At 40.1% G+C, this 67782-nt stretch overlaps 3 protein-coding genes across 3 annotated transcripts; 2 read left to right on the forward strand and 1 right to left on the reverse strand.

Annotated features, from left to right (window-relative positions):
- Positions 1–743: 743 nt before the first annotated feature.
- Positions 744–4715, reverse strand: LOC124110291 (mucin-21-like). Its single transcript, XM_048384299.1, has 6 exons — positions 4682–4715; positions 4309–4408; positions 3363–3505; positions 1761–2298; positions 1384–1646; positions 744–1234 (listed from the first exon to the last, which is right to left on the reverse strand). The coding sequence occupies exons 1-6, from the start codon at positions 4713–4715 to the stop codon at positions 744–746; spliced, it is 1569 nt and encodes a 522-aa protein (XP_048240256.1).
- Positions 4716–19882: 15167 nt separating this feature from the next.
- LOC125373467 lies at positions 19883–31788 on the forward strand. The gene is made up of 4 exons (XM_048384561.1): positions 19883–19993; positions 23427–23496; positions 28870–28997; positions 30964–31788. The coding sequence occupies exons 1-4, from the start codon at positions 19960–19962 to the stop codon at positions 31035–31037; spliced, it is 306 nt and encodes a 101-aa protein (XP_048240518.1). The 5' UTR covers positions 19883–19959; the 3' UTR covers positions 31038–31788.
- Positions 31789–49290: 17502 nt separating this feature from the next.
- LOC124140096 lies at positions 49291–60722 on the forward strand. Its single transcript, XM_048384606.1, has 4 exons — positions 49291–49401; positions 52835–52904; positions 58137–58264; positions 60227–60722. The coding sequence occupies exons 1-4, from the start codon at positions 49368–49370 to the stop codon at positions 60298–60300; spliced, it is 306 nt and encodes a 101-aa protein (XP_048240563.1). The 5' UTR covers positions 49291–49367; the 3' UTR covers positions 60301–60722.
- The last annotated feature ends 7060 nt before the right edge of the window (positions 60723–67782 follow it).

The following is a 67782-nucleotide window of genomic DNA, read 5'->3' on the forward strand; positions in this document are numbered from 1 at the left end:
TGGTGGTGGTAGATAACTGTTTACTTGCTGTTGCTGCTGTGGTGGTATATAACTGTTTACCTGTTGCTGCTGCTGTGGTGGTGGTAGATAACTGTTTACTTGCTGTTGCTGCTGTGATGGTATATAACTGTTTACCTGTTGCTGCTGCTGTGGTGGTGGTAGATAACTGTTTACTTGCTGTTGCTGCTGTGATGGTACATAACTGTTTACCTGTTTACCTGTTGCTGCTGCTGTGGTGATGGTAGATAACTGTTAACTTGGTGGTGGTGGTGGTAGTGCTGCTGCTGTGGTGGTGGTGGTGGGATATAACTGTTTACCTGTTGTTGTTGCTGCTGTGGTGGTGGTATATAACTGTTGACATGCTGCTGCTGCTGCAGTGGAGGTGGTGGTTGTAGATAACCGTTAACTTTCTGCTGCTCCTCTGTTTGTGGTTGAAGTAACTGTTTACTTGCTGCTCTTGTGGTATTTGTAGACAACTGTTTACTTGCTGATGCTGCTGCAGTGGTGGTGGTTGTAGATAACTGTTGGTTACTTGCTGCTGCTGCGGTGGTGCAGGTAGATAACTCTTTTCTTGGTGCTGTTGTGGTGGTGGTTGTAGACAACTACTTGCTGCTGCTGCGGTGGTACAGGTAGATAACTCTTTACATGCTGCTGCTGCGGGGGTAGTTGTAGACACCTGTTTATTTGCTGCTGCTGCTGCTGCTGCTGCTGCTGCAATGGTGGTGGTTGTAGATAACTGTTGGTTACTTGCTGCTGCTGCTGCGGTGGTGCAGGTAGATAACTCCTTTCTTGCTGCTGTTGTGGTGGTGGTTGTAGATAACTACTTGCTGCTGCTGCGGTGGTGTAGGTAGACAACTCTTTACTTGCTGCTGCTGTGATGGTGGTTGTAGATAACTGTTTACTTGCTGCTGCGGGGGTGGTTGTAGACAACTGATTACTTGCTGCTGCTGCTGCTGCTGCTGCTGCTGTAGTGGTGGTTGTTGTAGATAACTGTTGGTTACTTGCTGCTGGTGTGGTGGTGGTTGTAGGAAACTGTTTACTTGCTGCTGCTGCTGCTGCTGCTGCTGCTGCAGTGGTGGTTGTTGTAGATAACTGTTGGTTACTTGCTGCTGCGGTGGTACAGGTAGATAACTGTTGGTTACTTGCTGCTGTTGTTGTGGTGGTTGTAGATAACTGTTTACTTGCTGCTGCTGCGGGGGTGATTGTAGACAACTGTTTGCTTGCTGCACCACCGCTGCAGCAAGTAACCAACAGTTATTTACAACCACCACCACTGCAGCGGTGGTGCAGGTAGATAACTTTTTATTGATGCTGTTGTGGTAGTGGTTGTAGATAACTGTTGACTTGCTGTTGTGGTGGTGGTGGTTGTAGATAATTGTTTACCTGCTGCTGCTTCGATGGTGGTTGCAGATAACTGTTTACTTGCTGCTGCTGCTGCTGCTGCAATGGTGGTGGTTGTAGATAACTCTTGGTTACTTGCTGCTGCGGTGATGCAGGTAGATAACTGTTGGTTACTTGCTGCTGCGGTGGTACAGGTAGATAACTGTTGGTTACTTGCTGCTGTTGTTGTGGTGGTTGTAGATAACTGTTTACTTGCTGCTGCTGCGGGGGTGATTGTAGACAACTGTTTGCTTGCTGCACCACCGCTGCAGCAAGTAACCAACAGTTATTTACAACCACCACCACTGCAGCGGTGGTGCAGGTAGATAACTTTTTATTGATGCTGTTGTGGTAGTGGTTGTAGATAACTGTTGACTTGCTGTTGTGGTGGTGGTGGTTGTAGATAATTGTTTACCTGCTGCTGCTTCGATGGTGGTTGCAGATAACTGTTTACTTGCTGCTGCTGCTGCTGCTGCAATGGTGGTGGTTGTAGATAACTCTTGGTTACTTGCTGCTGCGGTGATGCAGGTAGATAACTGTTGGCTACTTGCTGCTGCTGTGATGGTGCATGTAGATAACTCCTTTCTTGCTGCTGTTGCGGTGGGGGTTGTAGATAACTACTTGCTTCTGCTGCGGTGGTGCAGGTAGACAACTCTTTACTTGCTGCTGCTGTGATGGTGTTGGTAGATAACTGTTTACTTGCTGCTGCGGGGGTGGTTGTAGAAAACTGATTACTTGCTGCTGCTGCTGCTGTAGTGGTGGTTATTGTAGATAACTGTTGGTTACTTGCTGCTGTTGTGGTGGTCGTTGTAGATAACTGTTTACTTGCTGCTGCTGCTGCAGTGGTGGTTGTTGTAGATAACTGTTGGTTACTTGCTGCTCCGGTGGTGCAGGTACATAACTGTTGGTTTCTTGCTGCTGTTGTGGTGGTGGTTGTAGATATATAGAATACTAAACGAGCTCCCGTGTAATACCAATTTTATGAAACGAGTGAATAGTTGTGGTATCTGACGAGCGAAAGCGAGTCAGATACCACAACTATTCACGAGTTTCATAAAATTGGTTTTACACGGGAGCGACTTTAGTATTTTATTTATTACTTGCCATTTATAACGTTTTTTGAATTATACTGTTGAGTATGAATAGGCTGACACCTACACGATCCACGGCATATTCCAATTGAGTTTAACAGAATAATTCTTCAAACACGTCAAAAGTTGAAACGTAGGAATTTAATACCATACAACGGTCCACCTTTAGAATTCACAAAATTATCGTAGGGCTAAGACTATCGCAACTCACATACTTTAAAAGACTAACGACTGTCGTTGCGCTACAATACGATCGCCTTGTGGAACGGGCCTTGCACCTCAAAGTTTACAATAACGTCACAATACCCGATGACGTAATTTGTGGAATTTTGTTGCAAGATCCATCGGCGAAACAATGCCATGTGACGTCAGCCTAGCAACAAGGTTGCTTTGGGTCATCGAGTGTGCATAAGCTCCTCTCAGTGATCTATCAACTCCACACGCAATATCGTTGAATAAGCCAAGGGATGTTGAGAGCTTTCAATATTTGTTCGTGAAACGTGTTCCGAGAGTACAGAAGCACGCGTTTTGGTATTACACAATGTGTAATACAGCTGTATGTTTATTAAACGGGTGATCTCTTCAAGGGCAAGTAATAAAACTGTTTACTTGCTGCTGCTGCGGGGGTGATTGTAGACAACTGTTTGCTTGCTGCTGCTGCTGCTGCTGCAGTGGTGGTGGTTGTAAATAACTGTTGGTTACTTGCTGCAGCGGTGGTGCAGGTAGATAACTGTTTTATTGATGCTGTTTAGGTAGTGGTTGTAGATAACTGTTGACTTGCTGTTGTGGTGGTGTTTGTAGATAACTGTTGGTTACTTGCTGCTGCGGTGGTGCAGGTAGATAACATTTTTATTGATGCTGTTGTGGTGGTGATGGTAGATAACTGTTTACTTGCTGCTGCGGTGGTGGTTGTAGATAACTGTTTACTTGCTGCTGCTTCGGTGGTGGTTGCAGATAACTGTTTACTTGCTGCTGCTGCTGCTGCTGCTGCTGTGGTGGTGGTAGATAACTGTTGGTTACGTGCTGATCTTCGTCTGAATGATTTGCATAAATATGTCGTACCAGGTCTTAAGGCCAGACATACTGATTGGAAAATATGGACCAAATAACATGTTGACACATCAGTGGTTGAATATAAAATGATCTCCTCACCTTTCTTGGCTTCAATATTTATACATGTTGAAGATTGGTCTCCTGAAACCAGCTGTTAAGCTTCTTAGGATAACCTATCCATTTTGTTCTGACAAGTTCTCCTTCTCTTCTTAAGTACTTTTTCCACTCGCCATATGCTATCATCACACTTATTAACTCTCTGCATTTCGTTTTTTATGAAAACGAACTTGTACCGGATCGTCTTCCATATCTTTCATATGATAAATTGGAATAACATCTCGATAGCATCGTCTTTTCTTGATAGTCTCTTTGAAAGGTGTGTCTAAGATGAGACAGTCTCACATGATCAACCACTTTAAACTTAAAGTGTTTCTTGATTGATTTAGCCTTTACCTTAACTTTAGTCACAACCTTGGATTTGACAGGTTTGATTAATGTATCAATGTATTGTTTTTTCCATACTAAAACTTCATTTCTGTTATTAATGTCTGGTGCTGATCTTTGGTTTATTGATCTATGTAGTCTTTGACCAGATCGTTCTGCCCTTCCAGGAAGTAATACGTTTGCTTGAACGTGAAATATCTGTACATGGTTGTCTTGAGAGTACGAATCACACGCTCAGCATAGGACGCTTTTGGTTCATTGTGGATGACATAATAGGTGATGCTCTTACTTTTAAATAGGTTTTCACTTTTCTATTGTTGAATTCAAGGTTTTATCCGACCTTATGATTTTGAGGAAAGGAGAGGTTGTAAATATTTTCCTCAGGGCTTTGACAACAGAGTCGGGAGTCTTGTTTTTCATCTGTTCCACCCATAGATATCCTGCAAAAAATACTGATATTATTAACAAGTACTTGACACCATCATTACCCGAAGCTATGTTAGACACGTCAATATCCCATCGACCATTAAAACCTGTAGCAACCATTCTTTTCCGCTTGAACGTATACCTCAAATGCCTCTGAAGTGAATAAGCAACTTGTGAAGCAAGCCGCTTCTTAATGTGATGTAATCCAATATCAAATTTGTCCTCCTTCATATAGAGTTCCGTGGGCCGAGAAAAACAGACTGGCCGTTTGGAATTAAAATACATACTTGACAAATACTCCTCCCATCCTTCAGCTGGCATTTTGACAGTAAAAATGATTAACATCTATAAATGTCATATTTATACTACTGGCTTACTTCAAAGGTTTGTTTACATATAATTATGAAAGACAATCGACAGCATGCCTAACTAGACACTCTAGCTATGCTTTACTCTGTGCACACACCCTCGGGAGACGGAACACTGTGTTACGGTTGTAGCGAGGGTATTTCAGAACTACATGCATTGCTCCACTGCTTGAAATATTTCACTACAGGGCTGCCGCTTGTGCAATATTTCTAACTCCTACCGACGCGCTCTTTCGTTAGCCAGACAGATTAACACACACACCCCACCACCACCACCACCATCCCCCACCTACCCCCGCACCCCCCCCCCCCCCCCCCCCCCCCTTCTGATCGACCAATCAGAATGTCTGAGGTATGGATGATGTAAAACTCTCATACTTCATACCTGTGTCCTCTGTTAAACTCACACGCACACTCACTCACAAACCTTAGCCTCCTTGCATAAGGGGCCACTATACACACTTGACTGAGCACAAAGGCTAACTCGGTGTGCTACTTTGTAAATACGGATCTACTCTTTGCATTCATTACACACTCAAAAGACTTCTTTCATAATAGTACCTGGTGTAAGTCGCTATTGACTGTTGCAAATTGTAGTCATGATTTACCTGTTAAATGTACCACAGGCAGATAAGGGTGAGTGAATATTGTTTCGTGTTTATCTAGTATATCCTGCTGTTATAACCGTGTCTGTGACATGGCCAGGAAATGTTTGTTTGTTTGTTGTTTAACGCCGCACTCAGCAAGACTCCAGCCGTATGATGACGATCCGTAAATAATCGAGTCTGGACCCGATAATCCAATGGTTGACATCATGAGCATTGATCTATGCAATTGGGAAACGATGATATGAATCAACCAAGTCAGCAAGCCTGACCACCTGATCTCGTTATATTAGTCTTACAAGCACATTCGCCTTTTACGACAAGCATTGCTTGCTGAAGACCATTTCTAACCGGATCTTCACGAACCTTGGCCGTTGGCGCGACGAACGTTTTAGCCACTCCCGATCCCACTATTTATTCAGGTTGTCCTTTGCCCACATATTGCCCCTATGGAACTGTCACTGTTTACATATTCATCTTGGGCGGTCGGGTAGCCTAGTGGTTAAAGCGTTCGCTCGTCACGCCGAAGACCCGGGTTTGATTCCCGATATGGGTACAATGTGTGAAGCCCATTTCTGGTGTCCCCCGCCGTGATATTGCTGGAATATTGCTAAAAGCGGCTTAAAACCATACTCACTCACTCACTTACTCACATATTCATCTCTATTCTACATTTTACACACTGTCAAACACTGCGAGCAGTTGAACTCCCGCTAACAACGTGAACGTGCCACTCATTGATATTACTGCAGCTCACAACCCAGGCTTCGAAATCCTTTCTGGGTGTACCAGCGTGTCTGCGAGTAGGATTGGGGGTGGGGGGCTGATGTGGGTTTTAATCATAAAAGAGAGCTGAGATTTTTCCAGTCGCATTTCAAATTATACATGTACATATGGACGGAATGTTGAAATTTTCTCATTATCTACATAAATATAATTTAACAGTACAGACATATGTGCTTTTATAACAATCCACGTATTTTTGCGAAAAAAAGAATTTGATTGATTTATGGCCCTATTTAGCTATTGGATCCCCCGCCCCCAGGCCAAGTTATCAAAACAAATAGCAAATCACACCGCTCAATAGCGCTGAGTAGTACGTACTTCCTAAAAAGCAAATTGAATAGTGTTTTCCTAAAAACAACGCTTATATCAATGTTTATTCTGTTTGCGGAGTAGATGTCATCAAAGTGGAAGTCCTCACCCAAGCAATGGTAATACTACCGGATGTCCATTATGTAATTTCTAGTTTTTGGATGACATATTGTTCTCAGTAACCGAAATGTGGAAATAGATAGTTGATAGGTTTTATATTCAAGTTGGTATTTCCGCTATTCAACGTGTTCAGTGATGCCGTCTTATCAACAGTCATTTCTGAGACATATATGCAAAGTATAATTACCGTATTCAACGTAATAAGCGCCCCGCTCTAATAAACGCCCACCGCGATATTTGCTAATATATTGGCTAGTGAACAATCCCAATTAGCACCCCTTACGATTGATGAATGTACACATGACTTATTTATTCGCGTATAATACGCACTCGTGCGTTATATGGACACTTATATATGGGCAATTAAATTCGGGAAAAATATATCTGTCGTACATAAACAGTTCAGGCTGTCAGCATAAACCACGAAATTTATCTTTCAACTCAACTTTTTTTTTCGCCAAAATAATTCTAATTTTTGAGAGCGCCCTGGGCGCTTATTACGTCGAATACGGTAATTATGTCTACGCTATTTTCATTTCATTTATAATTAACTCTAACGTTAATTTCAAGATTTACAGCACATACTATTCAAACGAAGTTAAAGAACATCCGATTCCTTCATATGACTATGGTTAGTCATTAGAAGAACCGATAGGGCGAGAAAGCGATAGAGCGAGAAATCGATAAAGCGAGAAAGCGATAGAGCGAGAAAGCGAGAAAGCGATAGAGCGAGAAAGCGATAGAGCGAGAACGCGATAGAGCGAGAAAGCGATAAAGCGATAAAGCGAGAAAGCGATAGAGCGAGAAAGCGAGAAAGCGATAAAGCGAGAAAGCAAGAAAGCGATAGAGCGATATTTCCCATAATGCCGTACATTAAAACGGTTTTTGCTGATATCTAGTGATCCATTCCTGTAATTCTCACCGCTATTTTGCCTCTTATGATTAGATTTTTTAAACATCTTGTAGTAGATAAATATGTTACAAAATACACACGTAATTTTTTCTCGTTTAGCTTGTATATTTTCTTGTAGTGTAATAAATAAGCAAGATTCACAGAATACAGACAGTCACTGTTCATATTTTCATTTTGTTTATAGTACACACACCATCCCCCACCCCCCACCACCACCCCACCCCGTTCCTCCATCAATCTTAAAACTGATAAAAAGGAGATCATATATTGACAAATAATTGTCAGTTTTATTTGCCAGTTTGTAGTGTTTGCGACGTCCAAAGAATTATTTTTCTCGGTCATTAGATTTGGAATTGAAGCCGAATGTGTGCTCGTCCGATTCGGGATCACAATTATGTTCATTAAGTTGCATGTACATTATGCATACATGTACACAGTTATGTTTCTCTTACAAAATACAGATGAATTAGATATATGTCTCTACCTTAAGTCACATATACGACTTTCGAGAGCGTCATTAACCCGTAACCCCATTCCTTGGACAATAGAAATGAAATGCGTTGTAAATATTTATTAAAAACAACTCGTTTCTTATAATGACTTTTGATCAAACTGTCTTCGGGAATTAAATTTAATGCTAAAGTGCTTGTAAAATAAAGTTTAACTTTCCCGCCAGGAGAGACTAGATATCCAATTATAGTATAGGCTCAGGCAGGAATATACATATTTATGTAGCAATTCTCTATCCATTTAAACTGTATGGTTAAGAATTGTGCGTTCTGATGTGAGTTATGTTGTTATCTACTACCTTTTTACACAGACAATGAGTCGGACTCACACACAAACACAAACACAAACACACACACACACACACACACACACACACACACACACACACACACACACACACAACAACAACAACAACACACACACACACAACAACACACACACACACACACACACACACACACACGCATATAATTTTGACAAAACTATACTTAAGATATACATAACATATCATAATGATAGCTGATTTAATATATGTTATAGATAATCATAGTAATGCATTTCATATTGTTATCAACCTTAACTTTGTGGCCACACTAATTATGTCTCTCCATATGTGTAGTTTACACAAGTACACATATCAACTGTGGTAACGCCACAGCGATGGGGGCAGTGGGGTAGCCTAGTGGTTAAAGCGTTCGATCGTCAGGCCGAAGACCCAGTTCGATTCCCCACATGGGTACAATGTGTGAAGTCCATTTCTAGTGTTACCCGTGATATTACTGGATTATTGTTAAAAGCGACGTGAAACCATTCTCATTCACTAACAGCGGTGTTTATATGCAAGTACATCTATTTGTAGATTTGTAGATTTGCACAAGACAAGAAACACAATTCAAGTTAAACATACATCAAATGTCAAAAACAACATTTACGGACAACCTTATGACACACTGTAACATCATATACTACCGAAAACAAGTTATAGAACACCCACAATTATAAGATTGTATTTTTGCAAAACAATCAGCCATGACGAATTAACCATACTTCAGTCTTCTTATCTTCTTTTGAAAAGTATATATTTAGATTTTAACCTGATTTATTTAGAGCGTATTACCATGATCTGCCACGCGCTTTCGGCGTGATGGTTACATACAACTGAATAGGGCCATAAATAAATCAATTATATTTTACCCAAAAATCGGTGGATTGTTTTAAAATCACCTACGTCTGTACAGTTAAATTATGTTTTAAGTAAATAATGAGAAAAGTTCAAAATTTCCTCCCAATTGCAGCAGATATCACATGCGGCCCCTGTAGTGGTCAAGAGGGGATATTGCTTAACCGTGAGAAAGCGAGAAAGCGATAAAGCGATAGAGCGATAAAGCGATAAAGCGAGAAAGCGATAGAGCGAGAAAGCGATAGAGCGAGAAAGCGAGAAAGCAATGTCCCCCCTCGGCCACCATAGACAGTGTCATACTGTGTTATATAAAGTTACGGGGGCGGTCGGGTAGCCTGTTGGTTAAAGTGTCCGCTCGTCACGTCAAAGACCATGTATGTTTGGTTTGAGTATGTACATAACCAGGTCACATGTTATGTCATATTATATGGTCTCTGGTCTTCAGCAACGCATGCTTGCATTTAGAGGCGACTATGTTTGTCGTAAGAGGCGACTAACGGGATCGGGTGGTCAAGCTCGCTGACTTGGTTGAAGTTTTTTATCGTGTCCCAATTGCGTGGATCGAAGCTCATGATATTAGTCACTAGATCGTCTGGTCAAGACAGGTCTGGTGCGGCGTTAAACAAAAAACAACCAAAACGAAACAGAAAACTCGCTGACACGTAAGCATATACCAGATTTATCAACCAGAAATATTATGACTTTATTGACATATATTTGTTGACATAAGATAGCTACGCGATAAATCGCAAAGAACAAAGGAGAACGAAGTGAGATTTATTTCACGCCATTGTTCTATCATGACGTCATTTCTGGAGATTGGAACATGCTCTCGCAACTTGATGGCGTCGTAGATTTGATAACGTTATTTTTGAGAGGGAAGTGTCCAGTGAGTTGTTCCCAATAGATGTAGCGGGGCAACGTAGAGAAAAGCAAAGTCCGAACAACGAACAATCACATACGAAAGTGAGAGCAATATGTCAATCGGTATTGGGAGAAAAGGTACAGATAATCGACGTGAAAAGTGTGGGAATATGCGGCAAAGACCACATTCAACCCCCATGTTCATAAAATGGATTTGCCCAACACTGCCGCCATCGGATTCTACACCATTCTACATAATCTACACCAGTTCTGGAGTAAACAGAGAATCTCACCCTCGTGTCTTTTGATATCAAAAATATCAACACTCGTGGATAAAAGTGGAAAAACTCCGAGGGTGAGATTGTATTTATCACCCAACATCATTCTTCCAACTTTTTGATGCAGGTCTCAGACGTTTACCACTTCGGTGAAACCCACGAGCACGGGTATGGTGCTGACTAACCTAGAAACATAATCGGGGCGAACCGGGATTCGAACCCACAATCATAGGTTTCTGGCGTGCCTAAGGGACGGAACTCTGCACAGCGAATCGCGGCACCTAGACTAGTGGGCCACCCGTGTCCCCCCTTTTTTTGTGACCGAGTCTGAGGCGTGAGATAGCAATTTCAATTATCCTTTCATTTGAGGATGAGTTTGGCTTTTGTTGGATCTTGGTTTTGTGTAGCCATCTGCCGATCTTACTTGGGTCCCACTGGGCTTGCCATCTATGGGTTATTGAGGCTTTGATTTTGTTTTTATCTCTAGTTTACTAAAGGAATATGCTGTAACTCCGCTTTGTCTGGAGCTAGCTTCACCAGTGAGTCTGCGTTTTCATTTCCATGAATATCTATGCGAGAGGGGATCCTGTATTAGCCAAGATGGCAGACGTTTCCGAGCGAAAACGTATATAACGAACAACGTATATAATGAACTGATTTCTCCGGTCCCTTGGAGTTCGTTATATCCATGTTCTACTGTATTTAGATACATGTTTTAAGTTTTAAGTAATTATATGTATCTCGTATTCAAAAATGTTTTATTGGTATCTGTGATGCTGGAACAGTTTTTGTCGCCATTGTGTAGTTTTTGTGGAATATCAAGTACATGTATTGAAATATGGGCTAGTAAAAGAGCTCATCATTGAACTCATATGCAGTCGAACTGTACACATGTATTCTGAACATATACAAAATTTCATCGTTCATTATTCAGGATGTACCCATGACGATCCGGGTTATAACAGACCTTCAGCAACCCATGCTTGTAAGAGGCGACTAACAGGAACGGGTGGTCAGGCTCACTGACCTGGTTGAGGTATGTCATCGTATCCCAATTGCGCAGGTCGATGCTCTTGATGTCAATAACTGGATTGTCATGTCCAGACTCGATTATTTACAAACCACCGTCATATAGCTGGAATAACGCGGATGTTTAACAACAAATAATCAAACAAAAACTATTATTGAACACATTACAACAATGCGAAATTAAACTTCTTCTTTTCTATGTATTTAGTTTTTTTTATGAAATATTAGATTAAGAATTTAATCATTTGCGTTGATTTCTTGTCACACAAAGCACATGTTCAAACCGTTAAACTTTAAATATAGCCCAAGGCCAAAGGAAAAATGCTATCTTTTAGGATCTCACAGAAGCAGTAAAAGTGTTATCAAGTAATTTGTATGACACATCCCACCCTCTCGAGGTGAGGTGAAATGGGTGTTTAACGTCGCGTCCAAGATTATTGCACTTATATAGCGACGTGCATGCACGTGTATGTGTGTGTGTGGCTGCTTGTACTAGTCCGGATTGATGCCGATTTATAGCGCTAGCACATTGAGATACCATGCCGCAGTTTAACATGAATACCCCACTGAGACACAGTATACTGACTCCGAGCCGACCAGTCCTTGTTTTAGCCCCTTAATGCCGAGCGCCAGACAGGGTAACAACAAGTACCATCTTTTAACGTCTTTTGGTATGACGCGGCCGGGGATCGAACCCCGGACCTTCAGCTCTCCGGGCGGACTCTCTACCACTAGACCACGGAGGCGGTCCCCACCCTCCAGAAATTCCTCTCATTGCTTGACCCACACAGCCCGTTGGTTGAAAACGTAGAGCAGTCTCTGTTGTCGTGGGGTGGGTGTGTTTTATGTCTTCCAAGTTCAATAGTTCATTTATGGTTACTTAATCTTAGTCAGCAAAGTGCACTCGATATTTCCTTATTTTACAGTGACTGATCATGATATAAGGTTATAATTTTATTTCATTTGTAACTACCCGGTATGTCCTGAGGTTATTTCCTGTGCCTTTGGTTGCATTAGCTTCTGAAGAGTTTCCTTGAATAGAGAGTCTAATTTAGACTTCATTGTCTCTTTGAATTGTGGCGATAGGAAATCTGAATTACATTTAATATTGTGTTTTTTCTAATAATAGGTTGAATTGGTATACCCATCCTATTCGTTTATTCAAAAAAGGTGTTTTTTCGCATTTTCCCGAGGCAAGGACGTTAACTGGCTATAAAAGTCCAGTTTCCACCCTTGACAAACTATGCTGGAATTTCCGGACTCGATCGCAGCGCCACCAGTGGCTTTACGAATTATATCCCTTCTTTGTCGCTTCTATTGACCAATCAGATTCCACCTCTTATATCACTTGCAATTGTTTCAAACAAAATGGCGGCGCCATGTCAAGACGATCTGATCGATATTACATAGATCCGACCGGGAGCCAATTACCAAATAGGGCGCTATCTTGTGCCCTAAGCGCTAACCCTAGGCCTTTACAGCCACGTCTTGTACTGTTGTTTGGCACGAATGCGACTTGTTTTTAATTTTAGGTATTCGCATGAAGGCGATCGGCAATCTAAAGGCAGGAGAGGTTTATTGTATTGGAAATGTGGGAAGCACTACAAAACATTGAAAAGGAACGTTGAGAACTGTTAGCGACAGACCGACGCAACAGGGAGCAAACTACATGTATGCATGTCATATTTTTAGCAGTGTCACCTATTCACTACGACTGCTGTTATTGTACGTGTATGGGTGTACGGGCCTTACCTCGCGAGGTGCATCAAATCACTTGAGCACTTTAATTATAAACATGAAAAGATAAAATTGGTCGAGGCCCAGTTGGCGGTAAGCATTGTTTGCAAATCCTTCAGTCATGGGTTTACAAAATCTTAGCTGCTGTTTCTCGAGAATGAATGAATGAATCAGAGTTGTTCAGGCGGATTGATTCTATACCCCAGATTTCACTATTATATAGGATTACTGGCTCGATTAATGTTTTGAATTATTTGCAAGTAAGAGCTGTAGGTATATCGTGGTAAAGATTGAAGACTGAAGCTTGTGATAGGCCGATAGCCTTTTTCAGGAGAGGTTTAGCACTATTTTCAAGTTTAACATTTGCTTCAAATGTAATTCCTAAGTTTGTTTGTTTGTTGTTTAATGCCGCACTCAGCAAAATTACAGCTATATGACGGCCGTGTGTAAATAATCGAGTCTGGACCAGACAATCCAGTGATTGACATCATGAGCATCGATCAATGAGCAATTGGCATCGATGACATGCATCAACCAAGTCAGCGAGCCTGACCACCCGATCCCGTTAGTCTCCTCTTACGACAAGCATAATAGCCTTTTACGGCAAGTATGGGTTGCTGAAGACCTATTCTATCCCGGATCTTCAAGGGTCAATTCCTAAGTAGTTATATCTACCCGTAACTAGTATTTTTGTATCACCAACATGTGTTTTGTCACCATTGATCTTTGAGTTATTTGTTGCTCAAAATACACTTGTAGTTTTTTTTGGAATCGGCAAATAGTACTGAGTCATCGGGAAACAACAAATGACAAATGTTTAAACCATTAAGTGTTATATTATTACTTTCAGATTTGATATAAAGTGGAAGATCATTGGGGAATTTATTAAATAATGTGGGAGACAAAATGCATCCTTGTCTTATCCCGATGTTGGAGTTCAAGGATTGCGAAATGTCCTTGTCAGTTTTCACTTCGTAAGAGATACTCGTATAGTGGCGATATTATTTTTAATACATTTCCTCGGGTTTAATTTGATAATATCTTTGTTAGGAATAGTGATCTGTCAACTGAATCAAAGGCCTTTTGAAAGTCTACAAAGCAACTGTGTTTTCTTTTCTGTTTACTTTTTGTAGAATATATTAATGTTTGAAGAACAAATACATTATCTGATGTTCGGTATTCCCTTCTAAATCCAGACTAACAGTGGACTTGTAATAGACTTTTTTCAAGGTGTTCCATGTGTTCCATTATTCGTTCATTAATGAAGTTGCAAAATAGTTTACCTAAGCAGCTGCTTAGTGCAAAACGCCTGTAGTTGTTTGGGTCAGTCTTATCACGCTTGTCATGTAAGAATTCATTGGAATGGACCTAGCTTGAGATGGCTAGACTTGCTTTTGTAAACATATGTAGATTGTTTTTGTTTTTTTCATAAAATAAATATATTCCATAGTCATGGTACATGACTCAACTCTGTGGGAAGTGACTGCTATTTAAGATATTAAACAGTTTAACCAACTGGCTTACCAATGTACAATATATTGATTAATTATGAAGTTAATTCCTTATGCTATCTTCGCCTGGACTTGAAATGTTTTATAAAAGTGCTAATTTCATTGGCTGTTATTTGTTTTATATGTCTGTCACATATATTCATATCTCTTTATAATAGTTTGTACTATAGTTTCTTATTTTATTTTATTTTATTCGTAATAAGAAACAATAAGTTATAATTCGCTTATCACAGTATGGATCATATCCGTTTATATCAATATCTGATATTACACTTTTATTAGAGAAATTATAATTAATTCAAAGTGTTTTCACTGCATTAGACATTAATTTGCCATTATTTGAAATGCAATATTTCCCAACTTTTAAACAATAAATAGTACAAAATAAAGATTAGAATGCCTGTAAATGGCAGTGTTTAAGAAGGGAATATCAGTCGATTAGTCCAATTAATGAATTATGTCCACACGTTGACTAGCAGACGACGCACATGTGATTTAAATTTCAAAAAGAGAGAAATGACAACATAAGCACAAATAAATCGACTCTTTTTGTAATTATAAGAGTTTCAAGATACCAAACTGCAATCGAGCCTATTAAGTTTCTGAAATTTGATTGCATTTAAACATTTATCTTTCTTGCTTCGATCATATCGACAATGTATTTATTACAAAACATTCTTTGCAATTCAGTATGATTCGGTCTACTTTCGCCTACAGTCCCTTTTGAGAAATAGTGATGTGGTGTGTAATGTGATAGAAAGTCAAGAATAAAATATTTTGTAATAATATTGTGAAGAGGATAAACTAGAAACAGATATTAATATCAAGATATTAAAAATGCAACTGATCTAAAACAACAAATAGTTATAAGGGATTTATAAAAGAAACTACACGGCCTCCTGAGTGGATTCCAATTGTTGTTCAGTAACACTAGACCACTGATCATACCAAACACTAGGATTGCCAAACACAACTATCAAGTTAATTATTTAACAGACTTTCTTAATTCAAGATAACATAAGAGGAAAATAGGCGATGAGTCAATGTGTGAACCCAGGTTGTAGAGGTAAATGTACCACAATGTATCGACTGGATGTTGATGGTTCAATGTGCAATGTGACAATCGTTGGAGTTTGTTGGAACATGGGACAACATTTAAGCAAGAATTAAAACTTTTTAATTTTTATTCACTGCCAGAATTATCTTTTTCATAAATTGTTGTGAGATTTATCTTTGTTATTGAGACTGTGCAGTTGATCCACTCGTAACAACTATGCTATTTGTAAGATGACATCCACTCTGCAGAAAATCCCACCATATTTAACCAAAACTATACTGATATGTATATTTCATTTAAAGAAAACAATCTTGTACCTACAATAGTGTGTGTGTGTGTGTGTGTGTGTGTGTTTCTGTGTGTTTCTGTGCGTGAGGGGGGGGGGGGGGGGGGGGGGGGGGGGGCTGAATGTGTCTGTGGGAATGTATTTCTGTCTCCTTATTCCGATATTTACAATAACATTACCTTGTATATTTTATGCCGTTAACAACATTATGTCTCTCATAACCATCTCGGTATTATGCTACTTGTCGTCAATTTTGGGGGTATTGTATTGCACTCTAATTTATTTATTGCCTGGGGGAGTCCGCAATGTAACTGAAGGGAGTAAACTGAAAATATCCCTGGTGCATAAGGTTGTGTTGATAACGCTGAAGGCAAAATACACTTTAGGCGAGTGTAGACGACGCACTGGTGCATAAAGTCATGTCTAAAGTGGCTTTGATAACCCTGCAAGCGAACTGCACTGTTGCGAAAGTAGACGACGCCCTTGGTTTCACAGGAGGGAATTGAAGCTATTTTTAATAACACACTTCAAGGTGTGAAACGATTGATCAATGCCGCATTTGGCGTTTCATTTAAGAATTGACTTCCATTTTACGTAAATTTGTTGGAGTATGAACCTTCATAGAGCGAGGGCCAAACTGTATAAACGTCAGAGCATTCACAAAGCGAAAGTCAATTCTTATAATTTTATATCAGTATTTTATACCTCGCGGGATGTAGCGCTAGATCTATACGTGTGACCTCTTGTTTACACAGACAGCCATACAACAAGAAGCTGTACCGCGGAATAAAATATTCCCCCCAAAAGAGAGGTCACATGAGCGTATGCTTGCTCATATTGCTTTTCAGGAACATCTGTTTTAGTTTGTTTTAAAAAAAAATGTACTCCAATAAAATCCCCATTAGTCGAGAAAGGTCAGTTAAGAACTACCCCAGTTCGTCAGTCACGACAAAGCGTCGTAATACATTTACATCAAGTACAAGACGTCAAAATGGCCGACACGATAAACATGGCTGGAGAGATTTCCGAAGTCGTTAATGAACCTGTGGCCAAGTGATAGTCATGATTGATCAATTGGCCGATCTTCGAAGGGTGATTGTAACGATGAGTCAATTAGATACAAACGTACATTCATAGATTGCTATGGACTGGCACAGCGAAAGTTTTGATGTGTTTTTCATCGTTTTGTTCTCTAAGATGGGTTGGATATCCTTGAACGGGCATGCAATCAACTCTCCGACGTACCCCAATGTATGCTGAAATGCTAAGTTCAAAATATAAGGGTCTAAATGATGAGAAACGACGCTTATGTATGTACTTCGTGCTAGGGAATACAAGTTGTACAAGGCGGAGAAAAAAACATCGTTTTTCCGTGCATTTTACGCTTGAAAAACTCGACGCTTTTCCGGACACTTTCTGGACGCTCACCAATTAATCAATTTTAATGAAATTTCGTCGTTTTTCCGTCTGATGATCATATACGGAAAAACAACGTTTTCGGGGTTTGCAGTGATAGGTAAAGTTAGATGAAATGGAATTTAACGACGCGGCTAAGATTATTTCACCTACATTGCGACGCGGATGCACGTGTCTGGCTGTTTGTAGTAACCCATTCAGATAACATGCCGCAGTTTATCATGGATACCCCATTCAGACACATAGTACTGACTCCGATCAAACACGTCTTTGTTTTACCCATAATGAGTTACAGAAAGTACCAACTTGGTATGAGCCAGGGGATCGAACTATCGACCTTCCGCTCTCTTGGCACACAAGGACTGGTCGAGTTGGAGTCCGTATACTCCGACAGAGTGGAGAAGGATATTCATGTTAACCTGCGGCATGGTATCTCAGTGGACAGTGGACGGCAATAGTCCGGACTAGCAGCCGCATACACACTCACGCACGCACGCACGCACGCACGCACGCGCGCGCATGCGCACACATATACACGTGCAATAATCTTGAACGCGACGATAAAATCCCATTTCACCACACCTCATCTTTATACCACATGCTGTCAAGGCATAATTGTACTTTACTTTACTGTCTGCGTCAAGATCTCAAACAACTCCAACGAGTCAGGTCAACCCTGAGTGAAGATATAGACCGCCCAATCAATTTAAAGGATGAGGTGTTCTTGAGCGAAGCGTGAGAGAGTGAGTTTGGTTTTACGCCGCTTTTAGCAATATTCCAGCAATATCACGGCGGGGGACACCAGAAATGGGCTTCACACATTGTACCCATGTCGGGAATCGAACCCGGGTCCTCGGCGTTACGAGATGGCGCTTTAATCACCAGGCTACCCGACCGTCCCTCTTGTGTGAAGCATTTTGTACCGCCTCGATTCGGAAATTACATCTCAAACCGCCAAAGAACACAAATATACCATCCATATAACCTCTTTGGTTACAGATGCCATCACGCTCGAGACTTTAGACCGCTGTTATATAGCTGGAATATTGCTGAGGGCGGCGTTAAACAACAAACAAACTAACAAAAAATCATACTGATGGATGCGGAGTAAAATCCCACTTGTCACAATAACACCCATCACTGACGTTCAATGGATCACGAATCAATTTGAACCCCCCTACGAAATGTATGGGCATGTTTCTTTGTTTCCTGTATTCACATTTCAATGTCGCTGTTGCATGCATTTGACACCTGGTGACCATATTTGCATCATGTATTTCCAATATTTACATTTCCTATATTTGCATCGTTATTCATCAATTGGACACCCGTGGATCTTAGGGGCCGAAACAGCATACATTCGATGCGGCTGACATTTTGTATTGAGACTAGATATTATTGCAGCTACTGCTGCAAAACAAGAAAAAAAATGAATTTTTTTAAATTTATTTTTTTTTAATTAAAACTATAAGCCTAAATATTTCATTTAAATAGACATCTTGCAACAATCTACATTTTGTGGCAGACAAGTTCCGTTTTCCCTACCCGAAACCCTACCCCTCACCAAACTCTCACCCACCATCAACCTTTAAAAAAACATCTTTCAACAACATATTTTTATAAAAATATTTTTGGACAGAAAAAAAATAAAATTTTGAAGCGTTAAGTGGGTCCACCCCTTCTGCACCCATGATTGGTTGGTCAGGCTGGCTGACTTGGTTGATACATGTCATCGTATGCCATTTACGTAGATCGATGCGTATGATGTCAATCTCTGGATTGTCGGGTCCAAACTCGATTATTTACAGATGACTGTCATACAGCTGGAATATTGCTGAATGTGGCATTAAACAAACAAATACCATTAATCAATTCAGAGTAAGGGTTCCCTACCAGTCTACGAAGATGTTGCAATAGGCATTAGGTCATTGCGTTGCCATAACACATAGTGGACGATGCATTATCTCTTCGGATAACGTATTTACCATTTGTCTAAAATGCCTTAACTTCAAACAATTCATGGTATTATTCTCACCGAAGGACAATGAGGACACGAACAAGATTTATGAATAAAATCACCTGATGAAAGAGAAAGCATATACTCCCAAACGTTGTGTTCCTGATGAAAAAAAGAAGTTGACATCCATAAATTCCCTTCCGTATCTGTATCACATCTAAATGCCTTTCAAATATACAATCTAATTTCACAATGAAGATATTTGTAGTGAGCTGTGCCAAATAAATATATTCTTTATCTCTGACCCCGGATTCCTGGTTGTTACCCTTCTCGTTTTCATACGAGCATGTCAGTTTCCATGACACGGCTCAGCATATTGCGAAAGAGAAAGGAGTTGTGTACATCCCTGCACGCATAGCTATGTGTCATCCATTGTTATGCTTGGAGACGCTGTGCAATAAATAAAAGGACTCAAACTGAAATCATATTTCGCAATACCTCTTGATGATGTCTCCATGGAAATAATACGAAACAGTGTGCTATATAGGCGTGGTCACTTCACTGTCAGCATCAGAAGCATAATAGGGTTTCTAACTTGCCTCTGGATCCTGTCTGCCAAGAAACTGTAAACCGATAGAGATGAACTGCATCCTCATCGCCGCTTGTGTCCTAGGTAAGATTATTTTTTATCAGTTTCAGTTTGTATTTATTGACAGAAACAATGATTTGGAAATAATGAGGATGGGAAAAGTTTGATATGAATATAACTGCTATGAATGATTCTAAGTTGGAACTGCGCAAGAAATTATTAAAATCGTGGACATCCTAATGTATGGTATTTCTTCAACTCCTCATCTTGACAACAGTTTGACTGTTTGACTTATTTTTCACGTTTTTCGCGAAGACCTCGTGTCATCACTATTTGATATTGATTTTTAAACACATGCTCGTGATATGGTCGGGTTCGTATAATTGAATCTGCTTTTGGCAGATATGTCTTTAATGGAAAGGACCATGTCGTTTTTATTGCCTACTGAGAGGAATCGGCACATTATCTTAAAGTTTTGGTTTATGAAGAATTCAAACTGATCTTGGACTGGCAAACAACTAGGTCCAGTTGAAACAACCCTGCAGAACATATAATTGATGTTTTGTCATATTTTTTCAAATCTTTCAATCCAATTCTGAAGCTACTTAAACATAAAGTTTATGGCGTTTATTTAACGCTGGACCAAAATGTAAAACACGATTTTGAATACCATATGATGTATGTGATGGGCGGCCTGTCTAGTGTATTAACAGCATGATCCTTGTTGGTATAACATCGATGGGTTGCCCTCGATTTTACCTTCCGCTAAAGTAAATATTGATTTCAATCGATGAGGCATGTGGCAGCTAGGTTCGTGTGAGTTTGGGTAATAGTACCTTCAACACCAGAGCTGAGATTATTTCGTGCTGTGATGAAGATGTTACAGTGATCCACTATAAACAAATGTGTTTTAAAATGGAGCTTTTAAAACTTGTTTAGAATTTATGGGCTGTTAAAAGTTATGGGTCCTTCGTAGTAGTCAGACATAATTTCATTGTGAGCGTCTGCATGACAGATATTCTATTAGTCACATTTATGAGCCGAACACTTTCAAAAATTCGAGAAACGAACATGCTTCCTATTGATTTGTAGTCGTTCACGCAACCACCTATGCTACGACTGTTGTACCTGTCCTCTCTAATGTCAATATTCCTAGTCACTATTATCTTAGCTTGGTTTATTAGTACATTTTTATGTTAATATTGTACCAGGTGCGTTGTAAGTCCTGGTAGTATATGCGTTATGCAAGTGCCTGTTAATCTGCTTTGTGCACCTAATTTGGTTATATATATCTTATCCATATCCTGACCTTACACACCATGGTAGGTGCCATCCGGTCTATATACATCCAGGACAGTTGCCATCCTGACCATACACACTATGGTAGGTGCCATCCGGTCTATATACATGTACATCCAGGATAGTGGCCATCCTGACCATACACACTATGGTAGGTGCCATCCGGTCTATATACATCCAGGACAGTTGCCATCCTGACCATACACACTATGGTAGGTGCCATCCGGTCTATATACATCCAGGACAGTTGCCATCCTGGCCATACACACTATGGTAGGTGCATTCCGGTCTATATACTCCCAAGATAGTTGCCATCCTGACCATACACACCATAGTAGGTGCCATCCGGTCTATATACACCAAGGAGACCGCCTCCGTGGTCCAGTGGTAGAGTGTCCGCCCGGAGAGCGGAAGGTCCGGGGTTCGATCCCCGGCCGCGTCATACCAAAAGACGTTCAAAGAGGGTACTTGTTGCTGCCCTGTCTGGCGCTCGGCATTAAGGGGCTAAAACAAGGACTGGTCGGCTCGGAGTCAGTATACTGTGTCTGAGTAGGGTATTCATGTTAAAAACTGCCGCATGATATCTCAGTGTGCTAGCACTATAAATCGGCATCAGTCCGGATTAGTACAAGCAGCCACACAAACACACAAACGTACATGCACGTCGCTATATAAGTGCAATAATCTTGGACGCGACGTTAAACCCAATTTCACCTCACCTATATACACCAAGGACAGTTGCCATCCTGACCATACACATCATGGTAGGTGCCATCCGGTCTATATACTCCCAGGACAGTTGCCATCCTGACCATACACACCATGGTAGGTGCCATCCGGTCTATATACATCCAGGACAGTTGCCATCCTGACCATACACACCATGGTAGGTGCCATCCGGTCAATATACATCCAGGACAGTTGCCATCCTGACCATACACACCATGGTAGGTGCCATCCGGTCTATATACTCCCAGGACAGTTGCCATCCTGACCATACACACTATGGTAGGTGTCATCCGGTCTATATACTCCCAGGACAGTTGCCATCCTGACCATACACACCATGGTAGGTGCCATCCGGTCTACATACACCCAGGACAGTTGCCATCCTGACCATGCAAATACCGGTAGTTGCAATACGGCCTATATACACCCAGGACAGTTGCCATCCTGACCACACACATCACGGTAGGTGCCTTCCGGTCTATATACACCCAGAACTATTGCCATCCTGACCACACACATCACGGTAGGTGTCATCCGGCCTATGGACACCCAGGACAGTTGCCATCCTGACCATGCAAATACCGGTAGTTGCAATACGGCCTATATACACCCATGACAGTTGCCATCCTGACCACACACATCACGGTAGGTGCCTTCCGGTCTATATACACCCAGGACAGTTGCCATTCTGACCACACACATCACGGTAGGTGTCATCCGGCCTATAGACACCCAGGACAGTTGCCATTCTGACCATACACACCGAAGACAAATGACATCCGCACAAACCCCTTTAGAAAGCGAATAGCGAAACAACTGGATTTCTAGGAAGTAGCTTGTTTTAGGTGGATAATGGATTTTGTTTGACATGTATTTTTATGGATGGAGGCGCAGGTAAAGGTTCTAACACCATCATCAAGCAAGAACACAGTGTCAGAGCCTACACCGAAATGTGGCTCCTAATTGTAATGACGAATTTGTTTGACATGTTTGACAGGTATTTTGTGGATGAAGTATAATGTTTGACAGGTGTTTTGTGGATGAAGGGTAATGTTTGACAGGTTTTTTTGTGGATGAAGGATAATGTTTGACAGTTATTTTGTGGATGAGATAATGTTTGACAGGCATTTTGTGGATGAAAGATAATGTTTGACAGGCATTTTGTGGATGAAGGATAATGTTTGACAGGCATTTTGTGGATGAAGTATAATGTTTGACAGGTGTTTTGTGGATGAAGGGTAATGTTTGACAGGTTTTTTGTGGATGAAGGATAATGTTTGACAGTTATTTTGTGGATGAGATAATGTTTGACAGGCATTTTGTGGATGAAAGATAATGTTTGACAGGCATTTTGTGGATGAAGGATAATGTTTGACAGGCATTTTGTGGATGAAGGGTAATGTTTGACAGGTATTTTGTGGATGACGGATAATGTTTTGCCGATATTTGATGAAGCCATTACTTCAGAGTGATCATTAATCTGTTTCAGCTGCACTGTATGCAAGTGCGGACGGTGCCTGTAACTATTTGTCTTGCACTACAACTACAGCTACGTGCGAGTAAGAAAATATTGCTTTACTCATATTCATATTCTTCCATAACTTGCTGTTCTGTTCGAAAGTTGTTATTGACACAGACAATATACCTTTTTGTATATATTTTGAGTGAATGAATTGTATAAACATTATAAAGTCGGGGTCGGTGGTTAACGCGTTGGCTTGTCATGCTGTTCGATTCCCCACATGGGTACAGGGTGTAAAACCCGTCCGTGATATGGCTGGAAAAGTGCTTGAAACGGCGTATCACTCACTCACTAACATCTAATAGCTACACTCACTCACTCACTCACTTACATCTTATAGCTACCATCAGTCAATCACATCTTATATTTACACTCACTCACTCACGTCTTATAGCTACACTCACTCACTCACGTCTTATAGCTACACTCACTCACATCTTATAGCTACACTCACTCACTCACATCTTATATCTACACCCACTCACTCACATCTTATATCTACACCCACTCACTAACATCTTATATCTACACCCACTCACTCACATCTTATATCTACACCCACTCACTAACATCTTATATCTACACCCACTCACTCACATCTTATAGCTACACTCACTCACTTACATCTTATACCTACACTCACTCACTCACATCTTATAGCTACACTAACTCACTCACATCTTATATCTACACCCACTCACTCACATCTTCTAGCTACACTCACTCACTAGCATCTTATAGCTTCACTCACTCACATCTTAAAGCTACACTCACTAATTAACATCTTATATCTACACTAACTCACTCACTCACATCTTATAGCTACACTCCCTCACTCGCTCACATTTTAGAGCCACACTCACTCACTCACATTTTAGAGCTACACTCACTCGCTTACATCTTATATCTACACTCACTCACTCACATATCTTATGTCTACACTCACTTACACCTTATAGCTACACTTACTCACTTACATCGTATAGCTACACTCACTCACATCTTAAAGCTACACTCACTCACTTACACCTTAAATCTACACTCACTCGCTAACATGTTATAGCTACACTCACTCACTGACTCACATCTTATAGCTACACTCACTCACTCGCTCACATTTTAGAGCCACACTCGCTCACTCGCTCACATCTTAGAGCTACACTCACTCGCTCACATCTTATAGCTACACTCACTTACACCTTATTGCTACACTCACTTACATCTTATATCTACACTCACTCACTTACATCTTATATCTACACTCTCTCACTCACTCACATCTTATAGCTACACACACTCACTCGCCCACATCTTATAGCTACACTCACTTACACCTTATTGCTACACTCACTTACGTCTTGTACCTACACTCACTCACTTACATCTTATAACTACCATCACTCTCTTACATCGTATAGCTACACTCACTTACATCTTATAGTTACACTCAATCACTTACTTCTTATAGCTTCACTCACTCACATCGTATTGCTACACTAACTCACTCACATATTATAGCTACACTCAATAACTCACATCTTATAGCTACACTCACTCACATCTTATAGCTACACTCACTCGCTCACATCTTATATCTACACTCACTCACTCACATATCTTATGTCTACACTCACTCACTTACACCTTATAGCTACTCTCACTCACTCACATCTTATAGCTACACTCACTCACTTACTTCTTATAGCTTCACTCACTCACATCGTATAGCTACACTAACTCACTCACCTCTTAAAGATACACTTAATAACTCACATCTTATAGCTACACTCACTCACATCGTATAGCTACACTCACTCGCTCACATCTTATATCTACACTCACTCACTCACATATCTTATGTCTACACTCACTCACTTACACCTTATAGCTACTCTCACTCACTCACATCTTATAGCTACACTCACTCACTTACATCTTATAGCTACTCTCACTCGCTTACATCTTATATCTACACTCACTTACTCATATATCTTATGTCTACACTCACTTACATCTTATAGCTACACTCTCTCGCTCACATCTTATAGCTACCATCACTCTCGTAAATCTTGTAGCTACAACCTTTTACATCTTATAGCTACACTCACTTACTCACATCTTATAGCTACACTCACTCACTCCTTATAGCTACACTCACTCACTCACATCTTATACCCACACTCACTCACATCTTATACCTACACTCACTTACATCTTATACCTACACTCACTCACATCTTATAGCTACACTCACTTACATCTTATACCTACACTCACTCACTCACATCTTATACCTACACTCACTCAGATCTTATACCTACACTCACTGACGTCTTATAGCTACACTCACTCACATCTTATAACTCCACTCACTCATATATTATAGCTACACTCACTCACATCTTATACCTACACTCACTCACGTCTTATACCTACACGCACTCACTTCTTATACCTACACTCAATCACATCTTATCCCTATACTCACTGACATCTTATACCTACACTCACTCACACACATCTTATACCTACACTCACTCACTCACATCTTATACCTACAATCACTCACACCTTATACCTACACTCACTCACATATTATAGCTACACTCACTCACATCTTATACCTACACTCACACACATCTTATAGCTACACTCACTCACATATTATAGCTACACTCACTCACATCTTATAGCTACACTCACTTACATCTTATACCTAGACTCACTCACTCACATCTTATACCTACACTCACTTACATCTTATACCTAAACTCACTCACATCTTATACCTACACTCATTCACATCTTATACCCACACTCAATCACATCTTATAGCTACACTCACTTACATCTTATACCTACACTCATTCACATCTTATACCTACACTCACCTAATCTTATAGCTACACTCACTTACATCTTATACCTACACTCACTCACTCACATCTTATACCTACACTCACTTACATCTTATACCTACACTCATTCACATCTTATACCTACACTCACTTACATCTTATAGCTACACTCACTCACTCACATCTTATACCTACACTCACTCAGATCTTATCCTACACTCACTCACATCTTATACCTACACTCACTCACATCTTATAGCTACACTCACTCACATCTTATACCTACACTCACTCACATATTATAGCTACACTCACTCACATCTTATACCTACACTCACTCATATCTTATACCTACACTCACTCACCTATTATAGCTACACTCACTCACATCTTATACCTACACTCACTCACATCTTATACCTACACTCACTCACATCTTATACCTAAACTCACTCACATCTTAAACCTACACTCACTCACATCTTATACCTACACTCACTCACATCTTATACCTACACTCACTCACATCTTATAGCTACACTCACTTACATCTTATACCTACACTCACTCACTTACATCCTATAGCTACACTCACTCACTTACATCTTATAGCTACACTCACTTACTCACATTTATAGCTAAACTCACTCGCTGACATCTTATATCTACATTCACTCACTCATATATCTTATGTCTACACTCACTTACATCTTATAGCTACACTCTCTCGCTCATATCTTATAGCTACCATAACTTTCTTACATCGTATAGCTACACCTTCTTACAACCTATAGCTACACTCACTGACTCACATCTTACAGCTACACTCACTCACTTACTCCTTATAGCTACACTCACTCACTTACATCTTATAGCTACACTCACTCACATCTTATAGCTACATTCACTCACTTACATCTTATAGCTACACTCACTCAGTCACATCTTATAGCTACACTCACTTACTCATATATCTTATGTCTACACTCACTTACATCTTAAAGCTACACTCACTCACATCTTATAGCTACACAAACTTACATCTTATACCTACACTCACTCACTTACATCTTATAGCTACACTCGCTCATTTACATCTTATAGCTGCACTCACTCACTTACACCTTATAGCTACACTCAATTACTTACACCTTATAGCTACACTCACTCACTTACATCTTATAGCTACCATCACTCTCTTACATCGTATAGCTACACTCACTCACTTACATCTTATAGCTACACTCACTCACATCTTATAGCTACACTCACTTACATCTTATAGCTACACTCACTCACATCTTATACCTGCACTCACTCACATCGTATACCTACACTCACTCACATCTTATACCTGCACTCGCTCACAAGTTATAGCAACACTTACTCACATCTTATACCTACACTCACTCACATCTTCTACCTACACTCACTCACATCTTATACCTACACATCTTATAGCAACACTTACTCACTCATACACTCACATCTCACTCACTTCCAGTTTTATGACAGCTGCTTGTAAATACTTGAATCTGGTTAAGACCACGATGACACGTGACTATCTACCTCTGGATTTCACTTTTTATTTGCATTGGATAATGTCATAGTAAATCTGTAATCAATAGCATATTTAGTACACTATCCCGTCATCCACCACAGTGCTTGTCAGTCGCAATTCGCTGCGCAGACAGATTTATGTCTTCAGTTAAAGTTTGCCCTTGTCACCTTAGACGCCACGGTTCAATTCTCAAGGTTCGAATTAGAACTTCGAGGCTGAGTCAGGATTCATCTGTAGTGATATCGGGGGCACGGAGTTGCGTACCTTGGGCACGCCAGAAACCTATGATTGTGGGATCGAATCCCAGTTCGCCCTGATTATGTTTCTAGGTTTGTCAGCACCATACCCGTGCTCGTGGGTTTCACTGAAGAGGTAAACGTCTGAGACCTGCATCACTTCGGGCTTTCCTCCCACATTAAGCTGACACGCCGTGATATAACGTGAATACTGTTAAAAGCGGCGTTAAACCCAACTCACTCACTCACTCACTCACTCACTGTAGTGATACCACTGAAATAATTTTACAAGCGCTCAGGAAGCTGGTCAGCAGTAGAAGCAAACATAAAATATTTAATTCAAGCTGAGTGACCATGTACACAGTCGCTCCGAAATAGATGGATGCACTGTCTTACAGTCATGTCACAGCAACAACTTAGACGGGGTTTTACGTTCCTGCCATGAGAGCTGATCGGTCATTAAACATAAGCTAGAGAGACTGTAAAATGTTCACTTGCTTTCCACAATTATGTACGTTTTTTATACATATCTTTAAAAAAAAACTCTCAGAAAAAAATATCGGTGGACTTACTTATTATTTTAAAAATATGGATCGTTGCATGTACTGTCAACATCTTGTTTTCCTGGCCTCGCCTCGACTATTTACAGACCGCCGTGATATTGCTGGAATATTGTGGCGTAAAATCACATTCACTCACCGAGTCACTCTACTATTAACCCTCGGACGTTGTGACCTTAACCTCGCACATTTCAGGGCGTACACATCTTCCCTCGCGTGCATGAAAGACGCTCTCAGCGGCTGTGACGTACCGGGGCTGAAGACCACGATCAACAATGCAATAGCTGTTGCCACGACAACCATGAATAACATCCCTGGATGTGGTAAGCATAGCCTCCCTTAAAATTCTGTGTGACTTTGTCTCCCATACCCTAGAGAATATATATAAAAAAGAGTCCAATTCAAGTCTAGAATGCTGAGGCAAGGTTGAGGAAATTAAGGATTGTTCTGGGATCTATTTAGATTCTACTCTTTTTTGTAGATATATCTTTTCAGATGAGATAACATTATTCCAAAGACTAAATGTTAGTCTTCCCTCTATAAGGTTTGTTAAAATAAATGTCCTGATTTGTATTGTCGCGCGTCCCTAAAATTGTTATCTCCCTTTTTATATAATTATTATTTTGGAAGCACTGTTAACAAATGGTATCCTTGCTTATGTCTGGCTCATTAAGAGTTGCTGTAGCACATTTCAAATTGGTTTCTGGAATAGGTACCAATTGGGATAATCGTGTACTGATAACTGTCATTTATGTCCACTATGGAACCAAGTTTATTTCTGTGGTCACTTCCACCTCCCACCAGTTCTATGGGAACAGGAACATTATCCCCAGGTTGAAGTAAGACGAGCTCTATCATAATGGATGAACAACTTCTTTATTACAATTAGTGCGACGTTTCGGTGTAGATCCTATAGCTAACACCTTTATCAAGCAAGTGATGATCACTTGCTTGATAAAGGTGTTAGGATCTACACCGAAACGTCGCACTAATTGTAAGACGAGTTCTATGGATAAACAACTTCTTTATTACAATTAGTGCGACGTTTCGGTGTAGATCCTATAGCTAACACCTTTATCAAGCAAGACGATCACTTGCTTGATAAAGGTGTTAGGATCTACACCGAAACGTCGCACTAATTGTAAGACGAGTTCTATGGATGAACAACTTCTTTATTACAATTAGTGCGACGTTTCGGTGTAGATCCTATAGCTAACACCTTTATCAAGGAAGTGATGATCACTTGCTTGATAAAGGTGTTAGGATCTACACCGAAACGTCGCACTAATTGTAATAAAGAAGATGTTCATCCATAGAACTCGTCTTACTTCATCACACCAACTTCTAAATGCCACTGAAAGAAGTTATCCCCAGGTTGACCCGCAAATAACCGTATGCGGTCTCTCGTGACCATACGTTCAACTTGGGTGGGGCCACGGTTTTCATGTAACTGTGGAAAGGAAAATAGACCATTGTAACTTGGTCTCAACAATGAGCATCTAATTGGAGTAGTTAGCGAGTGTTGTTTGATCAAGGATTACGATACTGATGTGGTATCAGACAGGTAATGTAAAAGAGACACTAACATTGCTTTCAGTTCAAGAAATGACAGTCACTAAACAATTGATTTCACCTAATGACAAGCTGTATAGTCACTTCACGAAAAGACTGAAAGATTGAGCAAGTTCATGAAATGTTTGATTTCAGTCTGATTGTATAACACACACGTCATTCAATCTAAGTATACTGTTATATGTGTTTAACCTGCGAACCCTTCCACTCAGTCAATTTTGAAAAAAGTCATGTAAACCCAGAATATATTTAATCGAGCCTCATATGACAAGAATCGGCTGACCCGTACCTTCCGCTGTGTAGCGAACTCATCAATAAATTTGGAATGACGGAAACAGAGATACTTATCTCGGATGATCTCGCCACCTTCTGTTACATTATAGTTTTAGTGAGTGAGTGAGTGAGTGAGTATGGTCTTACGCCGCTTTTAGCGACATTCCAGCAATATCACGGCGGGGAACACCAGAACTGGGCTTAACACATTGTACCCCTGTGGGGAATCGAACCCGGGCCTCGGTGCGACGAGCGAATGCTTTAACCACTAAGCTACCCCATCGCCCCCATTATAGTTTTAATCTGACAAGGACAATTATCATTCTCGAAAAGTTCGAAATGAATTTGAAATGGATTTCGTTAATTACAACGATTGTACGTTGAACGATTAAACGAATAGCATGCACGAAGTAAGTTTTGCATGTGTACACATTTTCTCTCCAGGTGCTGATGCCGTGACAGGGAGCGTGGTGACCTTCGTGCTGTGTCTGATCTCCACCATCATTGGATCTAAGTAGCCTCAAGGGTTGAGAAACATCAAGAGATATAACTTTACCTAGGGCGATGTTAAGTATCTCCAACGATGCTAGTAGCGTGAAGCGATTTTTAGGGTAAGGTTCCGTATGTAAATGACGTCAAGGAAAGTAATTTAACGTCAGCCGATATCAAGTAACCTCAAGCGATGTTAAGTAACGTCAGCGATGTTAAGTAACGTCAAGCGATGTAAGTAACGTCATTGATGTTTAGTAACGTCAACGATGTTAGTAACATCAGCGATGTTAAGTAACTTTGGCGATGTTTAGTAACGTCAAGCGATGTTAAGTAACGTCAGCTAAGGTTTAATAACGTCAGCGATGTTAAGTTACGTCAAGCGATGTTAAGTAACGTCAGCGATATTAAGTTACGTCAGCGATGTTAAGTAACGTCAAGCGATGTTAAGTAACGTCAGTGATGTTTAGTAACGTCAAGCGATGTTAAGTAACGTCAATGATGTTTAGTAATGTCAAACAACGTCATGCCCTGATGCTCCTTCACGAGGATTTCTTTACACATTATAAATGTTTGTTTTCAATTTGTTCTTTTTACACTCATAATAGATACATGTACGTATGTAATCGTTTTGCGTGAACTTTGTGTGTTGTCATTGTTAGTGTAAAATATAATACATACTGAAGCGAGAATACGGGAGCCTTTTGGGGCCTTTCGTTCTTTTTTTCTTGAAATTTCAAGATAATAAGTTGATACATCAGTTGAAATTTCAAGTTAATATCTTGAAATTTCAACATATGTATCTTGAAATTTCAACGTAGCATCTTGAAATTTCAACATAGCCTAGCATAGATACTAACTTGAAATTTCAAGATACATAAGTTGAAACTTCAAGATACTAACTTGAAATTTCAATATAATGATCTTGAAATTTCAAGATAATAACTTGAAATCTTGAGATATTAACTTATGTATTAACTTATGTATCTTGAAATTTCAACATAGCATAACATAGATACTAACTTGAAATTTCCAGAAAAAACAAATGGCCCTGAAAGGCTTCCGTAAGAATACGGTAACGCACTGAAACCATTGAGTGAACATAACCGAATTAAGTAAAAAGTTCTTAATTTAACGGATTTTGTGCGTGAAATCTATGGCGACACGTCGACGGGGCTTACACCCAAGATTAGTCAATACAACTCAAATAATATGGGATTTTGATTTGTTTATTTATTTATTTGTTTGTTGTTTAACGCTGCACACGCGATATTCCAGCTGTATGACGGCGGTCGTCGATCTACGCAATTAGGAACGATGACATGCATCAACCAGGCCAGCCAATCTGACCACCCGATCCCGTTTGTCGCCTCAAACAACATGGGTTGCTGAATATGTATTCTCTACGCGGATCTTCACGGGTCGATTAACAAGGGAAGTACTTTTACATGTATGTCACTGTGACAAGGTTGTCCATAAAACATACCTACAAAAGAGTTAACTTGTCATTTGTACATTTTCTGTATATATGTGGGCAGGTATTAAAGAGACTTACACATTGACCCTATACACTGAGTGAGTTGGGTTACACGCCGCGTCGAACACTACTTCATGTATATCAGGGCGTGTCGGCTCAATTTGGAAGGAAAACTTTGGCGTTTTCGTAAAACCCAGGATATTGGTATGGTTTAAACATGTTAAAGCCATGTCGTTGTTCCATCCCTTCGTGATGTGTAGCATGCTAAGGAACAGACACATGCTAACGATTTGGTGCTGACAAACCAATGAAAAGCAGGGCGAGATTCGAACCGCGATCCACGGATCCTAACCCCGCTGAGGAACGCATCCCTTCACAGAGAATGACGGCACCTTCTGACTTGGTACCGATGTATTTATGTTTGGATCCGGGTATATCAAATCTCCACCAACTAATGGCTAAATTAAACCCTAATAGAGCATTACAATCCTGGGGATGGGAGGGTGTGTGTGTTCAATTAAAAGAGGGGCACGGTGGCCCAGTCGTCTAAGGCGCCGCGATTCGCTGTGCAGAGTTGCGTCCCTTGGGCACGCCAGAAACCTATGATTGTGGGTTCGAATCCCGGTTCACCCAGATTATGTTTCTAGGTTTGTCAGCACCATACCCGTGCTCGTGGGTTTCATCGAAGTGAGACCTGCATCACTTCGGGCTTTCCTCCCACATTAAGCTGACACGCCGTGATATAACTGGAATATTGTTAAAAGCGGCGTTAAACCCAACTCACTCACTCCATCAAAAGAATTTCGGATTGTGTTGTCTTGTAGCGATATGCTACTACCATCTTAAACAAATGTTGATAAAATACCTCTTGCTCTAGTGTTATTTTAATGTGCCAAGACAAAATTCAAGTTTAACGGACTCTACGAACATTCGTGACTAGGAAATTAAATCGTAACCTAAACATATCTAATATTTATAGCAATTGGATTATAACATATGTAACACTTTCTGTACGGAATAAAAAATATTTACTAGTATTCAGTTGTTCACAAGCGTTAATCTACACGTCTCTTTATCGCAACGATTGCATACGTAATCTATATTTAACGAAGATAACAAAACGGCATATGCTCACATGCTATTTGGCATAAACCCATGACAGGGCACAACCACAGCCTCAATTAAGAACAATTCAGTTTACAAATGTTGACGAGATGCTACATAATGTGACCGCCTCCGTGGTCTAATGGTAGAGCGTCAGCCCGGAGAGCGGAAGGTGCGGGGTTCGATCCCCGACCGCGTCATACCAAAAGACGTTAAAAGATGGTACTTGTTGTTACCCTACCTGGCGCTCGGCATTAAGGGATTAAAACAAGGACTGGTCGGCTCGGAGTCAGTATACTGTGTCTGAGTGGGGTATTCATGTTAAACTGCGGCATGATATCTCAGTGTGCTAGCACTATAAATCGGCGATAGTCCGGACTAGTACAAGCAGCCACACACACACACATACACGTGCATGCACGTCGCTATATAAGTGCAATAATCTTGGACGCAACGTTATATAACGGGGCGTCCAAGATTATTGCACTTATATAGCGACGTGCATGCACGTGTATGTGTGTGTGTGTGGCTGCTTGTACTAGTCCGGACTATCGCCGATTTATAGTGCTAGCACACTGAGATATCATGCCGCAGTTTAACATGAATACCCCACTCAGACACAGTATACTGACTCCGAGCCGACCAGTCCTTGTTTTAATCCCTTAATGCCGAGCGCCAGGTAGGGTAACAACAAGTACCATCTTTTAACGTCTTTTGGTATGACGCGGTCGGGGATCGAACCCCGCACCTTCCGCTCTCCGGGCTGACGCTCTACCATTAGACCACGGAGGCGGTCACATTATGTAGCATCTCGTCAACATTTGTAAACTGAATTGTTCTTAATTGAGGCTGTGGTTGTGCCCTGTCATGGGTTTATGCCAAATAGCATGTGAGCATATGCCGTTTTGTTATCTTCGTTAAATATAGATTACGTATGCAATCGTTGCGATAAAGAGACGTGTAGATTAACGCTTGTGAACAACTGAATACTAGTAAATATTTTTTATTCCGTACAGAAAGTGTTACATATGTTATAATCCAATTGCTATAAATATTAGATATGTTTAGGTTACGATTTAATTTCCTAGTCACGAATGTTCGTAGAGTCCGTTAAACTTGAATTTTGTCTTGGCACATTAAAATAACACTAGAGCAAGAGGTATTTTATCAACATTTGTTTAAGATGGTAGTAGCATATCGCTACAAGACAACACAATCCGAAATTCTTTTGATGGAGTGAGTGAGTTGGGTTTAACGCCGCTTTTAACAATATTCCAGTTATATCACGGCGTGTCAGCTTAATGTGGGAGGAAAGCCCGAAGTGATGCAGGTCTCACTTCGATGAAACCCACGAGCACGGGTATGGTGCTGACAAACCTAGAAACATAATCTGGGTGAACCGGGATTCGAACCCACAATCATAGGTTTCTGGCGTGCCCAAGGGACGCAACTCTGCACAGCGAATCGCGGCGCCTTAGACGACTGGGCCACCGTGCCCCTCTTTTAATTGAACACACACACCCTCCCATCCCCAGGATTGTAATGCTCTATTAGGGTTTAATTTAGCCATTAGTTGGTGGAGATTTGATATACCCGGATCCAAACATAAATACATCGGTACCAAGTCAGAAGGTGCCGTCATTCTCTGTGAAGGGATGCGTTCCTCAGCGGGGTTAGGATCCGTGGATCGCGGTTCGAATCTCGCCCTGCTTTTCATTGGTTTGTCAGCACCAAATCGTTAGCATGTGTCTGTTCCTTAGCATGCTACACATCACGAAGGGATGGAACAACGACATGGCTTTAACATGTTTAAACCATACCAATATCCTGGGTTTTACGAAAACGCCAAAGTTTTCCTTCCAAATTGAGCCGACACGCCCTGATATACATGAAGTAGTGTTCGACGCGGCGTGTAACCCAACTCACTCAGTGTATAGGGTCAATGTGTAAGTCTCTTTAATACCTGCCCACATATATACAGAAAATGTACAAATGACAAGTTAACTCTTTTGTAGGTATGTTTTATGGACAACCTTGTCACAGTGACATACATGTAAAAGTACTTCCCTTGTTAATCGACCCGTGAAGATCCGCGTAGAGAATACATATTCAGCAACCCATGTTGTTTGAGGCGACAAACGGGATCGGGTGGTCAGATTGGCTGGCCTGGTTGATGCATGTCATCGTTCCTAATTGCGTAGATCGACGACCGCCGTCATACAGCTGGAATATCGCGTGTGCAGCGTTAAACAACAAACAAATAAATAAATAAACAAATCAAAATCCCATATTATTTGAGTTGTATTGACTAATCTTGGGTGTAAGCCCCGTCGACGTGTCGCCATAGATTTCACGCACAAAATCCGTTAAATTAAGAATTAAGAACTTTTTACTTAATTCGGTTATGTTCACTCAATGGTTTCAGTGCGTTACCGTATTCTTACGGAAGCCTTTCAGGGCCATTTGTTTTTTCTGGAAATTTCAAGTTAGTATCTATGTTATGCTATGTTGAAATTTCAAGATACATAAGTTAATACATAAGTTAATATCTCAAGATTTCAAGTTATTATCTTGAAATTTCAAGATCATTATATTGAAATTTCAAGTTAGTATCTTGAAGTTTCAACTTATGTATCTTGAAATTTCAAGTTAGTATCTATGCTAGGCTATGTTGAAATTTCAAGATGCTACGTTGAAATTTCAAGATACATATGTTGAAATTTCAAGATATTAACTTGAAATTTCAACTGATGTATCAACTTATTATCTTGAAATTTCAAGAAAAAAAGAACGAAAGGCCCCAAAAGGCTCCCGTATTCTCGCTTCAGTATGTATTATATTTTACACTAACAATGACAACACACAAAGTTCACGCAAAACGATTACATACGTACATGTATCTATTATGAGTGTAAAAAGAACAAATTGAAAACAAACATTTATAATGTGTAAAGAAATCCTCGTGAAGGAGCATCAGGGCATGACGTTGTTTGACATTACTAAACATCATTGACGTTACTTAACATCGCTTGACGTTACTAAACATCACTGACGTTACTTAACATCGCTTGACGTTACTTAACATCGCTGACGTAACTTAATATCGCTGACGTTACTTAACATCGCTTGACGTAACTTAACATCGCTGACGTTATTAAACCTTAGCTGACGTTACTTAACATCGCTTGACGTTACTAAACATCGCCAAAGTTACTTAACATCGCTGATGTTACTAACATCGTTGACGTTACTAAACATCAATGACGTTACTTACATCGCTTGACGTTACTTAACATCGCTGACGTTACTTAACATCGCTTGAGGTTACTTGATATCGGCTGACGTTAAATTACTTTCCTTGACGTCATTTACATACGGAACCTTACCCTAAAAATCGCTTCACGCTACTAGCATCGTTGGAGATACTTAACATCGCCCTAGGTAAAGTTATATCTCTTGATGTTTCTCAACCCTTGAGGCTACTTAGATCCAATGATGGTGGAGATCAGACACAGCACGAAGGTCACCACGCTCCCTGTCACGGCATCAGCACCTGGAGAGAAAATGTGTACACATGCAAAACTTACTTCGTGCATGCTATTCGTTTAATCGTTCAACGTACAATCGTTGTAATTAACGAAATCCATTTCAAATTCATTTCGAACTTTTCGAGAATGATAATTGTCCTTGTCAGATTAAAACTATAATGGGGGCGATGGGGTAGCTTAGTGGTTAAAGCATTCGCTCGTCGCACCGAGGCCCGGGTTCGATTCCCCACAGGGGTACAATGTGTTAAGCCCAGTTCTGGTGTTCCCCGCCGTGATATTGCTGGAATGTCGCTAAAAGCGGCGTAAGACCATACTCACTCACTCACTCACTCACTAAAACTATAATGTAACAGAAGGTGGCGAGATCATCCGAGATAAGTATCTCTGTTTCCGTCATTCCAAATTTATTGATGAGTTCGCTACACAGCGGAAGGTACGGGTCAGCCGATTCTTGTCATATGAGGCTCGATTAAATATATTCTGGGTTTACATGACTTTTTTCAAAATTGACTGAGTGGAAGGGTTCGCAGGTTAAACACATATAACAGTATACTTAGATTGAATGACGTGTGTGTTATACAATCAGACTGAAATCAAACATTTCATGAACTTGCTCAATCTTTCAGTCTTTTCGTGAAGTGACTATACAGCTTGTCATTAGGTGAAATCAATTGTTTAGTGACTGTCATTTCTTGAACTGAAAGCAATGTTAGTGTCTCTTTTACATTACCTGTCTGATACCACATCAGTATCGTAATCCTTGATCAAACAACACTCGCTAACTACTCCAATTAGATGCTCATTGTTGAGACCAAGTTACAATGGTCTATTTTCCTTTCCACAGTTACATGAAAACCGTGGCCCCACCCAAGTTGAACGTATGGTCACGAGAGACCGCATACGGTTATTTGCGGGTCAACCTGGGGATAACTTCTTTCAGTGGCATTTAGAAGTTGGTGTGATGAAGTAAGACGAGTTCTATGGATGAACATCTTCTTTATTACAATTAGTGCGACGTTTCGGTGTAGATCCTAACACCTTTATCAAGCAAGTGATCATCACTTCCTTGATAAAGGTGTTAGCTATAGGATCTACACCGAAACGTCGCACTAATTGTAATAAAGAAGTTGTTCATCCATAGAACTCGTCTTACAATTAGTGCGACGTTTCGGTGTAGATCCTAACACCTTTATCAAGCAAGTGATCGTCTTGCTTGATAAAGGTGTTAGCTATAGGATCTACACCGAAACGTCGCACTAATTGTAATAAAGAAGTTGTTTATCCATAGAACTCGTCTTACAATTAGTGCGACGTTTCGGTGTAGATCCTAACACCTTTATCAAGCAAGTGATCATCACTTGCTTGATAAAGGTGTTAGCTATAGGATCTACACCGAAACGTCGCACTAATTGTAATAAAGAAGTTGTTCATCCATTATGATAGAGCTCGTCTTACTTCAACCTGGGGATAATGTTCCTGTTCCCATAGAACTGGTGGGAGGTGGAAGTGACCACAGAAATAAACTTGGTTCCATAGTGGACATAAATGACAGTTATCAGTACACGATTATCCCAATTGGTACCTATTCCAGAAACCAATTTGAAATGTGCTACAGCAACTCTTAATGAGCCAGACATAAGCAAGGATACCATTTGTTAACAGTGCTTCCAAAATAATAATTATATAAAAAGGGAGATAACAATTTTAGGGACGCGCGACAATACAAATCAGGACATTTATTTTAACAAACCTTATAGAGGGAAGACTAACATTTAGTCTTTGGAATAATGTTATCTCATCTGAAAAGATATATCTACAAAAAAGAGTAGAATCTAAATAGATCCCAGAACAATCCTTAATTTCCTCAACCTTGCCTCAGCATTCTAGACTTGAATTGGACTCTTTTTTATATATATTCTCTAGGGTATGGGAGACAAAGTCACACAGAATTTTAAGGGAGGCTATGCTTACCACATCCAGGGATGTTATTCATGGTTGTCGTGGCAACAGCTATTGCATTGTTGATCGTGGTCTTCAGCCCCGGTACGTCACAGCCGCTGAGAGCGTCTTTCATGCACGCGAGGGAAGATGTGTACGCCCTGAAATGTGCGAGGTTAAGGTCACAACGTCCGAGGGTTAATAGTAGAGTGACTCGGTGAGTGAATGTGATTTTACGCCACAATATTCCAGCAATATCACGGCGGTCTGTAAATAGTCGAGGCGAGGCCAGGAAAACAAGATGTTGACAGTACATGCAACGATCCATATTTTTAAAATAATAAGTAAGTCCACCGATATTTTTTTCTGAGAGTTTTTTTTTAAAGATATGTATAAAAAACGTACATAATTGTGGAAAGCAAGTGAACATTTTACAGTCTCTCTAGCTTATGTTTAATGACCGATCAGCTCTCATGGCAGGAACGTAAAACCCCGTCTAAGTTGTTGCTGTGACATGACTGTAAGACAGTGCATCCATCTATTTCGGAGCGACTGTGTACATGGTCACTCAGCTTGAATTAAATATTTTATGTTTGCTTCTACTGCTGACCAGCTTCCTGAGCGCTTGTAAAATTATTTCAGTGGTATCACTACAGTGAGTGAGTGAGTGAGTGAGTGAGTTGGGTTTAACGCCGCTTTTAACAGTATTCACGTTATATCACGGCGTGTCAGCTTAATGTGGGAGGAAAGCCCGAAGTGATGCAGGTCTCAGACGTTTACCTCTTCAGTGAAACCCACGAGCACGGGTATGGTGCTGACAAACCTAGAAACATAATCAGGGCGAACTGGGATTCGATCCCACAATCATAGGTTTCTGGCGTGCCCAAGGTACGCAACTCCGTGCCCCCGATATCACTACAGATGAATCCTGACTCAGCCTCGAAGTTCTAATTCGAACCTTGAGAATTGAACCGTGGCGTCTAAGGTGACAAGGGCAAACTTTAACTGAAGACATAAATCTGTCTGCGCAGCGAATTGCGACTGACAAGCACTGTGGTGGATGACGGGATAGTGTACTAAATATGCTATTGATTACAGATTTACTATGACATTATCCAATGCAAATAAAAAGTGAAATCCAGAGGTAGATAGTCACGTGTCATCGTGGTCTTAACCAGATTCAAGTATTTACAAGCAGCTGTCATAAAACTGGAAGTGAGTGAGATGTGAGTGTATGAGTGAGTAAGTGTTGCTATAAGATGTGTAGGTATAAGATGTGAGTGAGTGTAGGTAGAAGATGTGAGTGAGTGTAGGTATAAGATGTGAGTAAGTGTTGCTATAACTTGTGAGCGAGTGCAGGTATAAGATGTGAGTGAGTGTAGGTATACGATGTGAGTGAGTGCAGGTATAAGATGTGAGTGAGTGTAGCTATAAGATGTAAGTGAGTGTAGCTATAAGATGTGAGTGAGTGTAGCTATAAGATGTAAGTGAGTGAGTGTAGCTATAAGATGTAAGAGAGTGATGGTAGCTATAAGATGTAAGTGAGTGAGTGTAGCTATAAGGTGTAAGTAATTGAGTGTAGCTATAAGGTGTAAGTGAGTGAGTGCAGCTATAAGATGTAAATGAGCGAGTGTAGCTATAAGATGTAAGTGAGTGAGTGTAGGTATAAGATGTAAGTTTGTGTAGCTATAAGATGTGAGTGAGTGTAGCTTTAAGATGTAAGTGAGTGTAGACATAAGATATATGAGTAAGTGAGTGTAGCTATAAGATGTGACTGAGTGAGTGTAGCTATAAGATGTAAGTGAGTGAATGTAGCTATAAGATGTGAGTGAGTGTAGCTATAAGATGTAAGTGAGTGAGTGTAGCTATAAGGAGTAAGTGAGTGAGTGTAGCTGTAAGATGTGAGTCAGTGAGTGTAGCTATAGGTTGTAAGAAGGTGTAGCTATACGATGTAAGAAAGTTATGGTAGCTATAAGATATGAGCGAGAGAGTGTAGCTATAAGATGTAAGTGAGTGTAGACATAAGATATATGAGTGAGTGAATGTAGATATAAGATGTCAGCGAGTGAGTTTAGCTATAAATGTGAGTAAGTGAGTGTAGCTATAAGATGTAAGTGAGTGAGTGTAGCTATAGGATGTAAGTGAGTGAGTGTAGGTATAAGATGTAAGTGAGTGTAGCTATAAGATGTGAGTGAGTGTAGGTATAAGATGTGAGTGAGTGTAGGTATAAGATGTGAGTGAGTGTAGGTTTAAGATGTGAGTGAGTTTAGGTATAAGATGTGAGTGAGTGTAGGTATAAGATGTGAGTGAGTGTAGGTATAAGATGTGAGTGAGTGTAGCTATAATAGGTGAGTGAGTGTAGGTATAAGATATGAGTGAGTGTAGGTATAAGATGTGAGTGAGTGTAGCTATAATATGTGAGTGAGTGTAGGTATAAGATGTGAGTGAGTGTAGCTATAAGATGTGAGTGAGTGTAGGTATAAGATGTGAGTGAGTGTAGGATAAGATCTGAGTGAGTGTAGGTATAAGATGTGAGTGAGTGAGTGTAGCTATAAGATGTAAGTGAGTGTAGGTATAAGATGTGAATGAGTGTAGGTATAAGATGTAAGTGAGTGTAGGTATAAGATGTGAGTGAGTGAGTGTAGGTATAAGATGTAAGTGAGTGTAGCTATAAGATTAGGTGAGTGTAGGTATAAGATGTGAATGAGTGTAGGTATAAGATGTAAGTGAGTGTAGCTATAAGATGTGATTGAGTGTGGGTATAAGATGTGAATGAGTGTAGGTATAAGATGTGAGTGAGTTTAGGTATAACATGTAAGTGAGTGTAGGTATAAGATGTGAGTGAGTGAGTCTAGGTATAAGATGTAAGTGAGTGTAGCTATAAGATGTGAGTGAGTGTAGCTATAATATGTGAGTGAGTGTAGCTATAAGATGTGTGTGAGTGTAGGTATAAGATGTGAGTGAGTGTAGCTATAATATGTGAGTGAGTGTAGGTATAAGGTGTGAGTGATTGTAGGTATAAGATGTGAGTGAGTGAGTGTAGGTATAAGATGTGTGTGAGTGAGTGTAGGTATAAGATGTCAGTGAGTATAGGGATAAGATGTGATTGAGTGTAGGTATAAGAAGTGAGTGCGTGTAGGTATAAGACGTGAGTGAGTGTAGGTATAAGATGTGAGTGAGTGTAGCTATAATATATGAGTGAGTGGAGTTATAAGATGTGAGTGAGTGTAGCTATAAGACGTCAGTGAGTGTAGGTATAAGATCTGAGTGAGTGTAGGTATAAGATGTGAGTGAGTGAGTGTAGGTATAAGATGTAAGTGAGTGTAGCTATAAGATGTGAGTGAGTGTAGGTATAAGATGTAAGTGAGTGTAGGTATAAGATGTGAGTGAGTGTGGGTATAAGATGTGAGTGAGTGAGTGTAGCTATAAGGAGTGAGTGAGTGTAGCTATAAGATGTGAGTAAGTGAGTGTAGCTATAAGATGTAAAAGGTTGTAGCTACAAGATTTACGAGAGTGATGGTAGCTATAAGATGTGAGCGAGAGAGTGTAGCTATAAGATGTAAGTGAGTGTAGACATAAGATATATGAGTAAGTGAGTGTAGATATAAGATGTAAGCGAGTGAGAGTAGCTATAAGATGTAAGTGAGTGAGTGTAGCTATAAGATGTGAGTGAGTGAGAGTAGCTATAAGGTGTAAGTGAGTGAGTGTAGACATAAGATATGTGAGTGAGTGAGTGTAGATATAAGATGTGAGCGAGTGAGTGTAGCTATACGATGTGAGTGAGTGTAGCTATAAGATGTGAGTTATTAAGTGTATCTTTAAGAGGTGAGTGAGTTAGTGTAGCTATACGATGTGAGTGAGTGAAGCTATAAGAAGTAAGTGAGTGAGTGTAGCTATAAGGAGTAAGTGAGTGAGTGTAGCTGTAAGATGTGAGTCAGTGAGTGTAGCTATAGGTTGTAAGAAGGTGTAGCTATACGATGTAAGAAAGTTATGGTAGCTATAAGATATGAGCGAGAGAGTGTAGCTATAAGATGTAAGTGAGTGTAGACATAAGATATATGAGTGAGTGAATGTAGATATAAGATGTCAGCGAGTGAGTTTAGCTATAAATGTGAGTAAGTGAGTGTAGCTATAAGATGTAAGTGAGTGAGTGTAGCTATAGGATGTAAGTGAGTGAGTGTAGGTATAAGATGTAAGTGAGTGTAGCTATAAGATGTGAGTGAGTGTAGGTATAAGATGTGAGTGAGTGTAGGTATAAGATGTGAGTGAGTGTAGCTATAAGATGTGAGTGAGTGTAGGTATAAGATGTGAGTGAGTGTAGGTATAAGATGTGAGTGAGTGTAGGTTTAAGATGTGAGTGAGTTTAGGTTTAAGATGTGAGTGAGTTTAGGTATAAGATGTGAGTGAGTGTAGGTATAAGATGTGAGTGAGTGTAGGTATAAGATGTGAGTGAGTGTAGCTATAAGATGTGAGTGAGTGTAGGTATAAGATGTAAGTGAGTGTAGCTATAAGATGTGAGTGAGTGTAGGTATAAGATGTGAGTGAGTGTAGGTATAAGATGTGAGTGAGTGTAGGTTTAAGATGTGAGTGAGTTTAGGTATAAGATGTGAGTGAGTGTAGGTATAAGATGTGAGTGAGTGTAGGTATAAGATGTGAGTGAGTGTAGCTATAATAGGTGAGTGAGTGTAGGTATAAGATATGAGTGAGTGTAGGTATAAGATGTGAGTGAGTGTAGCTATAATATGTGAGTGAGTGTAGGTATAAGATGTGAGTGAGTGTAGCTATAAGATGTGAGTGAGTGTAGGTATAAGATGTGAGTGAGTGTAGGATAAGATCTGAGTGAGTGTAGGTATAAGATGTGAGTGAGTGAGTGTAGCTATAAGATGTAAGTGAGTGTAGGTATAAGATGTGAATGAGTGTAGGTATAAGATGTAAGTGAGTGTAGGTATAAGATGTGAGTGAGTGAGTGTAGGTATAAGATGTAAGTGAGTGTAGCTATAAGATTAGGTGAGTGTAGGTATAAGATGTGAATGAGTGTAGGTATAAGATGTAAGTGAGTGTAGCTATAAGATGTGATTGAGTGTGGGTATAAGATGTGAATGAGTGTAGGTATAAGATGTGAGTGAGTTTAGGTATAAGATGTAAGTGAGTGTAGGTATAAGATGTGAGTGAGTGAGTCTAGGTATAAGATGTAAGTGAGTGTAGCTATAAGATGTGAGTGAGTGTAGCTATAATATGTGAGTGAGTGTAGCTATAAGATGTGTGTGAGTGTAGGTATAAGATGTGAGTGAGTGTAGCTATAATATGTGAGTGAGTGTAGGTATAAGGTGTGAGTGATTGTAGGTATAAGATGTGAGTGAGTGAGTGTAGGTATAAGATGTGTGTGAGTGAGTGTAGGTATAAGATGTCAGTGAGTATAGGGATAAGATGTGATTGAGTGTAGGTATAAGAAGTGAGTGCGTGTAGGTATAAGACGTGAGTGAGTGTAGGTATAAGATGTGAGTGAGTGTAGCTATAATATATGAGTGAGTGGAGTTATAAGATGTGAGTGAGTGTAGCTATAAGACGTCAGTGAGTGTAGGTATAAGATCTGAGTGAGTGTAGGTATAAGATGTGAGTGAGTGAGTGTAGGTATAAGATGTAAGTGAGTGTAGCTATAAGATGTGAGTGAGTGTAGGTATAAGATGTAAGTGAGTGTAGGTATAAGATGTGAGTGAGTGTGGGTATAAGATGTGAGTGAGTGAGTGTAGCTATAAGGAGTGAGTGAGTGTAGCTATAAGATGTGAGTAAGTGAGTGTAGCTATAAGATGTAAAAGGTTGTAGCTACAAGATTTACGAGAGTGATGGTAGCTATAAGATGTGAGCGAGAGAGTGTAGCTATAAGATGTAAGTGAGTGTAGACATAAGATATATGAGTAAGTGAGTGTAGATATAAGATGTAAGCGAGTGAGAGTAGCTATAAGATGTAAGTGAGTGAGTGTAGCTATAAGATGTGAGTGAGTGAGAGTAGCTATAAGGTGTAAGTGAGTGAGTGTAGACATAAGATATGTGAGTGAGTGAGTGTAGATATAAGATGTGAGCGAGTGAGTGTAGCTATACGATGTGAGTGAGTGTAGCTATAAGATGTGAGTTATTAAGTGTATCTTTAAGAGGTGAGTGAGTTAGTGTAGCTATACGATGTGAGTGAGTGAAGCTATAAGAAGTAAGTGAGTGAGTGTAGCTATAAGATGTGAGTGAGTGAGAGTAGCTATAAGGTGTAAGTGAGTGAGTGTAGACATAAGATATGTGAGTGAGTGAGTGTAGATATAAGATGTGAGCGAGTGAGTGTAGCTATAAGATGTGAGTGAGTGTAGCTATAAGACGCTCACCAATTAATCAATTTTAATGAATTTTAGTCGTTTTTCCGTCTGATGATCATATACGGAAAAACGACGTTTTCGGGGTTTGCAGTGATAGGTAAAGATAGATGAAATGGAATTTAACGACGCGGCTAAGATTATTTCACCTATATTGCGACGCGGATGCACGTGTCTGGCTGTTTGTAGTAACCCATTCAGATAACATGCGGCAGTTTATCATGGAAACCCCATTCAGACACATAGTACTGACTCCGATCCAACAAGTCTTTGTTTTACCCATAATGAGTTACAGAAAGTACCAACTTGGTATGAGCCAGGGGATCGAACTATCGACCTTCCGCTCTCTTGGCACACAAGGACTGGTCGAGTTGGAGTCCGTATAGTCCGACAGAGTGGTGTAGGATATTCATGTTAACCTGCGGCATGGTATCTCAGTGGACAGTGGACGGCAATAGTCCGGACTAGCAGCCGCATACACACTCACACACGCACGCACGCACGCACGCGCGCACGCGCGCGCATGCGCACACATATACACGTGCAATAATCTTGAACGCGACGATAAAACCCCATTTCACCACACCTCACCTTTATACCACATGCTGTCAAGGCATAATTGTACTCTACTTTACTGTCTGCGTCAAGATCTCAAACAACTCCAACGCGTCAGGCCAACCCTGAGTGAAGATAGACCGCCCAATCAATTTAAAGGATGAGGTGTTCTTGGGCGAAGCGTGAGTGAGTGAGTGAGTTTGGTTTTACGCCGCTTTTAGCAATATTCCAGCAATATCACGGCGGGGGACACCAGAAATTGTCTTCACACATTGTACCCATGTCGGGAACCGAACCCGGGTCCTCGGCGTTACGAGATAGCGCTTTAACCACTAGGCTACCCGACCGTCCCTCTTGTGCGAAGCATTTTGTACCGCCTAGATTCGGAAATTACATCTCAAACCGCCAAAGAACACAAATATACCGTCCATATAACCTCTTTGGTTGCAGATGCCATCACGCTCGCAAACAACAGAATTAGCCACAAAAAGAAAATAAAGCGGCATATTTCTTCACATTCGGGTTTCCTCGATTATATTCGTTTTCAAAATCCAAAAGTCAGATGTGTTCGTCGGAATGTTTCCCCGAGACTTTAGAAGTCTCAATGTTGATTATCTGATTAACACGTTCGCCTTACGCGTCCTTCTGTGGAGTTGTCCTCACAGTGGTATCGTACCAGAGGCAAAAAGCTGATTTGGAAGAGATCAGCCATGACAAGGCTCAGTCCATTGCTCGGGAAGGTTTCAGGGAACTAAGGGAAGTAACTCTGATTACAATTTGACATGTCCGACATCTAAATCCAATCACCACCAGTGACAAACAGGTATGAAGGTGTTCCGTGTGTGTTCACACAATGTGTAATTTGGGTGAGGTCAACTGACACAATACACATCAGAAGTGCTGACTGTAAATATCTGAACAATGTCACGACGCGAATGGAAACTATGAACAGTTTAGCCCGATATGCCAGCTATTGCTTATCGTTTATGTGATGTCGTGGACATTTTCAAAGCATCGATAATACGAACGTAACAGCATGTGTAGCACTACGAAAGAGCAACAGTGACTGTGTGTCGTTGTACCTTGCTGGTATCACTGGTAGTCTCCATACTAAAGGCATGCTTGACCTAACAGGCGACTATGTTTGTCGTAGGAGGCAACTAACGGGATCGGGTGGTCAGGCTCGCTGACTTGGTTAATGCATGTCATCGTATCCCAATTGTGAGGATCGATGCTCATGATATTAATCACTGGATTGTCTGGTCCGGGCTCGATTTGTTACATAATAATAGTACCTTCAACACCAGAGCTGAGATTATTTTTCATTGAATACAGACTTTCGTGCTGTGATAAAGATGTTACTGTGGTCCACTATAAACAAATGTGTTTTAAAATGGAGCTTTTAAACGAGTTTAGAATTTATAAGGGATATAGTGAGTGAGTGTGTGAGTGAGTGAGTATGGTTTTACGCCGCTTTTAGCAATATTCCAGCAATATCACGGCGGGGGACACCAGAAATGGGCTTCACACATTGTACCCATGTCGGGAATCGAACCCGGGTCCTTGGCGTTACGAGATAACGCTTTAACCACTAGGCTACCCGACTGCCCCTCTTGTGGGAAGCATTTTGTACCTATAACCTCTTTGGTTGCAGATGCCATCACGCTCGCAAACAACAGAATTAGCCACAAAAAGAAAATAAAGCGGCATATTTTTTCACATTCGGGTTCCTCGATTATATTCGTTTTCAAAATCAAAAAGTCAGATGTGTTCGTCGGAATGTTTCCCCGAGACTTTAGACCGCTGTCATATAGCTGGAATATTGCTGAGGGCGGCGTTAAACAACAAACAAACTAACAGAAAAATCATACTGATGGATGCGGAGTAAAATCCCACTTGTCACAATAACACCCATCACTGACGTTCAATGGATCACGAATCAATTTGAACCCCCCTACGAAATGTATGGGCATGTTTCTTTGTTTCCTGTATTCACATTTCAATGTCGCTGTTGCATGCATTTGACACCTGGTGACCATATTTGCATCATGTATTTCCAATATTTACATTTCCTATATTTGCATCGTTATTCATCAATTGGTCAACCGTTGATCTTAGGGGTCGAAACAGCATATATTCGATGCGGCTGACATTTTGTATTGAGACTAGATATTATTGCAGCTACTGCTGCAAAACAAGAAAACAAAATTGAATTTTTTTTATTTTTTTTTTTTAAATTAAAACTATAAGCCTAAATATTTCATTTAAATAGACACCTTGCAACAATCTACATTTTAAATTGTGGCAGACAAGTTACTTTTTCCCTACCCGAAACCCTACCCCTCACCAAACTCTCACCAACCATCAACCTTTAAAAAAACATCTTTCAACAACATATTTGTTTATAAATATTTTTGGACAGATAAAAAATAAATAATTTTGAAGCGTAAAGTGGGTCCACCCCTTCTGCACCCATGATCGGGTGGTCAGGCTGGCTGACTTGGTTGATACATGTCATCGTATGCCATTTACGTAGATCGATGCGTATGATGTCAATCTCTGGATTGTCGGGTCCAAACTCGATTATTTACAGATGACTGTCATACAGCTGGAATATTGCTGAATGTGGCATTAAACAAACAAATACCATTAATCAATTCAGAGTAAGGGTTCCCTACCAGTCTACGAAGATGTTGCAATAGGCATTAGGTCATTGCGTTGCCATAACACATAGTGGACGATGCATTATCTCTTCGGATAACGTATTTACCATTTGTCTAAAATGCCTTAACTTCAAACAATTCATGGTATTATTCTCACCGAAGGACAATGAGGACACGAACAAGATTTATGAATAAAATCACCTGATGAAAGAGAAAGCATATACTCCCAAACGTTGTGTTCCTGATGAAAAAAAGAAGTTGACATCCATAAATTCCCTTCCGTATCTGTATCACATCTAAATGCCTTTCAAATATACAATCTAATTTCACAATGAAGATATTTGTAGTGAGCTGTGCCAAATAAATATATTCTTTATCTCTGACCCCGGATTCCTGGTTGTTACCCTTCTCGTTTTCATACGAGCATGTCAGTTTCCATGACACGGCTCAGCATATTGCGAAAGAGAAAGGAGTTGTGTACATCCCTGCACGCATAGCTATGTGTCATCCATTGTTATGCTTGGAGACGCTGTGCAATAAATAAAAGGACTCAAACTGAAATCATATTTCGCAATACCTCTTGATGATGTCTCCATGGAAATAATACGAAACAGTGTGCTATATAGGCGTGGTCACTTCACTGTCAGCATCAGAAGCATAATAGGGTTTCTAACTTGCCTCTGGATCCTGTCTGCCAAGAAACTGTAAACCGATAGAGATGAACTGCATCCTCATCGCCGCTTGTGTCCTAGGTAAGATTATTTTTTATCAGTTTCAGTTTGTATTTATTGACAGAAACAATGATTTGGAAATAATGAGGATGGGAAAAGTTTGATATGAATATAACTGCTATGAATGATTCTAAGTTGGAACTGCGCAAGAAATTATTAAAATCGTGGACATCCTAATGTATGGTATTTCTTCAACTCCTCATCTTGACAACAGTTTGACTGTTTGACTTATTTTTCACGTTTTTCGCGAAGACCTCGTGTCATCACTATTTGATATTGATTTTTAAACACATGCTCGTGATATGGTCGGGTTCGTATAATTGAATCTGCTTTTGGCAGATATGTCTTTAATGGAAAGGACCATGTCGTTTTTATTGCCTACTGAGAGGAATCGGCACATTATCTTAAAGTTTTGGTTTATGAAGAATTCAAACTGATCTTGGACTGGCAAACAACTAGGTCCAGTTGAAACAACCCTGCAGAACATATAATTGATGTTTTGTCATATTTTTTCAAATCTTTCAATCCAATTCTGAAGCTACTTAAACATAAAGTTTATGGCGTTTATTTAACGCTGGACCAAAATGTAAAACACGATTTTGAATACCATATGATGTATGTGATGGGCGGCCTGTCTAGTGTATTAACAGCATGATCCTTGTTGGTATAACATCGATGGGTTGCCCTCGATTTTACCTTCCGCTAAAGTAAATATTGATTTCAATCGATGAGGCATGTGGCAGCTAGGTTCGTGTGAGTTTGGGTAATAGTACCTTCAACACCAGAGCTGAGATTATTTCGTGCTGTGATGAAGATGTTACAGTGATCCACTATAAACAAATGTGTTTTAAAATGGAGCTTTTAAAACTTGTTTAGAATTTATGGGCTGTTAAAAGTTATGGGTCCTTCGTAGTAGTCAGACATAATTTCATTGTGAGCGTCTGCATGACAGATATTCTATTAGTCACATTTATGAGCCGAACACTTTCAAAAATTCGAGAAACGAACATGCTTCCTATTGATTTGTAGTCGTTCACGCAACCACCTATGCTACGACTGTTGTACCTGTCCTCTCTAATGTCAATATTCCTAGTCACTATTATCTTAGCTTGGTTTATTAGTACATTTTTATGTTAATATTGTACCAGGTGCGTTGTAAGTCCTGGTAGTATATGCGTTATGCAAGTGCCTGTTAATCTGCTTTGTGCACCTAATTTGGTTATATATATCTTATCCATATCCTGACCTTACACACCATGGTAGGTGCCATCCGGTCTATATACATCCAGGACAGTTGCCATCCTGACCATACACACTATGGTAGGTGCCATCCGGTCTATATACATGTACATCCAGGATAGTGGCCATCCTGACCATACACACTATGGTAGGTGCCATCCGGTCTATATACATCCAGGACAGTTGCCATCCTGACCATACACACTATGGTAGGTGCCATCCGGTCTATATACATCCAGGACAGTTGCCATCCTGGCCATACACACTATGGTAGGTGCATTCCGGTCTATATACTCCCAAGATAGTTGCCATCCTGACCATACACACCATAGTAGGTGCCATCCGGTCTATATACACCAAGGAGACCGCCTCCGTGGTCCAGTGGTAGAGTGTCCGCCCGGAGAGCGGAAGGTCCGGGGTTCGATCCCCGGCCGCGTCATACCAAAAGACGTTCAAAGAGGGTACTTGTTGCTGCCCTGTCTGGCGCTCGGCATTAAGGGGCTAAAACAAGGACTGGTCGGCTCGGAGTCAGTATACTGTGTCTGAGTAGGGTATTCATGTTAAAAACTGCCGCATGATATCTCAGTGTGCTAGCACTATAAATCGGCATCAGTCCGGATTAGTACAAGCAGCCACACAAACACACAAACGTACATGCACGTCGCTATATAAGTGCAATAATCTTGGACGCGACGTTAAACCCAATTTCACCTCACCTATATACACCAAGGACAGTTGCCATCCTGACCATACACATCATGGTAGGTGCCATCCGGTCTATATACTCCCAGGACAGTTGCCATCCTGACCATACACACCATGGTAGGTGCCATCCGGTCTATATACATCCAGGACAGTTGCCATCCTGACCATACACACCATGGTAGGTGCCATCCGGTCAATATACATCCAGGACAGTTGCCATCCTGACCATACACACCATGGTAGGTGCCATCCGGTCTATATACTCCCAGGACAGTTGCCATCCTGACCATACACACTATGGTAGGTGTCATCCGGTCTATATACTCCCAGGACAGTTGCCATCCTGACCATACACACCATGGTAGGTGCCATCCGGTCTACATACACCCAGGACAGTTGCCATCCTGACCATGCAAATACCGGTAGTTGCAATACGGCCTATATACACCCAGGACAGTTGCCATCCTGACCACACACATCACGGTAGGTGCCTTCCGGTCTATATACACCCAGAACTATTGCCATCCTGACCACACACATCACGGTAGGTGTCATCCGGCCTATGGACACCCAGGACAGTTGCCATCCTGACCATGCAAATACCGGTAGTTGCAATACGGCCTATATACACCCATGACAGTTGCCATCCTGACCACACACATCACGGTAGGTGCCTTCCGGTCTATATACACCCAGGACAGTTGCCATTCTGACCACACACATCACGGTAGGTGTCATCCGGCCTATAGACACCCAGGACAGTTGCCATTCTGACCATACACACCGAAGACAAATGACATCCGCACAAACCCCTTTAGAAAGCGAATAGCGAAACAACTGGATTTCTAGGAAGTAGCTTGTTTTAGGTGGATAATGGATTTTGTTTGACATGTATTTTTATGGATGGAGGCGCAGGTAAAGGTTCTAACACCATCATCAAGCAAGAACACAGTGTCAGAGCCTACACCGAAATGTGGCTCCTAATTGTAATGACGAATTTGTTTGACATGTTTGACAGGTATTTTGTGGATGAAGTATAATGTTTGACAGGTGTTTTGTGGATGAAGGGTAATGTTTGACAGGTTTTTTTGTGGATGAAGGATAATGTTTGACAGTTATTTTGTGGATGAGATAATGTTTGACAGGCATTTTGTGGATGAAAGATAATGTTTGACAGGCATTTTGTGGATGAAGGATAATGTTTGACAGGCATTTTGTGGATGAAGTATAATGTTTGACAGGTGTTTTGTGGATGAAGGGTAATGTTTGACAGGTTTTTTGTGGATGAAGGATAATGTTTGACAGTTATTTTGTGGATGAGATAATGTTTGACAGGCATTTTGTGGATGAAAGATAATGTTTGACAGGCATTTTGTGGATGAAGGATAATGTTTGACAGGCATTTTGTGGATGAAGGGTAATGTTTGACAGGTATTTTGTGGATGACGGATAATGTTTTGCCGATATTTGATGAAGCCATTACTTCAGAGTGATCATTAATCTGTTTCAGCTGCACTGTATGCAAGTGCGGACGGTGCCTGTAACTATTTGTCTTGCACTACAACTACAGCTACGTGCGAGTAAGAAAATATTGCTTTACTCATATTCATATTCTTCCATAACTTGCTGTTCTGTTCGAAAGTTGTTATTGACACAGACAATATACCTTTTTGTATATATTTTGAGTGAATGAATTGTATAAACATTATAAAGTCGGGGTCGGTGGTTAACGCGTTGGCTTGTCATGCTGTTCGATTCCCCACATGGGTACAGGGTGTAAAACACGTCCGTGATATGGCTGGAAAAGTGCTTGAAACGGCGTATCACTCACTCACTAACATCTAATAGCTACACTCACTCACTCACTCACTTACATCTTATAGCTACCATCAGTCAATCACATCTTATATTTACACTCACTCACTCACGTCTTATAGCTACACTCACTGACACATCTTATATCTACACTCACTCACATCTTATAGCTACACTCACTCACTGACTCACATCTTATAGCTACACTCACTCACTCGCTCACATTTTAGAGCCACACTCGCTCACTCGCTCACATCTTAGAGCTACACTCACTCGCTCACATCTTATAGCTACACTCACTTACACCTTATTGCTACACTCACTTACATCTTATATCTACACTCACTCACTTACATCTTATATCTACACTCTCTCACTCACTCACATCTTATAGCTACACACACTCACTCGCCCACATCTTATAGCTACACTCACTTACACCTTATTGCTACACTCACTTACGTCTTGTACCTACACTCACTCACTTACATCTTATAACTACCATCACTCTCTTACATCGTATAGCTACACTCACTTACATCTTATAGTTACACTCAATCACTTACTTCTTATAGCTTCACTCACTCACATCGTATTGCTACACTAACTCACTCACATATTATAGCTACACTCAATAACTCACATCTTATAGCTACACTCACTCACATCTTATAGCTACACTCACTCGCTCACATCTTATATCTACACTCACTCACTCACATATCTTATGTCTACACTCACTCACTTACACCTTATAGCTACTCTCACTCACTCACATCTTATAGCTACACTCACTCACTTACTTCTTATAGCTTCACTCACTCACATCGTATAGCTACACTAACTCACTCACCTCTTAAAGATACACTTAATAACTCACATCTTATAGCTACACTCACTCACATCGTATAGCTACACTCACTCGCTCACATCTTATATCTACACTCACTCACTCACATATCTTATGTCTACACTCACTCACTTACACCTTATAGCTACTCTCACTCACTCACATCTTATAGCTACACTCACTCACTTACATCTTATAGCTACTCTCACTCGCTTACATCTTATATCTACACTCACTTACTCATATATCTTATGTCTACACTCACTTACATCTTATAGCTACACTCTCTCGCTCACATCTTATAGCTACCATCACTCTCGTAAATCTTGTAGCTACAACCTTTTACATCTTATAGCTACACTCACTTACTCACATCTTATAGCTACACTCACTCACTCCTTATAGCTACACTCACTCACTCACATCTTATACCCACACTCACTCACATCTTATACCTACACTCACTTACATCTTATACCTACACTCACTCACATCTTATAGCTACACTCACTTACATCTTATACCTACACTCACTCACTCACATCTTATACCTACACTCACTCAGATCTTATACCTACACTCACTGACGTCTTATAGCTACACTCACTCACATCTTATAACTCCACTCACTCATATATTATAGCTACACTCACTCACATCTTATACCTACACTCACTCACGTCTTATACCTACACGCACTCACTTCTTATACCTACACTCAATCACATCTTATCCCTATACTCACTGACATCTTATACCTACACTCACTCACACACATCTTATACCTACACTCACTCACTCACATCTTATACCTACAATCACTCACACCTTATACCTACACTCACTCACATATTATAGCTACACTCACTCACATCTTATACCTACACTCACACACATCTTATAGCTACACTCACTCACATATTATAGCTACACTCACTCACATCTTATAGCTACACTCACTTACATCTTATACCTAGACTCACTCACTCACATCTTATACCTACACTCACTTACATCTTATACCTAAACTCACTCACATCTTATACCTACACTCATTCACATCTTATACCCACACTCAATCACATCTTATAGCTACACTCACTTACATCTTATACCTACACTCATTCACATCTTATACCTACACTCACCTAATCTTATAGCTACACTCACTTACATCTTATACCTACACTCACTCACTCACATCTTATACCTACACTCACTCACGTCTTATACCTACACGCACTCACTTCTTATACCTACACTCAATCACATCTTATCCCTATACTCACTGACATCTTATACCTACACTCACTCACACACATCTTATACCTACACTCACTCACTCACATCTTATACCTACAATCACTCACACCTTATACCTACACTCACTCACATATTATAGCTACACTCACTCACATCTTATACCTACACTCACACACATCTTATAGCTACACTCACTCACATATTATAGCTACACTCACTCACATCTTATAGCTACACTCACTTACATCTTATACCTAGACTCACTCACTCACATCTTATACCTACACTCACTTACATCTTATACCTAAACTCACTCACATCTTATACCTACACTCATTCACATCTTATACCCACACTCAATCACATCTTATAGCTACACTCACTTACATCTTATACCTACACTCACTCACTCACATCTTATACCTACACTCACTTACATCTTATACCTACACTCATTCACATCTTATACCTACACTCACTTACATCTTATAGCTACACTCACTCACTCACATCTTATACCTACACTCACTCAGATCTTATCCTACACTCACTCACATCTTATACCTACACTCACTCACATCTTATAGCTACACTCACTCACATCTTATACCTACACTCACTCACATATTATAGCTACACTCACTCACATCTTATACCTACACTCACTCATATCTTATACCTACACTCACTCACCTATTATAGCTACACTCACTCACATCTTATACCTACACTCACTCACATCTTATACCTACACTCACTCACATCTTATACCTAAACTCACTCACATCTTAAACCTACACTCACTCACATCTTATACCTACACTCACTCACATCTTATACCTACACTCACTCACATCTTATAGCTACACTCACTTACATCTTATACCTACACTCACTCACTTACATCCTATAGCTACACTTACTCACTTACATCTTATAGCTACACTCACTTACTCACATTTATAGCTAAACTCACTCGCTGACATCTTATATCTACATTCACTCACTCATATATCTTATGTCTACACTCACTTACATCTTATAGCTACACTCTCTCGCTCATATCTTATAGCTACCATAACTTTCTTACATCGTATAGCTACACCTTCTTACAACCTATAGCTACACTCACTGACTCACATCTTACAGCTACACTCACTCACTTACTCCTTATAGCTACACTCACTCACTTACATCTTATAGCTACACTCACTCACATCTTATAGCTACATTCACTCACTTACATCTTATAGCTACACTCACTCAGTCACATCTTATAGCTACACTCACTTACTCATATATCTTATGTCTACACTCACTTACATCTTAAAGCTACACTCACTCACATCTTATAGCTACACAAACTTACATCTTATACCTACACTCACTCACTTACATCTTATAGCTACACTCGCTCATTTACATCTTATAGCTGCACTCACTCACTTACACCTTATAGCTACACTCAATTACTTACACCTTATAGCTACACTCACTCACTTACATCTTATAGCTACCATCACTCTCTTACATCTTATAGCTACACTCACTCACTTACATCTTATAGCTACACTCACTCACTTACATCTTATAGCTACACTCACTTACATCTTATAGCTACACTCACTCACATCTTATACCTGCACTCACTCACATCGTATACCTACACTCACTCACATCTTATACCTGCACTCGCTCACAAGTTATAGCAACACTTACTCACATCTTATACCTACACTCACTCACATCTTCTACCTACACTCACTCACATCTTATACCTACACATCTTATAGCAACACTTACTCACTCATACACTCACATCTCACTCACTTCCAGTTTTATGACAGCTGCTTGTAAATACTTGAATCTGGTTAAGACCACGATGACACGTGACTATCTACCTCTGGATTTCACTTTTTATTTGCATTGGATAATGTCATAGTAAATCTGTAATCAATAGCATATTTAGTACACTATCCCGTCATCCACCACAGTGCTTGTCAGTCGCAATTCGCTGCGCAGACAGATTTATGTCTTCAGTTAAAGTTTGCCCTTGTCACCTTAGACGCCACGGTTCAATTCTCAAGGTTCGAATTAGAACTTCGAGGCTGAGTCAGGATTCATCTGTAGTGATATCGGGGGCACGGAGTTGCGTACCTTGGGCACGCCAGAAACCTATGATTGTGGGATCGAATCCCAGTTCGCCCTGATTATGTTTCTAGGTTTGTCAGCACCATACCCGTGCTCGTGGGTTTCACTGAAGAGGTAAACGTCTGAGACCTGCATCACTTCGGGCTTTCCTCCCACATTAAGCTGACACGCCGTGATATAACGTGAATACTGTTAAAAGCGGCGTTAAACCCAACTCACTCACTCACTCACTCACTCACTGTAGTGATACCACTGAAATAATTTTACAAGCGCTCAGGAAGCTGGTCAGCAGTAGAAGCAAACATAAAATATTTAATTCAAGCTGAGTGACCATGTACACAGTCGCTCCGAAATAGATGGATGCACTGTCTTACAGTCATGTCACAGCAACAACTTAGACGGGGTTTTACGTTCCTGCCATGAGAGCTGATCGGTCATTAAACATAAGCTAGAGAGACTGTAAAATGTTCACTTGCTTTCCACAATTATGTACGTTTTTTATACATATCTTTAAAAAAAAACTCTCAGAAAAAAATATCGGTGGACTTACTTATTATTTTAAAAATATGGATCGTTGCATGTACTGTCAACATCTTGTTTTCCTGGCCTCGCCTCGACTATTTACAGACCGCCGTGATATTGCTGGAATATTGTGGCGTAAAATCACATTCACTCACCGAGTCACTCTACTATTAACCCTCGGACGTTGTGACCTTAACCTCGCACATTTCAGGGCGTACACATCTTCCCTCGCGTGCATGAAAGACGCTCTCAGCGGCTGTGACGTACCGGGGCTGAAGACCACGATCAACAATGCAATAGCTGTTGCCACGACAACCATGAATAACATCCCTGGATGTGGTAAGCATAGCCTCCCTTAAAATTCTGTGTGACTTTGTCTCCCATACCCTAGAGAATATATATAAAAAAGAGTCCAATTCAAGTCTAGAATGCTGAGGCAAGGTTGAGGAAATTAAGGATTGTTCTGGGATCTATTTAGATTCTACTCTTTTTTGTAGATATATCTTTTCAGATGAGATAACATTATTCCAAAGACTAAATGTTAGTCTTCCCTCTATAAGGTTTGTTAAAATAAATGTCCTGATTTGTATTGTCGCGCGTCCCTAAAATTGTTATCTCCCTTTTTATATAATTATTATTTTGGAAGCACTGTTAACAAATGGTATCCTTGCTTATGTCTGGCTCATTAAGAGTTGCTGTAGCACATTTCAAATTGGTTTCTGGAATAGGTACCAATTGGGATAATCGTGTACTGATAACTGTCATTTATGTCCACTATGGAACCAAGTTTATTTCTGTGGTCACTTCCACCTCCCACCAGTTCTATGGGAACAGGAACATTATCCCCAGGTTGAAGTAAGACGAGCTCTATCATAATGGATGAACAACTTCTTTATTACAATTAGTGCGACGTTTCGGTGTAGATCCTATAGCTAACACCTTTATCAAGCAAGTGATGATCACTTGCTTGATAAAGGTGTTAGGATCTACACCGAAACGTCGCACTAATTGTAAGACGAGTTCTATGGATAAACAACTTCTTTATTACAATTAGTGCGACGTTTCGGTGTAGATCCTATAGCTAACACCTTTATCAAGCAAGACGATCACTTGCTTGATAAAGGTGTTAGGATCTACACCGAAACGTCGCACTAATTGTAAGACGAGTTCTATGGATGAACAACTTCTTTATTACAATTAGTGCGACGTTTCGGTGTAGATCCTATAGCTAACACCTTTATCAAGGAAGTGATGATCACTTGCTTGATAAAGGTGTTAGGATCTACACCGAAACGTCGCACTAATTGTAATAAAGAAGATGTTCATCCATAGAACTCGTCTTACTTCATCACACCAACTTCTAAATGCCACTGAAAGAAGTTATCCCCAGGTTGACCCGCAAATAACCGTATGCGGTCTCTCGTGACCATACGTTCAACTTGGGTGGGGCCACGGTTTTCATGTAACTGTGGAAAGGAAAATAGACCATTGTAACTTGGTCTCAACAATGAGCATCTAATTGGAGTAGTTAGCGAGTGTTGTTTGATCAAGGATTACGATACTGATGTGGTATCAGACAGGTAATGTAAAAGAGACACTAACATTGCTTTCAGTTCAAGAAATGACAGTCACTAAACAATTGATTTCACCTAATGACAAGCTGTATAGTCACTTCACGAAAAGACTGAAAGATTGAGCAAGTTCATGAAATGTTTGATTTCAGTCTGATTGTATAACACACACGTCATTCAATCTAAGTATACTGTTATATGTGTTTAACCTGCGAACCCTTCCACTCAGTCAATTTTGAAAAAAGTCATGTAAACCCAGAATATATTTAATCGAGCCTCATATGACAAGAATCGGCTGACCCGTACCTTCCGCTGTGTAGCGAACTCATCAATAAATTTGGAATGACGGAAACAGAGATACTTATCTCGGATGATCTCGCCACCTTCTGTTACATTATAGTTTTAGTGAGTGAGTGAGTGAGTATGGTCTTACGCCGCTTTTAGCGACATTCCAGCAATATCACGGCGGGGAACACCAGAACTGGGCTTAACACATTGTACCCCTGTGGGGAATCGAACCCGGGCCTCGGTGCGACGAGCGAATGCTTTAACCACTAAGCTACCCCATCGCCCCCATTATAGTTTTAATCTGACAAGGACAATTATCATTCTCGAAAAGTTCGAAATGAATTTGAAATGGATTTCGTTAATTACAACGATTGTACGTTGAACGATTAAACGAATAGCATGCACGAAGTAAGTTTTGCATGTGTACACATTTTCTCTCCAGGTGCTGATGCCGTGACAGGGAGCGTGGTGACCTTCGTGCTGTGTCTGATCTCCACCATCATTGGATCTAAGTAGCCTCAAGGGTTGAGAAACATCAAGAGATATAACTTTACCTAGGGCGATGTTAAGTATCTCCAACGATGCTAGTAGCGTGAAGCGATTTTTAGGGTAAGGTTCCGTATGTAAATGACGTCAAGGAAAGTAATTTAACGTCAGCCGATATCAAGTAACCTCAAGCGATGTTAAGTAACGTCAGCGATGTTAAGTAACGTCAAGCGATGTAAGTAACGTCATTGATGTTTAGTAACGTCAACGATGTTAGTAACATCAGCGATGTTAAGTAACTTTGGCGATGTTTAGTAACGTCAAGCGATGTTAAGTAACGTCAGCTAAGGTTTAATAACGTCAGCGATGTTAAGTTACGTCAAGCGATGTTAAGTAACGTCAGCGATATTAAGTTACGTCAGCGATGTTAAGTAACGTCAAGCGATGTTAAGTAACGTCAGTGATGTTAAGTAACGTCAAGCGATGTAAGTAACGTCATTGATGTTTAGTAACGTCAACGATGTTAGTAACATCAGCGATGTTAAGTAACTTTGGCGATGTTTAGTAACGTCAAGCGATGTTAAGTAACGTCAGCTAAGGTTTAATAACGTCAGCGATGTTAAGTTACGTCAAGCGATGTTAAGTAACGTCAGCGATATTAAGTTACGTCAGCGATGTTAAGTAACGTCAAGCGATGTTAAGTAACGTCAGTGATGTTTAGTAACGTCAAGCGATGTTAAGTAACGTCAATGATGTTTAGTAATGTCAAACAACGTCATGCCCTGATGCTCCTTCACGAGGATTTCTTTACACATTATAAATGTTTGTTTTCAATTTGTTCTTTTTACACTCATAATAGATACATGTACGTATGTAATCGTTTTGCGTGAACTTTGTGTGTTGTCATTGTTAGTGTAAAATATAATACATACTGAAGCGAGAATACGGGAGCCTTTTGGGGCCTTTCGTTCTTTTTTTCTTGAAATTTCAAGATAATAAGTTGATACATCAGTTGAAATTTCAAGTTAATATCTTGAAATTTCAACATATGTATCTTGAAATTTCAACGTAGCATCTTGAAATTTCAACATAGCCTAGCATAGATACTAACTTGAAATTTCAAGATACATAAGTTGAAACTTCAAGATACTAACTTGAAATTTCAATATAATGATCTTGAAATTTCAAGATAATAACTTGAAATCTTGAGATATTAACTTATGTATTAACTTATGTATCTTGAAATTTCAACATAGCATAACATAGATACTAACTTGAAATTTCCAGAAAAAACAAATGGCCCTGAAAGGCTTCCGTAAGAATACGGTAACGCACTGAAACCATTGAGTGAACATAACCGAATTAAGTAAAAAGTTCTTAATTCTTAATTTAACGGATTTTGTGCGTGAAATCTATGGCGACACGTCGACGGGGCTTACACCCAAGATTAGTCAATACAACTCAAATAATATGGGATTTTGATTTGTTTATTTATTTATTTGTTTGTTGTTTAACGCTGCACACGCGATATTCCAGCTGTATGACGGCGGTCGTCGATCTACGCAATTAGGAACGATGACATGCATCAACCAGGCCAGCCAATCTGACCACCCGATCCCGTTTGTCGCCTCAAACAACATGGGTTGCTGAATATGTATTCTCTACGCGGATCTTCACGGGTCGATTAACAAGGGAAGTACTTTTACATGTATGTCACTGTGACAAGGTTGTCCATAAAACATACCTACAAAAGAGTTAACTTGTCATTTGTACATTTTCTGTATATATGTGGGCAGGTATTAAAGAGACTTACACATTGACCCTATACACTGAGTGAGTTGGGTTACACGCCGCGTCGAACACTACTTCATGTATATCAGGGCGTGTCGGCTCAATTTGGAAGGAAAACTTTGGCGTTTTCGTAAAACCCAGGATATTGGTATGGTTTAAACATGTTAAAGCCATGTCGTTGTTCCATCCCTTCGTGATGTGTAGCATGCTAAGGAACAGACACATGCTAACGATTTGGTGCTGACAAACCAATGAAAAGCAGGGCGAGATTCGAACCGCGATCCACGGATCCTAACCCCGCTGAGGAACGCATCCCTTCACAGAGAATGACGGCACCTTCTGACTTGGTACCGATGTATTTATGTTTGGATCCGGGTATATCAAATCTCCACCAACTAATGGCTAAATTAAACCCTAATAGAGCATTACAATCCTGGGGATGGGAGGGTGTGTGTGTTCAATTAAAAGAGGGGCACGGTGGCCCAGTCGTCTAAGGCGCCGCGATTCGCTGTGCAGAGTTGCGTCCCTTGGGCACGCCAGAAACCTATGATTGTGGGTTCGAATCCCGGTTCACCCAGATTATGTTTCTAGGTTTGTCAGCACCATACCCGTGCTCGTGGGTTTCATCGAAGTGAGACCTGCATCACTTCGGGCTTTCCTCCCACATTAAGCTGACACGCCGTGATATAACTGGAATATTGTTAAAAGCGGCGTTAAACCCAACTCACTCACTCCATCAAAAGAATTTCGGATTGTGTTGTCTTGTAGCGATATGCTACTACCATCTTAAACAAATGTTGATAAAATACCTCTTGCTCTAGTGTTATTTTAATGTGCCAAGACAAAATTCAAGTTTAACGGACTCTACGAACATTCGTGACTAGGAAATTAAATCGTAACCTAAACATATCTAATATTTATAGCAATTGGATTATAACATATGTAACACTTTCTGTACGGAATAAAAAATATTTACTAGTATTCAGTTGTTCACAAGCGTTAATCTACACGTCTCTTTATCGCAACGATTGCATACGTAATCTATATTTAACGAAGATAACAAAACGGCATATGCTCACATGCTATTTGGCATAAACCCATGACAGGGCACAACCACAGCCTCAATTAAGAACAATTCAGTTTACAAATGTTGACGAGATGCTACATAATGTGACCGCCTCCGTGGTCTAATGGTAGAGCGTCAGCCCGGAGAGCGGAAGGTGCGGGGTTCGATCCCCGACCGCGTCATACCAAAAGACGTTAAAAGATGGTACTTGTTGTTACCCTACCTGGCGCTCGGCATTAAGGGATTAAAACAAGGACTGGTCGGCTCGGAGTCAGTATACTGTGTCTGAGTGGGGTATTCATGTTAAACTGCGGCATGATATCTCAGTGTGCTAGCACTATAAATCGGCGATAGTCCGGACTAGTACAAGCAGCCACACACACACACATACACGTGCATGCACGTCGCTATATAAGTGCAATAATCTTGGACGCAACGTAATTAAACCCCATTTTACCTCACCTCCCCTACATAATGTAGCAAGTCACAATATAACTGCAAACTGGTAAATCGTTCACATATAAAATAATTAATTTAAGTTTTGTTTGCAATCGTAGTACTTTTTAGATATACACTGCCGGGGAAAAGATAGTATACACCCATGTTTGATGGTAGCAAAACATGAAAACAAAAAAGATATGGTTATTCGGTGGTGATGTATTTGATATGGGTATCATACTTCTGTGTTTCAACGACTGCTTTCACCCTAGTAACGGTTTGATAACGTTAGTAATATTTTGGTCAAATATAATTTTCAAGATACTTTATTTTGCCCGGCAGTTAATATTCCAAGGTCAAATGCTGACGTCCCCTCTGCATTCATTCGCAATGTTTTGTTTCCAAATAAGTGGTTCATCTTTAATGTCATATGTCCACGAAGGGTAAACTGGCATGTTGACATGAAAGCTGCCCAAATCATGCAACAAACTAAACGTCAACAGCTATATCCGAATCTCCCCCCGTGCAGTTTCCTTGGTGATATTGATATAAAGTCAATGTCCTATCCAATAATGTAGTCATGTACAAACTCATTAAAACATGATCACACACAGCGTACATTGTGTGATCTAGGGGAAAGGCTCAATTGTGCCTGTGCAAACATACCGATGTCCACTTGAAAAGGTTCATGCTTAACAGGTGAGGTCCTGATTCATTGTCTGACATACAGACGACGTGATGTCATTGATCTGTGCATGAACTACAACATTAGGCTATTAACTAATTAAATAGTAAACTTTAAAACTCTGCAGTCGCTATAGATGCAAGCTTCAACGTGCAGAAATTATGCTTTTGAGAGTAAAAGAGAGAGAGAGAGAGAGAGATGACTTCATGTATTCTTTTTGGCAACAGAACGTATACGCTCAAGTTTGATGGCTAAAATAGAAACAAACAAGAAATGGTTATTCGTTGGTGATATATTTCAATCGGGTATCATGGTTGTCATAGGGAGTGGAGCAGAAACAAATATAGTGTTCCCAAAAATTCTCGAAAAATAATATTTATGCATCAGATGCGGCGTAATTATTACTGTTTTGGTGTGTTTTTCTTGAGCATATTTCTGGCTACTCACGGACAAAAATCTTTAGAAATTACAATAACATTTGTTGACTAGCATTACTTCTATTGTATGATATTATTTGATGTCACTGCAGCTTTCGATTGTGTCTGGCATAAAGGCTTGTAATATATATTTGAAAATAAGGTATTAATGACTCATATCACTAAAAAGATTTAATATAATTACTTTTCCAGACGGAAACAAAAAGTATTTCTAAATGACATGTTCTTCAGTCGTAGTACCCCAGGGGCGGTCGGGTAGCCTAGGGGTTAAAGCGTTCGCTCGTCACGCCGAAGACCCGGGTTCGAATCCCGACATGGGTACAATGCGTGAAGCCCATTTCTGGTGTCCCCCGCCGTGATATTGCTGGAATATTGCTAAAAGCGGCGTAAAACCTCACTCACTCACTCACTCACGTAGTACCCCAAGGTTCGGTATTAGGTCCTTTTTTATTCCTTCGGACGATAATCTAAAAAAATCAACTCGTTTAACTCAAGTTGACGCTTATATTGGCGCATCATCATCTGCTAACTTGTGTAAAGCCTTGAATCATAAAAAAATAACCTCTACAAATGGGCCTAAAGTTTTCTCAAATCATGTTGCTAAACCTAATTTATGGCCTGTCATAATTCTTCTCTTCGTCGTTCAAATACCTATAAATGCCCTCGGTGATATTTCATCTCAGGAGGGCGGTCGGGTAGCCTAGTGGTTAAAGCGTTCGCTCGTCACGCCGAAGACCCGGGTTCGATTCCCGACATGGGTACAATGTGTGAAGCCCATTTCTGGTGTCCCCCGCCGTGATATTGCTGGAATATTGCTAAAAGCGGCGTAAAACCATACTCACTCACTCATCTCAGGACATAAACCTGTCTGTACAATTCTACATCTAAAAGATATTTTGTCTTTGGGAAAACTTACATGATACATTATATAACATTATCTAACCTCTTTACTGTTTCTTATACGACCTATTCTCGAATACTTTTCTGAAGTCTGTGATTACTGTACATATGTCAACACTAAAATTCTACTTGATAGCTCTGTTGTATAGCAGACAAACATAAATTATTTAGTCCACATTTTCAACTTTCAAACGTATCGCTGTTCCAAAACTGTTTTACCTACGTGGTACCTTTTATTTGGTTACAGAAGATCAACATACTTTATACTCTTTTAAGTGAATAAGACGGCGTTTAGGCCACTTTAGGCAATATTCCAGCAATAGAAGGGCGGTGGACATCAGAAATGGGTTTCACATATTGTACCCATGTGGGAACGTTTTGACCACTGGGATACCCCACCTCCCTCATATTCGTTTAAGACATTTCTGTAGTTGTCCTAATGCTGATTTATTTAAAGTCCATTTTTTAGAAAACGTATCACGCTTCTGTCGAAATCAGTGTGAAAATGAAATAATTCTAAGAACTTTAATTACAACAGTATATATCTATGCTATGATTATTGTCACCCCTTAAGAGGTGTGCATGTTAATTATAATTATGAGTGTGTTATCAGTTGAGTGCCATTTTTTTACCCAGATTAATCTTTAATTGTGATAATTCGTGCTCATTATTACATAATATCTCTATAGTGTGTGCAAAAATATATTTTGTCAACAGACCGATTTCATTAACATTTTTATTTACCAGACACAATTTTAATTCATACACACTGATATTTATTTTACAGTTGTTGCTTTACTGTTTACTTCTCAAGAGAGTGAGTGAGTTGGGTTTAACGCCGCTTTTTCCAGTATTCCAGTTTTATCGCGGCGTGTCAGCTTAATGTGGGAGAAAAGCCCGAAGTGATGCAGGTCTCAGACGTTTACCACTTCGGTGAAACCCACGAGCGCGGGTATGGTGCTGACAAACCTAGAAACATAATCGGGAGCGAACCGGGATTCGAACCCACAATCATAGAAGGCAGGGCGGGACAACTTAGGAATGGCCAGGAGTCCGAACTTGACCACACAGAAGGAAGCGAGCTACAAAAACATGTTTTATATCATTGGAAAGCTCTCGAGGAGTCGAATCCAAATAATGTGTGTCCCAGTGTGTTCACATGTTCATAAGCTCAAAAATTGGCTCAGAAAATGCATTACTGCAGAAATTTCTGGCCGAATTTTTTTTTTCTGCAGAAATTTCTGGCAGTATTTTTTTTTTCTACAGAAATTTCTGGCCGAATTTTTTTTTCTACAGAAATTTCTGGCCGAATTTTTTTCTGCAGTAATATTTAGCAGAATTATTTTAATTCAGGAGAAATAAGATTCAATCATTGGATAGTTTGAATTGAATTCAGCAATTGAAGATATTTATCTTGGTATTATATTTACCAAATTTATCAAGAAAAGTTGACGTCACTCGAATTAAACAATGGAACAACATGTTGGCCTCATACCTTTGTATACTAGACAGATGCAAATCATTGAACCTTGAGCTTACCCTATAATTATCTAAATTATTATGAGAATTTCAGTGACCATCTTCAATGGCCTTTTGACGACTTTGAAGTGTACAACATTAAAGGTGAATGTGATTCTCAAAAAATAAATTTCATAATTATTCCATGGGGCCAACCAAATATATAATCCCCAGTTGGAATTCAAAGAAACAACCTACATGTGATATACGGTACTCTGAAAGTAGGTTAACTTCAGACATCGAAAAAAATAGAACACAACCAAGATTTTACAATGTAACTGCATATATTGTTTCATAAATTTCATTGTGCACATCTCATCTTATATATGTATATATATATACAATTCTAAATACACAGCTTTACTAAGAAACAAAAACATACAAAGTACAAAACTCCTGCAATGCAATCCTCGGCTATATCTCAGCCACATAGCTTAGACAAAAAATATGTTCATTTCAGCAAAACTTGCTGCTCCTTCTTTATTGTTCTGATACTGACGCTTGTCTTCGGTGCTTTGTCAGAGTGAAAGTAAAGAAAAAAAATGTAAAGAATATGAGAACATAATTAAAATCACAGTGCATCTATACAATAAAAGCAAAAATAGTAACCTCATGAAGTTGGGTTGTTTCTCTGCCCACATTACACATATTCTAAGTAACGCTGACTAACCCTAATA

Source organism: Haliotis rufescens, unplaced genomic scaffold (genome assembly GCF_023055435.1).
Source record: "Haliotis rufescens isolate VD_foot unplaced genomic scaffold, xgHalRufe1.0.p SCAF_5, whole genome shotgun sequence".
NCBI lineage: Eukaryota > Metazoa > Mollusca > Gastropoda > Lepetellida > Haliotidae > Haliotis > Haliotis rufescens.

Bases quoted from the DNA above. Each gene is read 5' to 3' on its own strand.
- LOC124110291 (XM_048384299.1), bottom strand. From the start codon at position 4,715: ATGCCAGCTGAAGGATGGGAGGAGTATTTGTCAA. The intron at 2,299-3,362 runs GTAAACAGTTAT...CCACCACAACAG, and splicing joins AACCACCACCGCAGCAGCAA to CAGCAAGAAACCAACAGTTA. The intron at 1,647-1,760 runs GCAAGTCAACAG...TACTTGCTGCAG, and splicing joins CAACCACCACCACCACAACA to CGGTGGTGCAGCAAGCAAAC.
- LOC125373467 (XM_048384561.1), top strand. From the start codon at position 19,960: ATGAACTGCATCCTCATCGCCGCTTGTGTCCTAG. The intron at 19,994-23,426 runs GTAAGATTATTT...AATCTGTTTCAG, and splicing joins CATCGCCGCTTGTGTCCTAG to CTGCACTGTATGCAAGTGCG. The intron at 23,497-28,869 runs GTAAGAAAATAT...CGCACATTTCAG, and splicing joins ACAACTACAGCTACGTGCGA to GGCGTACACATCTTCCCTCG.
- LOC124140096 (XM_048384606.1), top strand. From the start codon at position 49,368: ATGAACTGCATCCTCATCGCCGCTTGTGTCCTAG. The intron at 49,402-52,834 runs GTAAGATTATTT...AATCTGTTTCAG, and splicing joins CATCGCCGCTTGTGTCCTAG to CTGCACTGTATGCAAGTGCG. The intron at 58,265-60,226 runs GTAAGCATAGCC...TTTTCTCTCCAG, and splicing joins GAATAACATCCCTGGATGTG to GTGCTGATGCCGTGACAGGG.